Source organism: Nematostella vectensis, chromosome 8, assembly GCF_932526225.1.
Source record: "Nematostella vectensis chromosome 8, jaNemVect1.1, whole genome shotgun sequence".
Taxonomy (NCBI): domain Eukaryota; kingdom Metazoa; phylum Cnidaria; class Anthozoa; order Actiniaria; family Edwardsiidae; genus Nematostella; species Nematostella vectensis.
In genome coordinates this window covers 10347198-10412152 of record NC_064041.1, presented here as the reverse complement: position 1 = coordinate 10412152, position 64955 = coordinate 10347198, and the positions used below count along the sequence as shown (strand labels likewise).

Here is a 64955-nt window from a genome sequence, read left to right as displayed (position 1 = left end):
ACCTCGTTATGGCTGATAGACCAAGCGCTGCTGATAGACCCCGTTATGGCTGATAGACCCAGTGCTGCTGATAGACCCCGTTATGGCTGATAGACCAAGCGCTGCTGATAGACCCCGTTATGGCTGATAGATTCAGCGCTGCTGATAGACCCCGTTATGGCAATAGATCCAGCGCTGCTGATAGACCTCATTATGGCTGATAAACCCCTTTATAGCTTATAGACCCAGCGCTTCTGATAGACCCCATTATGGCTGGTAGACCCAGCGCTGCTTATAGACCCCATTATGGCTGAGAGACCCAGCGCTGCTGATAGACCCCATAATGGCTGAGAGACCTAGCGCTGCTGATAGACCCCATTATGGCTGGTAGACCCAGCGCTGCTGATAGACCCCATAATGGCTGAGAGACCCAGCGCTGCTGATAGACCCCATTATGGCTGAGAGACCCAGCGCTGCTGATAGACCCCATATGGCTGATGGACCCCATTATGGCTGATAGACCCAGCGCTGCTGATAGACCCTATATGGCTGATAGACCCCATTATGGCTGATAGACCCAGCGCTGCTGATAGACCTCATAATGTCTGAGAGACCCAGCGCTGCTGATAGACCCAATTATGGCTGAGAGACCCAGCGCTGCTGATAGACCCCATAATGGCTGAGAGACCCAGCGCTGCTGATAGACCCCATTATGGCTGATAGTCCTCATTATGGCTGATATACCCAGAGCTGTTATAGTCTCCATTATGGCTGATAGTCCCCAGTAAGGCTGATAGACGCCGGTAAGAATGAAAGACCCTGCGTCGCTGATAGACCTCGTTATGGCTGATAGACCAAGCGCTGCTGATAGACCCCGTTATGGCTGATAGACCCAGTGCTGCTGATAGACCCCGTTATGGCTGATAGACCAAGCGCTGCTGATAGACCCCGTTATGGCTGATAGATTCAGCGCTGCTGATAGACCCCGTTATGGCTGATAGATCCAGCGCTGCTGATAGACCTCATTATGGCTGATAAACCCCTTTATAGCTTATAGACCCAGCGCTGCTGATAGACCCCATATGGCTGATAGACCCCATTATGGCTTATAGACCCAGCGCTGCTGATAGACCCCATGATGGCTGAGAGACCCAGCGCTGCTGATAGACCCCATAATGGCTGAGAGACCTAGCGCTGCTGATAGACCCCATTATGGCTGGTAGACCCAGCGCTGCTGATAGACCCCATAATGGCTGAGAGACCCAGCGCTGCTGATAGACCCCATTATGGCTGAGAGACCCAGCGCTGCTGATAGACCCCATATGGCTGATGGACCCCATTATGGCTGATAGACCCAGCGCTGCTGATAGACCCTATATGGCTGATAGACCCCATTATGGCTGATAGACCCAGCGCTGCTGATAGACCTCATAATGTCTGAGAGACCCAGCGCTGCTGATAGACCCAATTATGGCTGAGAGACCCAGCGCTGCTGATAGACCCCATAATGGCTGAGAGACCCAGCGCTGCTGATAGACCCCATTATGGCTGATAGTCCTCATTATGGCTGATATACCCAGAGCTGTTATAGTCTCCATTATGGCTGATAGTCCCCAGTAAGGCTGATAGACGCCGGTAAGAATGAAAGACCCTGCGTCGCTGATAGACCTCGTTATGGCTGATAGACCAAGCGCTGCTGATAGACCCCGTTATGGCTGATAGACCCAGTGCTGCTGATAGACCCCGTTATGGCTGATAGACCAAGCGCTGCTGATAGACCCCGTTATGGCTGATAGATTCAGCGCTGCTGATAGACCCCGTTATGGCTGATAGATCCAGCGCTGCTGATAGACCTCATTATGGCTGATAAACCCCTTTATAGCTTATAGACCCAGCGCTGCTGATAGACCCCATATGGCTGATAGACCCCATTATGGCTTATAGACCCAGCGCTGCTGATAGACCCCATGATGGCTGATAGATCCAGCGCTTCTGATAGACCCCGTTATGGCTGATAGATCCAGCGCTGCTGATAGACCCCATGATGGCTGATAGATCCAGCGCTTCTGATAGACCCCATTATGGCTGGTAGACCCAGCGCTGCTGATAGACCCCATAAGGCTGATAGACCCAGCGCTGCTGATAGACCCCATTATGGCTGGTAGACCCAGCGCTGCTTATAGACCCCATTATGGCTGGTAGACCCAGCGCTGCTGATAGACCCCATAAGGCTGATAGACCCAGCGCTGCTGATAGACCCCATTATGGCTGGTAGACCCAGCGCTGCTTATAGACCCCATTATGGCTGAGAGACCCAGCGCTGCTGATAGACCCCATAATGGCTGATATACCCAGCGCTGCTGATAGACCCCATATGGCTGATGGACCCCATTATGGCTGATAGACCCAGCGCTGCTGATAGACCCTATATGGCTGATAGACCCCATTATGGCTGATAGACCCAGCGCTGCTGATAGACCTCATAATGTCTGAGAGACCCAGCGCTGCTGATAGACCCAATTATGGCTGAGAGACCCAGCGCTGCTGATAGACCCCATAATGGCTGATAGACCCAGCGCTGCTGATAGACCCCATTATGGCTGATAGTCCTCATTATGGCTGATATACCCAGAGCTGTCATAGTCTCCATTATGGCTGATAGTCCCCAGTAAGGCTGATAGACGCCTGTAAGAATGAAAGACCCTGCGTCGCTGATAGACCTCGTTATGGCTGATAGACCAAGCGCTGCTGATAGACCCCGTTATGGCTGATAGACCCAGTGCTGCTGATAGACCCCGTTATGGCTGATAGACCAAGCGCTGCTGATAGACCCCGTTATGGCTGATAGATTCAGCGCTGCTGATAGACCCCGTTATGGCTGATAGATCCAGCGCTGCTGATAGACCTCGTTATGGCTGATAGTCCCCAGTATGGCTGATATACCGCTTTTTTCCCATCTCTTAGGAGACGGTACCACCTCGGTTACGGAAGTATGAACTTGTGTGAACTTTAAAATCAAAACATTTGATCCTTTAGACAGGTCGCATCAATGAGCGCTCCTTTCATTCGAAATGGCGCCATCGAGCGTGCGCGCGCAAGCAAAATCTCATATTTCAGCGACAAGTTAAAAAGAAAGGTCAGTTTTTAGAATATTGCGCGAATAGAAGCAAGGGCACCGCCTCCTGTCTGCTTGTTATTTTACTATTTTTTTAGGATTATCATTGTTCCTTTTTGTAAAAAAGTTTAAAGAATTCTCAACGACAAGTTTTTGAGCTAATGTCATAAAAAGCCTATAAATGAGGCATCAAAAGGCCTTGAATTGACACTGACTAGGCGCACAATTTGGCGTTTTTCCAAGAGTATCGTCAAGCCAGTAACAAAATTTCAAATTCCGATGTTTCTTCTAGGTATAAACAATCAAAACGTTAAGTTTAAACTTGCAAATAAACCAGATTGTGTCAGAAGTGAGTGGTTATATTGCATGGGCACCACCTCTTTCTATTTCATAATTTCACTTCTATATCCCAAACAGTAAATAGACAAATTATGAAAGAAATTCTACAACAAGTTTTATTTCAGGGAAATGACCTCAAAGGGCTACAATTGACGTTGATTTGCCTGTCTCATTTTTCAGACCATTGCCACGCAAATAAAGAAAGCTCATTTGTTTCGGAGATTTGAAAAGGCATGCGTTTTAGGGAGAGAAGGAATTGGCTGGGATTTGATCTTTCTGAAATCGGAAAAACCATGCCCTGCGCACTGTGAAACTAAAAGGGAGAGTTCCAAAACGAGACCCTTTAAACCTCATTATCCATAAACTAAACAATTCATGCATAAGGTAACGGATTTTTGTTTTTCTTTTCTGTGGTTTTTGTGATTTGGATATTTTCTTTACGCTCATTTTATTGCACTCCTCAGCCAATCGCAAATCATTTTCCTAAAGCCATTAGCCAATCAAAACCCTTCGCTCTAACAGCCATTACTAAACAGCTGGGGTCGTGCTTAGATTTGATGATAAATTTCCACTTTCTAATTTACTTCAAACAACCTCCCCATCATTATCAAGCGCCTATTAACTTAAATTATGCGGAAATCTTAGCCCAGCTGTGATTTATAATTCAGAAGTATTGTCCGTCTTTTTGCACAGCAAGAAGCACAAGTGTTGTCTTTCGTTGAAGTCAAATCAAAGCGATGCGAGCCATGTGGGATAAACATGCATTTCATTTTTCTTTAGGGACATATTACAATATCCTCATTGTGGTGATTGTTTACGGCGCTCAAGAGATGTACAGGATCTTCTTGTTCAGGTAAGCAAATATTTATTGTTAGCGAATTGGATTTTTAATGTTTGACAATTTTATACGAAAATGAGAAAATCACCGGTGTCTTCGGTTCTATTTACAATAATCTGCAATCACAGTTTGTTTATTGTTATATCATATGGAAATAAAATTTCATTTAGAGCAGATTATTTTCAGATATATTTTTTCTTGGCTAGTGCTTTAGAATGTGAACAATATTATATAAAAATATAATGGTTATAATAACATAGCAGCAATTCATAGCAAAAACAGCGGCAAGGAAAAAATGGAAAACGAAATTTGATTTACCTACTTGATAGTATATGAGATGGGTAAAACTGAATTGCTCGTAATCGGAAATAAATTATCTTTAAATACTCTGTCTTGGAAGACGCTCCTTATTTATATTTTTGGGGTCTAGCCCGAAAGTATAGTCACCAGAGAGAAAAGCTACCCCCTCAAATGAGAATATATTTTTTATTGAAAAAAATCCAAGACATATTTACTTTCAGAGAGAGCTCGTTAGCTTATATATTATGTAATGGTAAAAAAATGCATCTAGGATTTCGAAAAGGACAAGGATAATAACAAGAGACCAAAGGCAAAACCCTGGAATGAGACACTACGTGTAACGCACTTTTCCAAAAGATAAACAAATGCAAAACTTTAAAAAGCTTATCCACACATAAAAAATATTGCCAAATGTATATTCGACTGGTTTAGCATGAGAAAAAATTATTATCCATGTTTAGATACCAAAATGTCTTGAAATCGATTTCTTTTTCTAGATGTCCTTGCAACAGCTTCCATATTTACAGCCTCGCTATGATTCTAGCCCCGACGGCTCTACTCCTGAGCCTCGGTTTCATGGCAAGTGATAGCTACTGGCATGCGGTCCTAACACGTCGGAGCATGCGCACTTTTAAACAGCGCTGTAACTTCTGCCTCAAATCTTTGCCAAGGCTTCTTCAACCATTACTCGCACCTGCAGTATTTCTTATCAGCGTTTTGTTTCGTGGGGATTACTTTGTGTGCGCGCGCATTGGACCGCAAAACACCGCTTGTCAAAGTATCGAGGACCGAAGACGCTTCGAGGATTCACCAGTAAGTGTTATGTATTTTGTTGGTTTTGCCGCCAGTACAGCAATGGCTTCCCAAGATCATATAATAGAAGTGGATGCTTTCATCCACTTTATATTTTGCCAGGATGACAAAATGGAAGCTTACAGATATTCATTTAGTGCCCGAGAATGCGTAGGGTGAAGAGGAGAATAATGCAGATTTCTAGTCAGGCAAAACAGTACAAATCTCCAGAGTCACGAGTGAGTAGAATCTCCGCCTGATTCTATCCTGTTATCCCCTTCAGTCGACAGACGATGCTGAAGCGGCCAAATTGTACAGCCAATCACAGCTCTTGGGCTGCGGCATGCTCGCTGGCGCAGCTATATTTACCACAGGGATAGTCACCATTCGTCGCATTTGTTTCACCCCCTTCCCTCCCCTCCCTGACGATGATGATTATCGCCTTTGCGAGGAACAAGCGCTTGAGACCGCGTTTCGACAGAAGCTGGAGTCAGCGGTGGAGCGTGAAGCACGCAGGTAAGGTTTGGTCTCACTGTGGTTCTTATTATCATCAAGGCCGGAGAAAAAACGTATACCTTTTTTTAACGAACTGGCATAAAGTGCTTTAAATGCATTATTATTAGCTTTCGTTGCAAGCGCAAAGGGCTGGGTATGATGAGGGATAGACCTTTCGCAGCTGGAGAGAAGGATGGCGCGAATGTAGGGAAAGAAAGCCCCCCTATCCTCCCCCCTCACCAGCACGCGCAAACCCAGTCTCCGTGTCTCTTATTTCCCAACCCTTGCTAAGCTTGCTAAGCAGGCTACATTATTACCAACGAAAATGAGCACGATTGAATGTATGGATGTGAAAATGCCTTTTACCTTTTTTGAAGGTTTAATAGGGAATAATAATGCTGTGTGGATAGTGTGAGTGTGTCTTTGTGTATTTTGTGTGTGTTTTTTCATCTTGCGCACCCCGCTTCCCCGCTCATATTTCTTATGGTTTGTCTTCCGCTCAAAGGACAGTCGAGGAAGCCTTTGAGGGCGACGAGGGCCGCCCCGCATTATCAATTTACCGCCAAGCATGTGACCGCGTGATCAGCGCGCGACAGCACCGCATCTTGGGACACTTCTTGCGACTCCCCACGCATGCTGACGATGAAGGGACCGCTGTACGGATCGTGGACTCATCACTCTAAGCAAAATCTGCAAAACAAGCCATTGATATAAAAAGCAATTTATTCGCGTTAAAAGTTACATTACTTGGAATGGCTGTAGTTTTACACTAAAGAGAGGCCAAAAGCAAATAAACAACAGAACACACAAGACAGCAGCATTTCATAAATTGTTTTTAATACCCCATAACATTCGCGCCAAAACAACATGCCTGCTTGAGCCTATATTTTGTGTGAAACCACAGGCATACCAAGTACTGTATTTCTAATGCATCCAACAATGTTAAACCGGTAGGGAGGAGGCGTGGCAAGGGGTGGGGTTTTGAACAGTTAAACTAGGTAGGGATTTTGACGTTCATGTTTATCCCGTGGAAGAGGATGAAGAAGAGTGTGTACTAGATCATTTGATCTAGTGCCTTCTCATGTGACCCACGGACTGGCATGTTTTCGTTAAGAGTGATGCAAACTGCAGATGCTTCATTGCTTCTTAACTTTATTTGTTTATTCTCGGATATGATAATGATTGAAGACTTGATGTTTCAGTGTTTTGCACTATTCAGCGCATCCATAAAAAGAAATCGCGTGTAATATAGTTCATGCTAGCTCTATATTTCTCCTGCCGCACGCACTTGGTAGTGGATATTAGATCACAATAATATAACCCGGGGCAGGCCCGTACCCAGGATTTTTCTTGGGGGGGGGGGGGGAGGGGGTGAAATCCGAAAAAGTGGGCCTAATATATCCAGGGAGTTCTCTGATAAAAATCTGACCATGCCTTTGCAGTATCTCCCACCTGACGTTTATTGTCGGATTTGGCTACATACAAGAGTGATCTATGCTTAATAGTTTTGTCTACAAATAATAGCACGTCTATTATTGAGAACCGAAAGTGGACCTTTGGTCGTTGTGGGAGAGGGGGATGCGTTCGCACCCCCTGGACCCCCCCCCCCTGGGTACGGACGTGCGGGGTAAAGATATTTCTCAAGATGGCTCCAAAAATTGGCCCAAGGGTAGGGAATTTGACTGAAACATCGCAAAAATGTCGAATACCCACACATTGATAGGTTTATAACCACTAGGTTAATTACAGCCTAAATCCGAATGACTGCGGCTTTACCAAATAGACTGGTCTACCCCGACTGCTGATAAAGAGAGTTTATTAATAAAGCGGCATAAAAGTTATCTCAAAACAGGTAACAAGAAAGGATGATTACTCATCACCATCCATAAATAAAGGAATAAATTTGAAAAGGTCTCACAGGGATGTGAATATATTATTACAACACTACTCACAAATGGTTTACTTAGACTCTTGTCGCGTGGAAACTTGAATCTAAAAATAATATCAATAATGTATAAACTAGATCGATTCGCAATTTTGAAATACGTGTGAGTTATCATTTTAATTATTTTTGTGAAGTAATAAGATCTTAGCGGTGTACTTAATACTTTTTCGTCAATGCTTCTTTTTTAGAGCGACAGTTGTTTAGTTGTTTTTGAGCGACCGATCAGAATTTGACAGTTTTGTCATATTGTCATATAAGGCAAGATGTTTAAAATATTCAAAAAAGACATAATGAATTGAACTTTCTGGAGTTAAAAAGGCAAAGAAAGATTTAATTGCTTTGTGGTCTATCTGTGTGGTTTACATAGAAATAAAACTTACATGTTTTGACCTTTAATAAAGGCAACATCTTAAAAACCCCAAAAAGGTTTGGTTTGTTGTTCTGAAAGTGATGCACTTTTATACTATTTTAATATCAAATATTATCAATTTATTTTGAGCTTTATGGTGTTTAAGTAAAATCGATAATATTTGGGAATCTCGTATATTTGCATATGATATAGCAGGTGGCCTTTACTGCGCATGCGTAATTGGCAAGGCTTCGCGAGGTTGTGTGTTTATTTGTGATCGTCTGTAGCAATGGAACAAGCTGAAGGTTACAACGTGGACGCTCCGAGGAGGTCAATATTCCGAGATCTTCTATCCACCGGGGACCGGTAAATGCATGAATTAACTTTTAGATTTTTTACTATTTGATATGCTTTTGAGTCAAAGGAAAACATGACATCAACTTATTTGGAACCTAAAATTTCATACATTAACCAAAATACTCACTTGCCGGTGGACTATTTCATAGGTGGGGGATAAACCCGATATGCATTACCTTTTAACCTCTTGTATTGGATTAGGTCATCCATTTCCCTGCCTTAGTAATTTTGCAATTATCTGTTTTGCACGGCATGGAATGACCATACATCGCACTTCGCCTCTGAAGAAGAGACTCTTTGCGGTTAACAGTTTGTTTACGTTCCCGTGGAGAATTTCCTTGTTACGGATATTGTAAAGTTTAGTAAGGAAACCTTTTTAAGCGATTCGGAGAATAAAAAAAAGTATCGCTCTTTTAGTGCGCGGAGGTTATTAGAATAGGTAACATTTGGGCTTAGATGTATCTTAAAGCAGATAGCATAATTTAGCCCGAGCCCAATGTATTACGTACATGATTTTGTCCTTGTTTTTATTATTTATCTATTTTAGTTGCGAACTTTTTTGTCCTAACAATATCGCATGCAAGTGTGGCGCCTGAATCGATGAAACACGTTTATGTCAGCAATTACAACTATAGCGAGCGTTTATTTGCTAAGGGACAATGGGATATAAAGCGAAAATTGATATAGTCTACATCTAGTTCAAAAATGAATTATGCACAAAAATGTTTTGTTCGTTTTCAGCTGCCTTTTATCAAAAGCTATAAAAAAATGTGTATACTTAATTTTATTTTCCTGATGACTTACAGAAATTTAAAACTGTCTGGATAAATTTTTTGAATTTTTGAGGGACAGAAGTTGTAGTGAAGGGGTGAAGACAATCCTTCCTTCCATATATCCCCAGACAGTGTGTATTACAGAACGCGACATGTCGGCAAAGAGGGAAATTGTGTTAAAGCGTAGAATGAGTCGAAAATGTCCCGTGGTAAAAATTGCCCCAAAATTTTGCATTTTTGGATGATTAAATGATTAAATTTTTATCATGAACACTTTCATCCAAGGCTAGTGACCACATTTAAGCTGTTTTTTTTTTAAGAAATGTAATAAAATGCCTTTATCACCAAGAGAAAGAACCTTTAGATCAATCTAATGCCTTAAAATGAAACCCCTAAAATGTTCTCGTTTGAAGTAGTAAGAATGTTCATTTGGTACAGCCCCGCCTATTTACTTGCGGTCTCTTGATATCTCCGTGCTCTTAGCCTTTGTGGCTTTTTAGTAAAGTCCAATTAAAGTCATGAAAACTGAATGGGGAAATTTACGATAATACAGCTCTTCAGACAATATTTTTTAATGTAATAGACTTAACGAGTCACGAGGAATGTTAAAACTTGCCCACTGGGTTGTTTTAAGACAAGTGTTTCTTTTAGGCTGCTGAGTGTTTTCTAATCCAGAAAAGGGGTTTCTCATCGGCAATTAGCGTATAATAAAATAGGCAGTACTACAAACAGCAATAATATTTATTCACTCTAGTGAAAAGGTAAATAAAGGAAAATAAGATATATATCTAAAGGAGATTATTCAAATTAAGACACTCTCCTACGATAATACGACGCGCGCTACCGTGGCCATCAGAATCAGATTGGCTAACGTTTTTCAAACGACGCGAGGGCGCGTCGTTTGAAAAACGTTAGCCAATCAGCATGCGAGAATAACAGTTTTGAATGGCACGTATTTCTAGGAGCATTTCTCCGTGCTTTTATCATTTGCAGTGGTGTATTCCTTTTGTCATCTTTGTTGGCTAATATAAAGTTAATGGTCATCAGATAGGCGGTTCCTTACTCCCCCGAAGGTGGTCACAGCAGCGTGCGCTGCAGCGTTGCACAAGTTTTGTTTACCAGATACAAATTCTACTTGAAAGTATAGTTAGTATTAGATTTAGAAATTAAAGAAGTTTTTTTCAGATTAAGTATTTCAGAGTTGTTCTTTCTATTCTATTCTTGTTCTTGCTATTGATGGAGAATGATTTGTTGCTTGGAATTTTTTTGGCGACTCATCTTTTTGTTGGTCTTCTCGTTTTCGAGTACGGACACGAGTGTGAACGCGAACATGAGTACGGACACGAGTGTGAACACGGACACGTGTACGGACACGAGTGTAAACACGGACACGAGTGTGAAAACGGACACGAACATGAGTACGGACACGAGTGTAAACACAAACACGAGTACTGACACGAGTGTGAAAACGGACACGAACATGAGTACGGACACGAGTGTAAACACGAACACGAGTACGGACAAGACACCCCCCATGTAGGAGGTCGGAGGTATGACCCCCCACCCCTCTGGAATTTTCAGCCCCCTGGAAAAAATAAATACAGTAATTGTTAAGGAAAAAGGTCATTTTACCCCCCTCCCCTCTGGAAATTCCAGGGCGTTTGAGCCCCCCACCTACCCGGGATTTCCAATCCCCTCCATGGATGGAAATTTTCTGGAACTACACATTCTACGAACATACCGGGGAGGCTCAGACGGCAGCAAGATAAGCTTTATCAGAGTGATGTGCTCTAAAATGTAAACTGACCTTGAAGTATTATCACTCATTTTCATTCTGTTTTGAGTATTATATATGTATAAATCATGGCATGTATTTTAAATACATCCGTAAGAACATTAGGAAGGGCTCTGTCTCAACTGAAAATTGGACGTTGATATTTAAAATTGAGTGTACTAGCTGTAAGATTATTTACTCAGAGAATGTCCATGCAACTCTAGCCTTGCGAATTTGACTCTGTTCTTCTATTGTTGTTGTTGTTATGTGGGGGACATTTGCCCTGGGGACCACCTGCAAGTATTCGCACTCAAACAATCCGTAACTAATTAACGATCTTCCAAAATTACTACTTTCAAATTCAAGATTATCTCCTATACAAAACAACAGATAGTCTTGGGTTTGGCAAAAGTTGAACTGATTATAAAGAAGTGCTTAGACAGAAGCTTGGAAGCAATGCAGAATTCACCCAGGTATTTATCTGTGCCATTTTAAATCATGAATTGCAACAAACTGGGAGCAAAAACGCTTCTTTCAATATGCAAATAATAAGGATTTTGCGTTCACTTTTGTTCCTTGGCCTTTAAAGGTGTCGTACGAGCAAATTTGAACAGAAAAATGACAAGAAAATAAGCATCATAGCAAATAAGCCAATACCCACACTATGTTTATGTGCAGTTTATTCATTTAATTTTTTTTTGTAAATTTAGACGGAAATTCATTTTTCTTTTTATGATGCTCTTAAACGTCTTCATTTGACCCAATCAATAAGTCTTTCAGGTGTGGTATCGTATACTCGCGCAAATTGTGATGATCTTGGTTAAAGGTTTATGTTTTCATAATAAAAAGGAATGACTGTGAAAATTCCGTAAAGCAAGTTCGATTTGTCATTATTCGTTGCAGAGAAAATAATAAATTATAGCATTACTAATCTTTGGAATTTTTCAGTTCCTAAGCGGGAACAATTATTTGTAACTCTATCATTTGTTATTTTTTATTGTCTTGTTGTTGACTGGAATTTATTTTTAAAACATGTTATTAGAAGAGTGAGCAAAAAATACATTTCGTTTTTATAGTCAGTTGAATTTTAAATAATTCAAATCCCGGGCGAATGTTTCCAGATAAACTGCATATTTATGCTAAAAGAAGACAGGAATACGCTTTAGGAATTGTGTTTTGTCGTAACAAGTACACAAAAAAATTTCCATATAACATATGGCATTAATCATATTTCATATTAACCGATGAATAGTAAAGTTATTATCTGTGTTCTAGTGGATTATTCAGACTAAAAAGAGCATGTTTATTCTAAATTAAAATGTCCGTGTTGTTGAGTGCAAATATTTGTTGTATTCATATTTAAAGGACTCTAGTCATCCACACCATTGTTATTATTTTTATTAGACATTGGAAAGAAGTAGAAGGAAAAAATAAAGAAAATCTCATAATGAGGAATAGTGAGTACTATTCTTACAATAAAGCACAGATACAATGTGTCGCGGGAGGCATGGAAAGGCAGAGCCCCCGAATGGTTCTCCGAAATTTTGATGTGCTCGCAGTTTTCGGCTAATGCAGCATGCTCGCGCATGTTTTTTTCCACCGTGCTCGCATTGTATTTTTCAATATGCTCGCTGCTCGATTTATTCAAATACTAAAAATGCTCGGTCTCAAATAAAAAACGGGGTGCTCGCAAGTGCTCGCCAAAGACCATTTGGGGACCCTAAAGGCGTTTTAGGCAAAACACCGCGAAAAACAAATGGCCGGCTTCATGTTTCTCAACCTACCCATATTGCACTGCCAGTTTTTACACCAATACAAATGATAAAAAAAAACTATTAAGGAAAATAGTATAAAAACGAAATTGCAATGGTTTATGTGGAATTCTGATAAAGGTGGAATGTGAAATGAAGAGAGTAATTGCAAACATTTTAAGTGAATATGATTCACTGAAAATAAATTGGTTAATATATCAAGTGAAAATATCTATCACACATGTTTGTTTTAAAAGTTGACATTCGTTATTACGCCAGGTATATGCCTTATAAAGAGATTACATCCATATTTGGAAGTCAGACTATTTTCTTGCATATTGGCCGCTTAATGGAGAAATTTTACATACACTTGCCGGGGATCTTATTTACTTGTTTTTCATAGTAGCCATTTTAAATAGGCCCAAAAAATTCTCGTTTTTATTACCACAGGAATTCACACGTGCTCGACCGAGTCCACTTACACAATTTAGACGTTGGTTTTGTTTGATATGGAATTTTGTCTCTATTCCATTACTTAAACAGCTCAGGAGAACTCCAGTTTATTTTGGACTTGTAGCTGTGACCCTCCAGGGAAAAATCACTGCTAAATCGTGCCACCCTCTGCCCAATCTCTCCCTGCAGGCCCGTACACAGGGACCCCACAACGACCGAAAGTCCACTTTTGGTTCTCAATAGACATGCTATTTGTATTTTGTAGAATAAACTATAAATCATAAGCTAGATCACTCTGGTATGTAGCCAAATCCGACATTAAACGTCTCTTGGAGATACTGAAAAGGCATTAAAAAATCCTTTTTCGTTTTTTCGGAGGTGGTTGGATTTTTATCAGAGAACTCCCCCCCCCCCCTTCCCCCGGAAAATAAGGTCCACTTTTTCGGATTTCGCACCCCCACCCCCACCTCCCCCCACAAGAAACATCCTGGGTACGGGCCTGCCCTCGATACGAACGAGGATAGAGGGTTGCTAAAGCATCACTGTCTACATGCGTGGCGTTCGATGCTTCCACACGTGTGAGAATTACCTTAATGACAGGCTACAATTTATTGCTTGATAACCTTACCCGCATTGGATAAGACAAATCCAAGAACTCGACCTTACACTCAAATCAATCGACCAAACAAGGCAATCAACTCTTTTTCATTTAATCGGGCGACCAATCACGGATTAACCCAAGCAATCGGCGAAAATTGAGGCTTTTTATCTTTTCGCATTATTTCCATTCGTGCGTGTTGTCGCCCGAAGCAATGTCTTCCTTTGAAGCTATATTGATAGACTCGAATTTAGGATTTTTAAATGAGGATTTAAAGCAAAAAAGACATTGCTGTTGTCTAGACAAATATGAACTTTTGACGCCGATTTCCTCGTCCTTCAAAACCGGATGTGTTATCGTTCTCGTTCGCGAGTAAAAAACAACACAACCACACTTAGAAAATTACAGCTTTTCAGTAAAATATGTTTCTGAGTATTTGGGGGGAAAAAATAAAAAAATATCATATTTTGCATAATGGCTGTATCACACTGCAAATATCAATAAATTTTGATTACAAAATTATGTGATATTTTTTCAAATGCTGTTGACATATTTCGATAAAAAAGGTTATCTTTTTTGTGGATTCTAGGTCGGTTGTTCTTTATTCCAAATTGTTCGATAATCTATTCCTGTTGGATGACGTCACATGCACCTGCACTTACCACAATTCTGGGCTTGTGATTGGTTAACATTTAATATAAAATTTGAGTCAAACACCGGTGGAAGACGTGAGCAGCCATCGTATTTACATAAATAAAACATCCATGGCGCGCTGCTTACAAACCAAGATTTGAAATGTCGACTACCAGCAGAACAGCGTACGGTGTTCCACGATTATTCCCGCCATTACCACCACAGCTCGCCTCACATCCAAGGTAGAGTTCTTTGTTAAGTTCGTTGAGAAATTGAAATACGTCTTAACGACCACTTTGCTGCACTTCCCTGCAAAATCATGCGGATTGAATATTATTTTATTCAAGTTAAAATGCGCTGCTATAAATTTGCTTATAGGTCGTATCTCACTAGGTATATTGTATCTGTTTTAATTATTATTTTCGCGTGAAATTATAAGAATTCATCAACTTCGTGGGTTTGTTAACCAGAGAATCTTTCATTTACTCATAAACATGTCGCTTCTCTGCTAAGAGGCCTGAGGTTTAAGCGAAATGCCTTGATGCATTTTGATGTGCTTGGGACATCTGCCTTTTTTTCGCTCTTTCTCTTGCCCTTTTTCCGGGAAAAGGGGAAACAAGGAAATAGATCATCCTATGTCCAGGTCTTCGTCTAGGAAATGACACTTGCCTCAAAGGATTAGACAACAAAAGCTAACGCTATTTCTGCATCAACAAATAATCCTTACTACTCGAATCTCTGCAGAGCCGATAAAACAACTTTCCTCTCAGTGAAAATGTTTATACACAACCGGAGATATTCAACAGCCTATTGATTTTACTTCGCCGTAGGTCACTAGAAATGAAGCAGAGGAGGATACCCCAAGCTTAATGAATTCACCTGCTTTTGATGGTAATGTTTTAACACGAGAAGGGAGTTCTTATACCATTGACACCTCTGTCTAAGCTTCCAATCAGATATTAAATACAATGCAAACACAATATTTAATTTAACTATATTATATATTATTCAAGGTTTATCGGAGATACAAGGCATGATGTCTTGTATGTCAAGGTTTTATGATAAGCGAGCGTTAGTCTTAATTCTATAAAACTAAGCAAGCTTAACCTTTCCTTTCAAAGAAGGCAGTTTTTTTTGTTGACTTTTCATCATAATTCTCAAAAGAGTCCAAACCTTTACGTCGTCGTTGCGTACCTCATGTGCTCTATATTTATTTCATCTTTTGTTTAAGAACAAATTACTATCAAATCCATAAATAGTTTAAGCGATGTCACTACCACAATGATCTAGACCAACTCTTGGCAACCTTATGTCACTTGGTCGGTCCTGTCGCTATTGTTGCTAGGTAACCTGGTTAGTTTTTGCCTAAAGTGACTCACTTCCGCGTTACCGACTTCGATGAAGAACTAAGTAGATGCGCGATTATTGCTTGTAGCTTATTAACAGAGAGAAGAGAATAAAAACAAAACACGAACCTTTAAATGTCTATGGAATAACCGGTAGACAATAACCCCGCCGGTGGTAGAACGGATATATTTTCCGCATTTTCAAACTTAGCGCCTTAGTTCATTTATCTTATCTTTGACCATTTTAGTCTCCCCATTTGTGGAAATTTAACTTTTTCCGGTGCAAAGCCGGTCTCTCGCAATTCTATTTACCATCGTAGTCTTTTAATGTACTAACATCAACCACTCTCTTTTGTTTTTCTCCTCCCTTTCTGTATTTTTCTCTCCCGCCAGTGTAAGGTTACTTAGTTCTGTTTTCCCTGCGCTTTTGTATTATCGCAGATAAATAACATTTATGATAGCGTCTTTCTTAAAAGAATATAATTTTCTTTTAGTTTCTATATACTGTAATTGTGTGTTATAGCGATTTGAAGGTCGATAAATCATTATACTAATTACGTTTGCCTAAGTTAACATTTGACGTAAGCAGGCAAAAAAAGGAGTTATAGTCTAGGAGGAGTTTATGCTATCTACAGTGGCCATTTGAGAATTATTAGAAAAATACTACGAAATGCTCGAGGGTCTTAAACATGGCATAGACACTACCCCACCCCCCACCCCTCACCCCCAAAAAGTAACTATGATAATTAGCTATTAGTAAATTCGCCATTGTTTGGCGGACGTCTGCCTCACCAGTTAAAATCTCGTGCAAATCGAAATGATCCACGGAGAGAAATTTAATATTAGTGTTATGACGAAAAAATATTGCGAAATTCGTCGTCAAAATTAGCCAAAATCCATATGCTAATGTGTGGGGTGTAGAGATTCTTACGATTCGAAATGATATAGGATTGGCCAGGTAGATTATTGTGCGTTTTTACCATTTACAAGTTTTTTTCTTGACAATTAGGTAAAAAGGGTGTACCATCAGACCTTTCTTTAATAATCCTAACCGGTCACGTGAGATCATTTAATGTGCTAACGTCATCCTAACCAGTCACGTGATATTATTTGTTATGCTAACATCATCCTAACCAGTCACGTCATATCTTTTTAACCCCACAATAACCAATTACGTGATATCCTGCTAACGTTATACTAACCAGTCACGTGATCTTTCGTGTAGATCTATCCCCGAGGAGCTTCAGTGTCTACAAAATGGCGACGAGAACGAGTCAGTCAGAATTAGCACCTCTTTTTGTTATGATTGCCAGTGCATATTTTTTCATATATATTTTGGTTAAAAAGTCGTTTTCGAATGAGGGGGATTGAATTTTGCATTGGATGAGGAATAGTAAGTATACTTTATGTTCAAATATAAAGTATAAAAGTCAACATTTTCCTGACTAACTAGAGAGTTATTTGAAAAAAGCCTGGCCGTCTTAGGATTCATGTAGCATGCGACGGTTTCCGGTTACCTAGTTAACTACCCCCTACATAAAAAAAGGGATTTTTGGAATTTATCCAGTAGAAATACTCAAGAGTTTGTTCTGGAGGATCCATGTGTCGTAACCCGCGGTGGTTCATGGGTAGCGAATAAACGGCCGAATCCTTGTTTCTGAAAGCTAAGTGAGTTTTCATAAGAACATAAACAGAAATTCCGCAGCTTTTCAAACCCAGATTTGTATTTTATTTCGCTTTTTTGCTTATTTACTTGATGCCCATGATGCACTGCGGGTTACGATACACAGAATCTAGGTGTATGTGCACGGCAATCATACGAAAGCTGGTGTGTTGGTTATAATGATGCACAAATTTTGACTTTTGAGCACCCTTTCTTAATGTTTTGCCATTTGGCTTTTAACTTTTTATATTGAATCCTTTCTAGGATGTATTTCTGATCAGTATTTCGCGTTCATTGTTTGCAGCAGAGGGAAAAAAGATGGTAAATCTGTTACTTTCAGTGTCAAGCCGGACGAAATAAGCGACGACTCGTTAGTGGTTTCTTGCTTTTTGCACAAACATGATTCGCACTTAATTATAATTTCAGGGGGAAAAATTTCGTTTATTTATTCAAACATCTGTTTCATTTTCAAATTGAGTTATTATCTAATTTTACCAGTTTACTATTCCTTTTTACTTTAATTAATTAAGCATTGATTGTTCTTTTTTTTTTTTGTATTTTTTACACGTCACAACTTGTCATTTTTGCGGGAACTACGCCAAGTTTTGGCGGGAACTAGACTCTTCTATTCAAAGTAGTGTGAGTTATACCAACACTCTTTTCATAAACAACAAAAAGATTCTAATGACATAGAGACATACTAAATAATTCGTATTGTTTGCCTGATGACTTGCGTATTTTACACATTATATTATATTATATTTTACACTTCGCTTATGCTATGAATAAGTAATAACAGAATTATTTATTAGAAGAACTTGGCATTTACCTGCGAGCATCAGTTAAAACAGGGAAGTTAAAAGGGGCAGAGAACATGTAAACCTTTTTTTTTATAAAACAAACATTATTAAACTCAGTTTTTTTGCTTGCACATTACACTTTGTACGAAGTCAAGCTCCTTATTAAATAATATTTGCACCTTAAATGCGTTTTTGCAATGATGAGAAAAACGCGTATAATATTTACTACATTAACAGCATTATAAATAATTCAATAGCCGAAGCCGGTGGTCAGAAAAAAATTCAGTGTCTTTTATCTTCCAAATTATGCTTATATTATCATTGATACGCAGTTTGATCGACCAGAACAGCTCCAAAAAATTGCACGCGCTTGTAGAATAAGCGCTGTCGGAAAGCAATAAGTAGTACTATGAAAAAGCTCTTCTAAAGAGGAAGCAATGGCACGGAAAAAGAGAGGACACATTGAGTTTCTGCCGACAGTTTCACTAATTGAACCTCCTCGTCCTAGGTATAAGCTACGAGACCTGCTCTCTTCTGACAAGACCGGCGACGATAAAGACAGGTAATGTCTTAATTTGTAGCAAGCACTTTAAAATAAACTGAATTGAAATACTTTAAACCAGAATAAAACATAGCTCAAATGCTCCTAAATTTGATTTGTAAAGAAAGCATTAGCTGTATTTTATGATGTATGTGGCTATGCTTTGTCGATTTGAAGAGCAAGAATTATTCAAAATTTCCTTGGGGATCCCAGAGATCCTAACGAATCGTCAAGGTCTTGATAATATTGCCATTGCAATTAATATAAAATATGGCAAATTTTGGTTCAGTAGAATTACTTGAACTTTTGAGTATGTGGGTTGTTTTGTAAACATTGCTACTTAAGAAGAAACACTGGAACATTTATTGCTTTCACCCTTGCCATATATGAAAAAGTCACTAAAATTAGAGATTATGCTAAATATGGTTAGAGTTTGAAATATATTTTTAATTGAAAGAACACATACAGTGAATATTGTTTCATTCAGATGGAATGGAATAATGTTTTGGATTGGCAAGTGATGCTTTTCGTTATCTGGGGGAAAATAAATCCTAAAAAAAGCTTTTAAACAGGTACTTTATAGCCAGATTTTCTCTTATTATGTAGCGGTTATAATAAAAAAGACGATAAGATCGCAAGCTCAGTGGTTAGGATAAGCAAGCCAATATTTTTCTTTTCCTTTTGTAAAACATATGCCGTACTTGCATCAATATTTAAGAGTACTTTAAGGAAAATATCAGAATAACCTCAGACTAGTAAAGCAAAGCTAATGATCAAGAATGACGAATGACAACAAATGCAAATTTTACCTCAACATTTTCCAAGTTTGTATGAGGATTCCAAGCGACGGAATATAAAAAATACTTAACCTCCAGATGCTAATTGGAAAATAATTATTGGGATCAATTCATTGATTATGACAGCACACACTGTGTATTGTAAACGAAATTAAAAATTGTGGAAAGTTACTAAAAAAAACATTCAAGGCTACTTCCATCACATGACCAAACAAAAAAAAAACCTTGTAAACCAAGCAACTCTTGACGTGAAGAATCCAGAATGGAAAAGGGGCTTTAAGCCCCAGTCACTAACTGAAATAATTTTGAAGAAAAAGCAAGAAAACAGAACGGAGAGCAGAAATAACTTTTGGTAATGACTCCCGGGAAGGGTGAAGAATGTTTCCTTTAATCCTATGATCCTAATGTTTCCTATAATCCTTAGCTTGTGGTTTCTAACTGACCTGTGTTGTTTGATTCACAGAGTGCGGGTGGAGCACTATAAACACGACAAATCGTTTAAAGAAAGATTAAGATTTTATTTTGTAACAAATCAAAGATATAGTAAGTATTATATTTACGTATTCAGTCCCCTCCTATTGTACTTACAGTAAATCTAAAGGGGAAGAATTTGGGAGGGGGGAGGGGTTATGGTAGGAGCTAGAACTTGTTGGTACTTTTACAAATGATGGTTTTAGACATCTGGTCTGTAAATTTAACATGGATTTTTTGTGAATAAGAAAAAGAATGGTTGTTATACTTGGAACTTCTGTTTATTTATTCAGGTATAAGATGGCAAATATTCCGCTTTATTATGAAAATTGTCTCCTGCGTTTTATATGTGCTAAGAAGTGTCCAAGACACAGATCCCAATACGGCAACCTGGTAAGAGCCAAACACGATTCATCTGTTCATTGCCAGCCTTATCCACTACGGTCTAACAGGGAAGAAGAGATATGCAAAATCACAATTTTGGGGGTCCTGTGTGTTCCGGATACATAACACAGGAATCCAATGAATCCTTTTTTGTTTTCCGATTAAAATGGACTACGGAGTAGGCGTATTCAATCCAGTCTTATAATTCCACACATTCTTATCGGGATCCCTATGGTTGTATATGAACCGTGAGTAGGTACAGGAACTGGGACGAGCTCACCGAGGCTGTATTTCGTTTTTATACCTTATGCCTTAATCATATTTCAATAAAAACACGTCGAGCCTAACCCTGACCCAAAAGGTGATCAGGTGATCACCTCATAAGCGACCACCTAGGGAATTCAAAAGGTCGCAAGTGTTTATTTATGAGAATGGACTTTCGGGATATATCTAACTCGTTTTGAGTGGTCTCTTAGATTACCACTCTGCATTGCTGTTTTACATATTTATACCTGCAGACATTCTCATACCCCCCACCTCTATTCTAGCTCAAGGTGTAGGATTTAGCCCGAGTATAGGGTAGGCCCCTCCACATCACTCCTCTCCCATTCTTGCTTTAGATGCAGGATTAAGCCCGAACATAGCGTGGATTAAGGTGTAGTATTTTTATTTTCTTTGCAACAGCTATGGATGTACTTCGCTAGATATTTCAAATTCTACAACGTGGTGCTGCGTGAAGCCGGCGGACGATTCTGAACAGTAAGTTATGACTGTTTATATCATCAACATACAGGAAGACAGAGCTCCGAGCTCTTAGTGGTATAAAATGATTTCTCTGTCTGTTTCTTTTCAGTAACTGGTATTCGTTATTATGGGTGCACAGATCGTACGAGCTCTGGATTGTACAGGTGAGTTAAACGACATTCGATGTCGTGTATTGCGTTTCGTTTCTTATTGTATGTCGTCTATTTGTCTTCAGCTGAATTTCGCTTAGCATGATCAAACACTTGCGCATTAGTGAAATTCAACCAAACAAGTCTTTAGTCGAGTATGTGCTTTGTGCAACTATCACAGAAGTGACTAACGAATTATACAATGACACGCGTAAATCGCGCGCTCTTATTTTAGTCAAGGGTCCATATGTTATTTGAAGACACACACATTGTTGTATAGGACAAATACAGCTCAATTTTTGGTGTGTCTGTCCTCTAATAAATGCACAGAAACGTCACAGCGTGTCATTAACAGCAGTTTAGCAACTCGACTGCATCTCGTTATGTACTGTGCATTTATTAGAGGTCAGAAGCAAGCAAAAAGTGAGATCTTTTTGCTTTACGCACATACCTTATGTTGCTTCATCGCTCAACAGACCGTCATCGCGTTTTATTCTCTTCTTGACACCTTTCTTCACTGCTATCTTAGTTATAAGGTGAGATATAAAAACAACTAAATCAATATAAACAAATCAAGTAATAGGATAGATTACCTAAGTCTCCTCCATCTTACTTACAGGCAACTTATCACATTCTCCTTTTTTCAGGGCGGTTCATCCATTTTACTTGCAGGCAACTTATTGCTTTCCCGTTTTCTTCAGGGCGGCTGCTCCTTTCTACTTACAGGCAACTTATTGCTTTCTCGTTTTCTTCAGGGCGCCTCATCCATCTTACTTGCATGCAATTTATTTCTTTCTCGTTTTCTTCAGGGCGCCTCATCCATCTTACTTGCATGCAATTTATTTCTTTCTCGTTTTTTTAAGGGCGGCTCCTTCCTACTTGCAGGCAACTTAATGCTTTCTCGTTTTCTCCAGGGCAACTCCTATTTCCTACGTGCAGGAAACTTATTCTTTCTCGTTTATTTCAGGGCGGCTCTATCCTGAGTCAGATTGTCAGTATGCGTCTCTTTCTAGAAGTCATACTTTCCGTCCCTTTCTTAATATCGGTGAGTAGAGTGGATGTGTTAGAGAAATGTTGAACATTCATCAGATATGTGAGACCGAACATCAAAGCTCAGTAAAATCCTTGACGAAGCTTAATGTAACTTTACGCATAACTGCCATACTGGAATGCATGTTAACTTGTCTATTTTGATATATTTATGCAATCGTGATTTGTCCCTGTTTTCCGTCAGTTAGATGGTGTTTGATCTTATAAAAGAATGTCGATCGGCAAAGCCTTTTAAATATATTAAACTAAAACAGTCAACCTTTTATATCTTCGACCATTTAAAAAGAAAATACCAAAATAGCAATCCACGAAGTCCGATTCTTTATTAATATATTGATATTTGATTGAAAATACATCAGTTTTCGCTTGAATAAGCCAATGGAATTATATGCTTTTTGTGACTTTGCATTATGCGAGAGGGATAATGGCTTTATATTTCAGATATTCATGTCAGAGCTGAGAAATATCTGGATCCCGTTGTTTTTAAATTGTTGGTTGGCTAAAGCAGCGCTGGAAACCATGTTTGTAAGTACATAAGAATTCATATTTGATAAGCAATTAGATAAGTACATTGTGTACAAAACATCAATACACGACAACATCTCCCAACACAACACAGTACAATGTGCACATTGTAAAGGGGCTGCGTCTATTTTCCAGTAGGCCACTTTATGAATAGAAGCATGCTTCCCTTAGTTTCCTAAACCAAAAGTCGCCTTACCCATCCCCTGTTAGTTTACACAGTAGAGTCTCTGCATCACAGGGGAGCAGAGCCCCACATGAATCTTCGAATATTTCTCTAGGGTTAGTACGTCATAAAAAAGACCCAATGAACTGGCATTCTCTCTCTAGCCCTAACCCTAATCCTACATCAAGAACTGCTCGTGGGTAATCCGAGTTTCGACCCTTTACGTGACACTTAAATACATGCGCAGTGGTGACAAATGTAGCCCCTTTATGCCTCATATACCATTTGCCTTCCGCAGAATGATCTTCACCGGTTGGTGTTACACCAGCAGTCCGCCTTGTCTCAGAAAGTCCTGATTCTTATTACGACAGTCGTCTGCATACTCTTTACAAGGTTAGGTGGGCCGGTCCCGTGGGGGAGAGCGGAGGGGGATGAGGGCGCGCATGTAGTCTTTTTGGCTGTGGATTTTTGGCTGTCGATCCGGCTGGCACTTCTATGTGTAACTGGCAACCGCTGTTCATTTTTATAGCGTTTGCGGTATCCACCATCTTGAGCGAGCCTCGCTTCAGTGGAGCATGATGAAAACCCTGTGGTTTGTGATCGTGACGTTTAGCACTGTGGGGTATGGGGATACTGTCCCCACGCACTGGACCACGCAGACTTTCGTCATGATCATGATCGGCATCGCACTGGTGCTCCTACCGATAGAGGTATCTGTCATGCGTCACGCAATCTTATACATCCGTCACGCACTATTTTACATCTGTCACGCACTATTTTACATCTGTCACGCATATAATACGTCACGCACTCTTTTACATACGTCACGCATATCATACGACACGAAAAATTTTAGATTTGTCACGCATATAATACGTCACGCACTCTTTTACATCTGTCACGCGTTTTATCCGTCACTCACTCCTTTACACCTGTCACGAATATCATGCGTCGCGTACACTTGGACATCTGTCGCGTAAATTATACGTCACATCACACTTTTGTACATCAGTCATACCTTTAATGCGTCACGCACTCTCTTACATCAGTCACGTAAATCATACGTCACGCACTCTTGAGCATCTGTGCTGCAAATTATACGTCACGCACTCCTGGACATCTGTGTCGCAAATCATACGTCACGCACCTTTGTTTACGTCTCGCGTTTGTGATCATCGGTAGCATCAAGAAAGTATAAGATATATTTTGATATCTCATAAAATGTTTTATGCTCTCTTGATAACACTAGATACATCATATATACTTACCTTGTTCAAGGGCATTTCAAATTTGATGTCAAGAAGCGCGGGAAAAGCTTTCAGAACTAATTCCTCCGCGAATTCTATTTCATTTTTTAGCATGGGAATAGCGCGCCGTTAACCGTAACACCATAACCAATAAATTCCCTTGATGTGTGCAGTCAAATTGTTTATGACGCGACAGTGAAAACAAGAAAGCATCGATTGGTTTAGACGGTTGATCGACTTCGCTATTTCCAAATGAGACAAGGATTTTGGTTTTGCGAGGTCGCGCAATAACGAATTCTTTTATCAGAAACACTAACCGAATCTCAACAATTCGAACTCAGATATTCTGATGTTCTCTGTTCATCTGCCCACAGCTCGAGCGTCTAGCATTTCTTCTCTTCAGTCGTCAGAAAGAGGGCGGGGCCTACAACCACCTGCTGGCTGGAACCGATAGACACGTGGTGTTGTGCGCGACGACGCTACGCACGGGCACGCTCATCGACTTCCTCAACGAGTTCTACGCAGATTCACGCCTACATGTAATACACGATTGTACTTACCATAGGCGATATTCAAAGCACGCCTGGCGACAGGCTGATTTTAGCGAAAGCGCAGATACAACCTGGTCTAGTCGAAGGCATGGATCAGTAATCAAGCCAGCCGCGACTCATGCTCAACCACAAAACACAGCTTAAATTTGGACTGTTTTTGTTGAGCGAGGATAACCGGAGAGCTCCTTTTAGCAAAGGCGAGAACCAAGAAACTGTACTCACGTCAAAACCGGGAATCGAACCCGGACCCCTGTGGCAAAAAGCAAAGGCACTACAGAGCGATACTAAGGCTATATATGTTACAGCATATATTGATATTTGTCCGAAACCCTCTGTCCGTAGGATGTCCATGTGGTGTTGCTGTGCCCGTCCGACCTGGACAGCACCCTGCGCATCCTCCTCCAAGTCCCCGTTTGGGCCCAGCGCGTCACGTACCTCAAGGGATCCGCCCTCATTGACGAGGACCTCGTCCGAGCGAGGCGAGTATACACCTATTTCAATTAACGTTGTCGGTGCAAATGGCGAATGGCATATGGAAGTTGTAAGACAAATCACTGCTTGTAGGTATAATTACCCCTAAGAGTAAAGAATAAGCAAACTAATTGCACGAGTTATTCACTTTTTCCTGCTTTCAGTAAAATATGAGTAGTCCCTTTGGTAGTTTTGGATGGTAGCACTGCCGTTTGCCATTTGCGCTGACAACGTATTTTTAAATAGGCGTATACCAGTGATTATCGAACAATGGTATTTAAATTATTCTTATCATTTAATTGTACTGGGACTTTAGCCTAATTACTTACGTCTTTTTTCTGTCATGAGTTTTTCGTAGGCCACGATTTAATCGACAACTCGCTATTAGAGGAGAGACGTAAGCTAGGATGAAGTATTCTCGATGAATCTTTGTGAGTCTATTTGTTATTCTACTGACATATAAAGGTCAACTATTGAGTAAGAAATCTTCTTCGACGGTTGATTCACGTGGAATTCTTCAAACTAGCGTTTGATTCTACTCTAATGACGACTTGTGAAAGAAACTATGTCAAGCATTTTCCACGGGCTTCGGCTGACACAACCGCAAATAGAGAAGAAACAGAATTTGTGTCCCAAGAATGATGTCGTAACTCCTTTCAGAAAACCGTGACCAACAGAAAACGGGAAAAAAAACTAATGACCAATCGGCATTTCCGCTACCTATGTTCATCTCGATTCTATTATCTCTATATTTGCAGGGTTGAGAATGCAGCTGGCTGCTTTATACTGGCTGATCGCTATGCTGCAGACCGCGAAGCAGCGGTAATCTATTTGGTCTTTACGTATCCGCGTCTTTTCTGCTGCGTGCGGTATACCTGTTGCTTGACTTATTACTGTTGCCATGGTTGCAGGATCAGCATACAATCCTCAGGACTTGGGCGATACAGGATTTCGCTCCCGCTACGCCTCTATTTGTACAGATTCTAAAACCTGAAAATAAGTTCCATGTCAGCTTTGCAGGTTAGTTGGTATGCAACACCTTGCTGTTGTGTAGTTATAGTAGCGATAGGGGAATTGCGCTAAGAGATCACGTTACTGTTTGGGTGGCAACCTAGCGTGGGTTCATTCTTTTAGCGGCAAAATAACAGCAACAAAAATCAACTTATTCAGTGCTAACTAAAAATACCATACTTGTTTTAGAAGGGGTTTAGTTCCATTAAAATATTTTATTTCTGATTTTTTTGTTTGATTATGTTGTTTTGAATTTGCCGCCCAGAAAGGTCATGTGATCTCTTGGCGCAAGTCCCCTATCGGGGGTGAAGCCTCGCTATGGTGTTGTAAAAGTGGATAGTGGTGGTGGTGATAATCCTCAGTAATGGTGTTGATGAAAATCAGGCGCGTACACAGGGTGTACGCGCACCCTCCTTGGCGGCCAAAAACTAAGGGTAATTTCTTATTAAGGATATATCAAATACATTCCTTTTCCATATCATACTTTCGACTGCGCTCCCCCCCCCCCCCCCCCCCCCACCTCAGCTAATCCTGGATAAGCTGAAAATCCTGATGGTGATATAAAAAATGATGATGATGTCGATAGTAAAAATGATGATGGTGATAATGATGACGGTTGTGGTGGTGCTAGATGATGGTTTTGGATTGTATTGTTGGTGATGGTGATAATGATATTGATTGCTTTTTTTTATTAAGTATAATAATAACAATAATGTGAAATTCGCTATGTTCTGTTACTATGTGCTGTTTATCCGCAGAACACGTGGTGTGTGAGGACGAGATAAAACACGCGCTCCTCGCCGTCAACTGCGTCTGTCCTGGCATCTCGACACTCGTCACCCTACTGCTACACACCTTACACGAACAGTACGTGTCATTTGTCGACTTTCGTGTATCGAGTGTCTTATACTAAGTGTCATGTATCACGAGTTGTATACCGAGTGTTGTGTACCGAGTGTTGTGTACCGAGTGTTGTGTACCGAGTGTTGTGTACCGAGTGTTTGTGTACCGAGTGTTTGTGTACCGAGTGTTGTGTACCGAGTGTTGTGTACCGAGTGTTGTGTACCGAGTGTTGTGTACCGAGTGTTGTGTACCGAGTGTTGTGTACCGAGTGTTGTGTACCGAGTGTTGTGTACCGAGTGTTGTGTACCGAGTGTTGTATACCGAGTGTTGTGTACCGAGTGTTGTGTACCGAGTGTTGTGTACCGAGTGTTGTGTACCGAGTGTTTGTGTACCGAGTGTTTGTGTACCGAGTGTTGTGTACCGAGTGTTGTGTACCGAGTGTTGTGTACCGAGTGTTGTGTACCGAGTGTTGTGTACCGAGTGTTGTGTACCGAGTGTTGTGTACCGAGTGTTGTGTACCGAGTGTTGTGTACCGAGTGTTGTGTACCGAGTGTTGTGTACCGAGTGTTGTGTGCCGAGTGCTGTGTACCGAGTGTTGTGTACCGAGTGTTGTGTACCGTGTGTTGTGTACCGAGTGTTGTGTGCCGAGTGTTGTGTACCGAGTGTTGTGTGCCGAGTGTTGTGTACCGAGTGTTGTGTACCGAGTGTTGTGTACCGAGTGTTGTGTGCCGAGTGTTGTGTACCGAGTGTTGTGCACCGAGTGTTGTGTACCGAGTGTTGTATACCGAGTGTTGTGTACCGAGTGTTGTGTGCCGAGTGTTGTGTACCGAGTGTTGTGTGTCGAGTGTTGTGTGTCGAGTGTTGTGTGTCAAGTGTTGTGTGTCGAGTGTTGTGTGTCGAGTGTTGTGTGTCGAGTGTTGTGTGTCGAGTGTTGTGTGTCAAGTGTTGTGTGTCGAGTGTTGTGTGTCGAGTGTTGTGTGTCAAGTGTTGTGTGTCAAGTGATGTGTGTCGAGTGTTGTGTGTCGAGTGTTGTGTGTCAAGTGTTGTGTGTCAAGTGTTGTGTGTCGAGTGTTGTGTGTCGAGTGTTGTGTGTCAAGTGTTGTGTGTCAAGTGATGTGTGTCGAGTGTTGTGTGTCGAGTGTTGTGTGTCGAGTGTTGTGTGTCGAGTGTTGTGTGTCGAGTGTTGTGTCGAGTGTTGTGTGTCGAGTGTTGTGTCGAGTGTTGTGTGTCGAGTGTTGTGTGTCGAGTGTTGTGTACCGAGTGTTGTGTGTCGAGTGTTGTGTGTCGAGTGTTGTGTGTCGAGTGTTGTGTGTCGAGTGTTGTGTGTCGAGTGCTGTGTGTCGAGTGCTGTGTGTCGAGTGCTGTGTACCGAGTGCTGTGTGTCGAGTGTTGTGTGTCGAGTGTTGTGTGTCGAGTGTTGTGTGTCGAGTGTTGTGTGTCGAGTGTTGTGTGTCGAGTGTTGTGTGTCGAGTGTTGTGTGTCAAGTGTTGTGTGTCAAGTGTTGTGTATTGTTTGTTGTTTGTCGAGTCTCGTATGTCTAGTGTCGCGTATCGATTTTCGTATATCGTGTATCGAGTGTCGTCTAACAAGTGTTGTGAGTAAGTTTTCTCTCGTCAGATTACGGCTACACGAATACACTTACACGAATAGTACGTGTCCTGTATCGAGAGTTATGCATCGAGTTTAGTTTATCTAGGTTCATGTAAAAAGTGTCAATTTTTCAAGCTCGACAATACGAGATGACGATACTACACGATGGCAATACGATAGCATAACGATCTTACACGATGGCAATACGATAGCATAACGATCCAGAGAACATCGATGTCCTTCGAGATTATTCCAATATTTTATATTTGCAATGATTTCTAGACGCGGGTCCGAGAAATGGCACGAAATTTACGGGAAGTGCGCAGGGAACGAGATATACGACATTCGACTCGGCGACAGCATGATCTTTCGTCCTTACGCCTACAAGAGCTTCACGCATGCGGCCTTCCACGCACACAAGAAGTGAGTTAAAGAACGCTAGTCAGCCACACCCTTGTTATTGTTTTATTTACTGTACCAAGGCGTGGTGGGTCGCACAGAACTGCAAAAGGGTAAAACAATTCTCTTGTTACGTGACAGGTATGGCGTGACATTAATCGGCGTAAAACGTCACGGAAAAGGAGGTCGACTTATGTTGAACCCAGGCCCCTCTCACAACATGGCGTACGACGATAGGTGCTTCTATATAGCGATCTCAAGCGAGGAGGACACAGCTTTCAAGAAATACGAGGAGCCCAAGAAAACTAAACGCCTGAGCAGCAACCACTTCAAGAAAAACTCGTTCGTGACAGCAAGCTCTGTGGCCTTGGAGCTACGAGGTGATGGGTCACTAGCCGGCGACCAATCGGAGAATAGTAAGTGTTGTTGATCTAAGGGGTGTTTTGATTGGTCATTTGCCGGCGATCAATCGGAGAATAGTAAGTGAGGCTGATCTAAGGCGTGTTTTGATTGGCCACTTTCCGGCAATCAATCTGAGAATAGTTTAAGTATAGTCAGGAGTTGATATATAAGGCACATTTTGATTGGTCAGTATCAGGACCGCACGCAAAGATTAGTCAGTAGAGTTGATTTAAGATTGCTTTTGTTGGTTATGAAGACCGCAGGCCGCAGGAGTTTGTCTATGCCGAGAAAAAAAAAAACCCGGGAGAAACAGGCGCGAACACAGGGGGGTGCGCAGGGTGCACGCTACCCCCCTTGGCGGCTAAAAAGCTGGTAATTTCTTATAATGGAATCTTTAATTATTACGCTTTTTCCATATGATTCATATTACTGCCCACCCACCCTCTCTTTGTTTAGTCGAGACAATAGGTATGAAGCACTTTGACTCCTCCTCAAATGGAGTCTCCCAACGACACCCGCCTCAGGACATCGAAGTAGAAATCGAAACTAACCGAGCGACATACGGGACGTCTACCCCATCCAGCCCTTCAGGAGAGTACGATGAGGTGGAGAGAGGCCCGCCACGCCCTACTGAAGGGGGTCTAGACGGGACTGCCAGGCTGAAGGAGGTCACGTTCGAAGTCGGGGATTCACGAAGGTCGTCGGCATCTGCGTTTGTCCCGGACGAATCAGATATGGACTCGGAGACCGGCGAGATGGAAATCGAGAATCTCCCAAGCAGAATACCAAAGTAAGTAAACAAAGCAATGTGTAGTTACTTTTATTTCATCAGAAGAAATATGAGTTCAAGAAATCTATTCCAAGTAAACAAGTGTAATCATTTGAATGAACCATAATGAATAAGAATGATGAATAATGAATGTTTATCAAGAAATTAATATTTTAATTAAATTGCAAAGAACTAAATCTCTATCATTCAAGCGAAGCCGTTCAGACAGGCCAGTGGAAATTAGAAAAAAAAACGCGGATTTTTCCCGTTTTTACCACGCCTATTTAGATCACCTACCTTTTCTTTTTATCAGAAGTCATTCAAGTGATACATACCAATTTGCAAGGAAGATGACAGTACTGATAATATATATATATATATTTTTGTGTAGTTATATTGTGGGTGTTCTTCCCGTATCTCCGTACATCGGACGAACTCCGATGAGGTGTCATCTTTACCAGACTCCAAAGCCATTCTGCTGTCTAAGACTTAACGAGGTAAAGGCGCTCATTGTAAGTTTTGTAACCCCTTTAGCGCTATAATATATAATGCCTATTCGCACTAGTGGTACTGTCTAACCGTTTAAACCTTCCCCCACAGGACTGTGAGCACAGAGAAATGAGTGACTCAGTACACACCTCTAAGAAGTGTCTAACCGCCTTACCCCTCCCCACACAGGACTGCGAGCACAGAGGAATGAGTGACTCAGTGCGCACCTTTAAGTAGTGTCTAACCACCTCACCCCTCCCCCCACAGGACTTTGACCATAGAGAAATGAGTGACTCTGTGCGCAACTCTAAGTAGTGTCTAACCGCCTTCCCCTCCCCCCACAGGACTGTGAGCACAGAGAAATGAGTGACTCTGTGCGCATGCACAGGCAGCAACATGGAGGTATCATTGTGTCATCCCCGGTCGCCGAGGCGGGTCTTTACAACTTTATCCTCCCTTTGCGGGCATACCACCGGCCCAAGATCACATTAAAACCGATAATACTACTGCTAGGAGAAGAGTGAGTACGAGTAAAACATTCAGTCTTTATTAAGCGGGCAATCTCTTTTTTAACGGTCATTTACATTTAATTCTCGTTTTTTTCTCTCATGCCTACTTTAAACTTGACCTCTTTTTTGCGGTCACTTCTATAAAGCGGACGAGGTCACCATAACTTTAACCTAAATTGAGTGGTCACTAAATGAAGGTTCAGCCAGTTTACATTTTGCTTGGCTTAAGAGCTTAGTAAACTCTAATTAGCAGTTACTTTAGCGGTATCGAGGATGGCTGCTTAACAGAGGTTTTACTGTAATAAATATCAAGGTCCATTCAAATGTGAGAACCTGTCTCTGTACCAATGGAAGTGCGCAGGCATATGTAAAATTGCGCAGGCCATGCAGCAGAATCTGACGTACTTATTTATTCATTCATTTGATTCCATTATCCGCAGACCAAATGAAGATTTCCTGGAGGCAGTCTGTCACTTCCCGATGTTGTATTATATGGTTGGAACAATAAATAGGTAAGGCATACAATGGGTGGGCTGAATCAATCCCACATGCATTCTTCCTCTTATCTATCTATTTCAAGTAAATAAATTGTTCTATGAGAATCCATAACTCGAAGCCCGCGTTTTCTATTAAGACCTTGTAGGTACCTTTTCGCAGATTAACGAATATTATGTAAAACTTCACCGCCACCTGGGTACGAAAATTTAAGTACTAAAATTACTCGTTCAATACCAATGACACGACGCAGTTTACGACATATCGATGCTCTAGTGCAACCTTATCAAAATATGTATTCATTTTTCTACTTTTTGATAATCATCTCAATGTTTCCAGCCTTGATAACTTGCTGGAGGCGGGGTGTCTGTACGCGGATAGCATCGTCGTCGTCGGACAACAGCGTATCTCGAGCCAGGCGTACGGCGACGAGGAACACATGGCGGACGCCAGTACCATAGTAGGGGTGCAAACTATATACAGGTAGGCATAACTAAATTACCTTACTTTTCGAGTCGTACGCAACGAGGTTATATAGGTACTCCTCCATCATTATACTTCACTTATAAAAATTAGTCATATTTTTCTGAAATTCCAGATTGATGCTTAGAATTTCTACAGTACCAAACATTCATTCATTCATTCATTCATTCAGGTTATTACTTGTATTAACTGTTTAAATTCTAAGGTCTTAAATTTGTTGGCTGTTTAGCTACGGGAACCATGTTATACTGATCTTTTTTTATTCCTATCCGTCAGATTATTCCCGGCATGCACCTTAATCGTAGAGTTGACCTACGCGTCCAACATGCGGTTCATGAAGTTCCAAGCGGCCCCTCATCACGTGACCGGGGAATCCATGGCGAGTCTTAGAGAGAGTACCAAGGTAGGGGATGGAGATTGTGACAATCGTTATACACTTAAAGGATGTTGATTAGCCATTCCTTTGTTTACATGTTACAGGTTATTCGTAATAAAACTTACAATTGATTAGAAGATCTTTGTTTCTCCCTTGGATTATCCGATGAAAATAGATGCTTTGTGTGACTCGGCATTGAACGGGAGCATAAAATAACAGAGCGATTGGCCTACTTCTTGATAACTTCTCAAGGGGGAAGAAATTACTAAACTAAAAGAAAAAACAATCTACTTACGGCCTCGAAAACCAAAGTCGTGTCTGGCGACACTTTTCGTTAATAATACTGAATTCCCTGCTTCTGTAAACGTGTCATTGAATAAGCCCAAACCTCTGGCTTGTGGTGAAGGCATTCTTGTATCTATGGCCATTCTTCTTTCTTGCATTAGCTTCGGAACGAGATGAGACGTTCATCATTGAGTTCATTTAATTCTCCTTTTCTGAATTCCATGGTTCGCGGAGTCTCAATTCCTCTTTTGATTGAAAAGTAAACCACAAAAAAACAGTATTTTTATAATGTCACAGTATTTTTGTAATGTGAAAACGACATTTGATTTTAAGTTCACCACGTGGCCCTGATTAAGCAAACGAGAGCGCTCGTTCGATTGTAGGCCGCACTAGCTATAAGGCATGGAATGATAAAAATGTTAACATATTTCAATCTCACCTATTCGCTCACCAAAAAAATTCTAAGTTTTAACCTTTTGCCTTTCTTGTTTTCAGCGCAAAATGAAGGAACGAAATAAGAACTCAAAAGATCACCTGAACTACATGTTTAGGGAGCCGTTCTCCGCGGGTTACGTATTCAGTATGAGTATGATCGATACCCTTCTCTATCAGGTCAGTATGACGTCACTAGATAACGTAACTTGTAACACATGGTGACGTACCCACCAGACTGTTATGACGTCACTAGATAACGTACTTTGTTACACGTGGTGACGTACCCACCAGACCAGTATGACGTCACTAGATGACGTGACTTATTACACGTGGTGACGTACCCACCACGATTCTGCTTTTTATTTCCAGACGTTTGTAAAAGATTATATGATAACACTGATTAGCCTATTACTTGGATGTGAACAGTCACCAGGCTCGGGATACCTGTGCTCGGTAAGACGTCATTGCAGAATGAAAACATCATTGCGCAATATATCGTTATTACATCGCGCTATTACATCAGAGCCCGCGTTCATAATGAAGGTCCCGTAAAGATTATACTAAGGTGGCATAATTGCGAAAAACGAAATGTGACCAACACAGAATTTACGTTGTCTTATAATTTAATTGCTGTTTAGCTGAAGATAACCGCTGACCATTTATGGCTGGGGACCTACGGGCGACTCTTCCAGAGGCTCTGTTCTACCACATGTGAGATCCCGATAGGCGTATATAGAACACAATGCGAGCTAGAGGTAAGCGAACGGGTTACCTGTGTAAGGGCCGTAAAGAAAACAATACATATGAAGAAAACGTGGTCGTTTTAGGGGTCTGGTACCGAGGAAACTTAGTTTCTGTTCAGGGACCTTCTCAACTAACTAAAGATGGTCACAGTAACTGTTTTTCTCTTCTGGTTAGAAGTCATAGAGTTTACGAAGCCCCTGGGGTACGCTCACCTTAAAAAAAAATTACAAGAGTCATGTAGATTTTCCAAATAAGGAATAAGTTAGTTTTCTTATATGGAAGTGACAGCGTTTGGCAAAAACGACAATTTTGGGCTCAATTTTCTTGATATGTGAGCCAGAGGTAAGCGAACGGGTTACCTGTGTAAAGCCCTACCAGATACCTAGAGTGCATAGGGACGTACATAACACAATGCGAGCCAGAGATAAAATGACGGGATACCTGTGTTAAGCCCAATGGGACTATTATTGATGTGTATAAAACTCAGAGCGAGTTATCCAGATAAAACCTATTGTGGGATACCTGTGTTGGTGCCCATAGCTCTTGGGGTTATAGATGACTATGCAAATCATTTACTCTATGTATGTACACGGTTCCGACGTTTTTTTCTCTCCATTTGCTAGCAATAGCCTCCAGTGTATTAGGAATGCCGAATAAATGTGATCTCTGTTTCCCGTCCTTAGGACTGCGAAGACGCGTGTCCGCGAGGGAATAAGATCGAGAAGCGCGATATCAATGACATTATCGGCAACCGGATGAAAATGTTAGGACTCAACGAGGGCCGTGAGTACCTATTAGGTTTTCTTGTTGTAATTGTTATTTTTTTGGTTTATTTGTTTTTTTGTAGAATTTTTTGAAGGTTAAAAGTATCAAAAAATGACAGCAATAGATACAGACACAACACAAAAAATACAAATAAAGTTGAGATGATGCTGGCGCTATAACGGACAGAAAATAAACCCAGAGTAGACCGAGTACTTGTTAGTACGTGAAAAGAAATGAATTTTTTCCCAGCCAGCAGTGGCTAGGCAATTTAGAACATGTAAAATTGCCCATATAACCGATAGCGACGATTTTTCCCAAGCATCCGTTCCAGCGCCCCAAAAAATATTCCTAGCACAACTAGTTCGACTCTACAAATTTGCTAGCAGAACCATTCGGGACGATTTTTCCCAGCAGCCGAGGGGTCTAACATGTTCCCACCTAGCAAAAAAAAAAAGGGGCTGCGGAATAGATATCCGTTTTTTGCCCTTGTTTACGGTCCAAAGAGTGTGCGTAATAGCAAGACTTCACCTTAAAAAGCGTGTGCCTTTATGAAAAGCCAGTCAGAAATCAGTTTTAACAAATCCCATGTTACATTGTTTTACCTCAGGCAAGACAAGGCTGCGGGCTTTCAGCTTTCCTTTGAAGGACGCTTTGGTAATAGAGGACTTGCGCTAAGAGATCACGTGACTGTTTGGGTGGCAAACTAGCGCGCGCTCAGGCTTTTAGCGGAAAAAATATCAGTAACAAAATCCTTTTTGTTACCTATTCGGTGCTTACCAAAAAAGCAAAAAAGCCGGAATTCTAATTTTTTTTTAAGAAAGGGTTTAGTTTAATTTAAGGATTTTATTTTTTCGTCGTTCTATGGTGCGCAGTCATTTCTTATTTTTTGCTTGATTATTTTGTCTCCTATTCTCGATACTCTGGAATTCGAATTAACATCTTTGTAATTTTATCCTCGTAGCTGAGTTGAAGAAGAAGGTTGGCACATCGTTTGTGGTTGTAAACCCAGCACCAGAGTTCGACCTTCAGGAAGGAGATGTGATGTGAGTAAATCATCCTGAGATCAGCTCAGCCTAGAACCAGATGATTGGGTTTCCTGTGGCCTGAGATCAGCCCAGCCTTGACCGCAATGCCATTATTGGGTTTCCTGTGGATGCTAAGAGTTGTGACGTCACGGAAAATTATTCCTAGTCCATGTTGTGGCTAACCACGGGAATCCAGAACAGAACACCAGAAGAACGCGCAATCTAAAATGAAATCTGGAGTTCCTTTAGTTACACCTAGATTGGTACAAACTGCCTGAAACACAAAAAAGCCTTAACAAGTTCTTGTCAAAAACACCATTTATACAACATATTACACCGGTCACATTATTAATCATTATTTTTCTTTTCTGCAGATATCTTATCAGACCAACCAACATGACGGGCTCCACGTCATCAGAAGAATCACGTGATACTGAGCTCCACCTACCGATAACACACAGGAATCCCAGCACTGCGCTATAAGGGTCACACACAGAAAGCCCAGCACTGCGCTGTAAGGGTCACACACAGGAAGCCCAGCATTGCGCTGTAAGGGTCACACACAGGAATCCCAGCACTGCGCTGTAAGGGTCACACACAGGAATCCCAGCACTGCGCTGTAAGGTTCACACACAGGAAGCCCAGCACTGCGCTGTAAGGGTCATACACAGGAAGCCCAGAACTGCGCTGAAAGGTTCACACACAGGAAGCCCAGCACTGCGCTGTAAGGGTCACACACAGGAATCCCAGCACTGCGCTGTAAGGGTCACACACAGGAATCCCAGCACTGCGCTGTAAGGGTCACACACAGGAATCCCAGCACTGCGCTGTAAGGGGCACACACAGGAAGCCCAGCACTGCGCTGTAAGGGTCACACACAGGAATCCCAGCACTGCGCTGTAAGGGTCACACACAGGAATCCCAGCACTGCGCTGTAAGGCTCACACACAGGAAGCCCAGCACTGCGCTATAAGGGTCACACACAGGAAGCCCAGCACTGCGCTGTAAGGCTCACACACAGGAAGCCCAAGGCTTGCTGATGAGAAGAAAGAGTGTCCAAAAGTGTAGCATTCTGATAGCGTCTCCTACACAAGGTGTTTACTTACAGAGTCTATACTTTGACATGGAAAATTCATGTCGTGCGCAACACTGCAGGAGTCCCAAGGGAACTCCACGTGATGGCATCCGTTCATTGTGTCACAAAACACTCTGATGCCCTATGGCTATGTGGTCAACACGTGATAATAGAATTCCACGTGATAACTACGTGGTTCAATTAGATCCTCACGTGAAGTCGTCCATTGTGTCACAAGACTCTTGATACTCTATGGCTATGTGATCGACACGTGATATGGTTTGAAAGCCATGTAATAACCACGTGGTTCTATTAGATCTCCACGTGACTACAGTCGTCCTGTGAGTCAGGGAGCACAATGAATGTACGCTGTGTGCGTGGTGCCGTTCTTCGGTCTGTCTGATGCACTAGAAAAAAAAACACGATAGAAAGTGGTAAAGCGTGCCGGGTATAGGATCAAAAGACATCTATTGCGCGCCAATACGAGAGTAACCCGGGAGTCAGGTTACAAATGCGATTACACTAATGCGATGAGCAGTGTTGTCGTAAACATGGTATTCACCTTCTGCGCAAAGGACGTACCTCCTCAGGAAGGAGAAACTTCCGGTATATATTGGACTCTTAAAGCCAGGATTAACAGGGATTAAGATCCCGCGAAAGAGCTGAGCTTTGCATTGACATGAATATGACTTTAGATGCAAGCAAGGCTTCTTATACGGTCAGCGTTGATTAACTCGTGTTGTTCGATGGTGTCGGCAGCGGTTGCTGTGGCTGGTACATGCGCTTTGTAACTATATGCATATGAAATGATGCGATTTTTAAAAGCATTTAAGAAACGGTTTTGTAAAAATAGATAAGCGTTGATGCAAACACGTTCAAAGATCCGATTATTTGAGCTATGCAGTGGTCTATAGCTCCAAGCTCTGATATAATATATCTAGTTTTTCGATGATATATTACCGCTCATTTAATGGGCAAGTCCTCATTTACCTCAGTACTTACTGCGTTTTTATTTTTGTAGTAAACGAGCCATTGTAGAGAGGAGAAAGGTAACCTAAATTTGTAGGAATGAAGCGATTTTACAGGTAGTAGCTAAATATTAAGTCCAGATTATCATACGTTTTCCACATGATATCTATGACTACGAACCCTTCCCCTCCTCTCTTAGTAAATCCTGGCCATTGCACCTGATACCTGATATATGATACATATCCAATAAGTAACGAGCATAAAATGCTCAGTGCTTAAAAATCCGTCCTCTTTATTAGAAGAGTTTATACAAACAAATAAAGATAAAAAAATGTACAGTTGAGATGTTTGTTGCGTTTGTGATATAGGGTCATGATTCTAAGGCATCTCGAATTCTTGGATTTTAGAGATTCGACTTCTCGTTCTCGGATCCCTAGCAAAGCAAGATCTCGTTTTATCGGATTTTCAAAATGCCCTCGCATTATCGGATTGATCATTCGCCTCCTACCAAATAAACGACACCCCCCCCCCCCCCCCCTCAGCTTAAATATTTATATTTAAAACGACCCTCTTAACCCCCCCCCCCCCCCCCCCCACACACACACACACACACCCTCCCATCCAGCTTAATTAAAATTAAATACATAGAAATTCTGGTAATATAAATCAATTGCAATTGCCTTCTTATCTGAGTTTGGCTTCTACTGGTTGAGACTTGCTCATTGTCAAGAAACGCTTGCAAACGCATGCTTTAATTTAACTTGATCGTTGATCGAGATTAGAACCCCACTGCACTTTGGTTTGTTATATCGTTATAGCTGGTAAATAACGCCCCTCTCTAATAAACGCCTCCTATCTATTGAACGCGCCCTCTCGGACCATCGAAACTTAATAAACGCCCCGGGCGTTTATTAAATCATTTAGGTAGCGCTTTAAGTGTTCATTAATAACCCGAGGGAGGGAGGGAGGGAGGGAGGGAAGACATGGGGGAGGCTCCGAAAATGTTTAACCACCCAAAGTGGGGACTTTTTTATGAGTTCACTGATATCCTGTGGGTCGTTAAACGGATACAGAAGCTAATTATTTTTTTACACTGAAAGGGGGTTATTAAAATCATCCCTCCCCCATCAAGTTAATTATATAACATTAATTGGTGCCTGTGAAGGCACCAATGCGACGCGCGTTAGCGTGGCCACCTTGACAGTTTAACAGTACGACGACGCGCGCTACCGTGGCCACCTTGACTGTTTTACAGTACGACGCGCGCTTGCGTGGCCGCCTTGACAGTTTAACAGTACGACGACGCGTGCTAACGTGGCCACCTTGACAGATTAACAGTACGACCACGCTACTGTGGCCGCGCTTGCGTGACTAATTTGTGTGATTTTCATTTTGAACATCGAAATATCATTTTTGAAGATAGAACTGTCCATAGATTACTTTATGCTTTGGTAATCAGTAATAAAAAGGATCCGTTTTTAATTTGGTGATTGCGTAGTTCAAACGTGAAAACTTACTGAAAGTCCAGGCGTGGAGCCACGAATTGCTAGGAGGAGGGATGCGCGGACAGATACCATGCAAAAATTTCAAGATAAACCATTTGATATTTGATGAGGGAAGTGGCTATATATTTAAGTTTTCCGTCAGTTTTGCTGCTTGATATTTTTTCCTGAAGGATGTGGCCAGTCTTTGCTTCCTCGATTATTTAAGGGCCTTGGGGGAATCAGCTACTCCCCCCTTAACCCTAGCTACTCTACGCGACTTTAAACCTGAGGTCAGTCCGTGCTAGAATGCTCTTCACTTTTCATGTTTCAATTTCTCGAGGTTCTAGTCATATTATATCCGCCTGGCGGATAATACCTTATGTCTTTAGTAAGCTGTGGGCTAGTACAGGGTACAGAGAGATTGATGATACAAATGCTGGGAATTTCCGCCTTAAAACAGATTAAAGCTTCAATGAACCCATTACGGTTCGAAGACCCTCTCGTGAAGCACGCAGGATTCAATCGATTCGCTCTTTCTCGAAGGAGGTAAAAAGACTAAAGTGTGTTTTGACAGACCCTTGTATTATGAGCGCACTGTGAGATTTCCATTAAAAAGGACTTTGGTGATGATGCGTGGAGTCACAGCGCTATTATCATTTCTTACTTTCTTAATGTCTTATTTTATGTCGCCTTTGGCAAAATATTAAAAATAATAATATCAGCTGCTCTTTGGCAAAAGCACACACCCAAATAGAGCAATAATTTAGAAACACATAGAAAAATAGTTGTAACATAATACTTTATTTCAGTCTTTATATGCTGATAGTAACTTGCTCAAGCTAGTGTTTCATATTTATCCTTAAAGCGGTCGTGAACTACCGAAAAATCATTCATACGGAATACTTCACGATATAACGACACTGTTTTAAAATAATCTTTACACATGGCTTTAAGAATTAATTAAGCCTGTGAGATAAAGTGGACTTGTAGGATTGGAATTGCGGGGGCGACGGGGAATTGTCACTTTTACACTCTCGTAAGGGGCAATATTTCGGCCAGTGAAAGAAAAAAAATAATCAACAGGAAACGCGTTTAGATAGCGAGCCGCAAAATATCTACGAAGCCGTATTTGCCCTTTGGTGTTCGTATTATTTTCGGAACAGCATAAACGACACGATACAAATGAAAACTCTATTCAAACAAAATAAATTTGATAATATCATTTTGCATAAAGTGTTTATAAATACAGCCAGATTGGTATCATTTTTCTCTAAAAACATTTTGATCAAATTGGCCGAAGAAATGAATGCAACGATAATCAATCGTATCACAAATATATCCTTACGAGATCGTTGATAAAATTGGGAATTTATTGATTTGCGCAATTGGTAGTTTTGACAGTTCAATTATTGGTACCACCCCTCCCCCTATTAAATGTGGTTGTAGGCGCGCAAGGCCAGCTGGGTTTGTGTTTCTTTTGTACTCGAGTTTGTTGTAAATGGCCGTACGTTACGGAGAAGCAACTTGAACGCCCGGAATATGGAATCACAATAATCTGAAATCTTCAAGGAATGGGTCAAAAGGGCTGTAAACTAACCCCCGAGGAAACTCGGGAGCTCCAGAAGTGCACTTATTGTACGTAAATAGGGGTTTTCTTGCTTATTTGAGCTGTCATTTGTGATTTTGTGCAGAATTGAAACCTTGTGGTGTTGAAGAAATATTTGCCTTGCTTATTTTTGTATGATTTGCTTTTTCTCTTCTTAAAACAGTTGATAAAAAAGAATTGCAGAAATGGTAAGTAAGGCTGTCAGATGTGTTAGTCATTTTCGGGAAAAATTTAGTATAAATTCCCTGGACAACTCCTGTATTCGCAAAACACTCTCTGTCAACAGAAGACTGGACGAACTGAGATCCTGTTTTAACATATTTTTTCTCTGTCAATAGGTACAAAGATTTCATGAAAGACTGTCCTTCAGGGGAATTAAGACAAGAGGCAAGTAGTAATTATAAATGCTGGCTTTTTGATATCCTAATATTCTTTTCCATAATGTCTACTTAAATTATAAGTGACCTGCCATCCTTCTTGGGAATTATTGAAATCTTTCAACTAAATTTGTGTGTTCTATGCACAAAGCTGGTGTTTTCCCTTTGCTAAAACAACTATTGATTGTTCGCAGCAGCATATTGTGGCTTATATCTATGAAATAATGCGTGAAGTGTCGAGATAATTGAACCGGTCTCGCTCTTCAAATCCTAATATTGATGTGGCAAAATGCAAACGAATCGATGGCTTTACGACGATCTCTTGTGGAAAATCAGAGCCGTTGTTTCTAATTTCTAATTTTAAAATAACAAACGATTCCACAGACCCAATCTTGACGGCAATACCTTTTTTTAGTTTTGATTTGAGTTCTGTCCAAATGTTGTCTATTTTGGTGTGCTTTGAAGAAAATTAATCCTTGTGTAATGCTAATTTACTTCAGTGTTTTTCCATTGTTGATTGTCTTGTAAAGGGTTTTTTGATGTTCATACCATAAAAACGAGGCGTTGTTTTTTAAAACCTCCAAAACAAAAACCTCGTAAAATTCACGAAGAGCAATTAAGAAGGGTGGATTTTCCTAAATCGCATTCTAGACGTGATCATGATTTTACCGCAAAAAATAAAACACAATTTGCGAAAATAAACCGCATTTTCCTGTTACATTTTGCATGAAATCGACTTGAATTCACAGCATGTTCAGCCGATGTCTCGGTAAATTATTTGAGTATTTATAGAATACTAGGATCTGTTTCGAAAAACAGCTGGACTGCTTCTCGCCCTGGATTACGTTTTAAAAGGTTGTTTCGCGGTTATATGCGTTTCAAGTACATTCGCCTAAGAGTGTAGGCTGGTCAAGTAAAATGCATTTAAACTAAACAGACGCAACACGGAGCCGATGGCGCTACACTCAATAATTTATTTGACATCTAAAAAATGTCATCGGTCGATCTTTTCGAAATGGTCGAATAGTTGCCAAGAAAGAGTTTACGTACCTAAAAAATGTTTTGGCGCATTCTTGCACCAAACAAGATGGCCCTATTATTTAGATTATTATCTATACAGTTCTGTTTTCGCCTTAAAACTAAGTTCACTCGTGATTAATACAATGTTCGTTAAAACCCTATTTTCATTATAATCCCTTTTTCTACTTCTCTGCAATTTTTACATTCACGGAATTCAGGTTGATTCGGAAAAAAATATTATGTACTACCCGCTTAAATTGTATTGTATTGCATTGTACATTATTTAAAACACGCATAAAACAAGCAGAGACCAAATGAATAAGTAATATCTTTACACAAACGAAATATGCAAATATTACTCGCAAACAACAACCCCCAAACATACGAGATAAGGGCCCTTATTAGCCGATTTGCCGATTAGTGATATATACGGGTGTGTGGTGTATAAAAGCTTTTTGTTAGTAAGGTCATTATACATTTACAGAGGTGATCATTAAAAGATGTGTTCCATATCTGGTAAGGGATCTTATTTTACTGATTCATGACAACTGTCTCGCATATCAGTAGGTTCGTGGTATTTAATAAGTAAAATCCAGCTACAAATTGTCAAGATTTCACGAAGGGAGCTGCTTGGAAATCTAGTTACGCCCGGTATATGGTTTGTGTTTGGCAACACGTCAACATCCACTTGAACGTTCTTCAGTATTTCATTCACAAGACAAGTTGATGCCGGAACATGTCATATTTTGAAGTATTTTAGCAAACTCAGCTGCTAGGAATAAACCATAATTGCATTTTACATATAAGTTTGTAAATCAGAATAATATGGTTATCCTGTTAGTAGCAGAAGTCAGAAATTGTATTATAGTTTTTGTGTTTGCTTTTTTTTAAATTCCTCTGTTCTATTGGTTTTTGCATACTATATACATTACATGAATTTTTAATACATTTGTCATTGACAGACATATAGGCAATTATTAACTTTGAATGATAATGATAAGATACTTTTATAGCATATAAAAGTATCTTTTATAGCATATAAAACATCATATAATCATCATGATCATAATCATTGTCAGCATTATTTCTAAATTATGATAATTATCATTATCACCATAAAGTAACAATACTTTGTTACTGTATATGTGGTAAATATAGTCAATCATTAATTTTCTGAGAAATGCTGCATTTTTGAATTAATCAAGATAGCATTGAGCAACAGCTTGTTGTTATTACACATGCAACACAGTAAAATGTAGACTTGCAGCCCCTTGTTTGTTGAAAGTCTGTGGGGACGAGGAAAACAAGGGAGCAAGTGCGCCAGGAGTGCCGAAGGCACGCCCAAAGCATTTGGTGTTTCTCCACTGCTGCGCAAACTTGTTCCTTCGGCATTCGCTCGCACCTTTCACGCTCAAGTCATTGTCGCGCGCACTCGCTCCCTCATTTTCCTTGTCCCCACAGACTTTCAAGCAGTCTTAGTAAAAGGCTGACATTGCAATTTTTTCAAGCAAAAACAATTCTTTATTATTAGAACCTTAAAGTTAAAAGCCAGGGGGACTCCCTTAAAAACAGACAATCCCAAAAGGCATGTGTGGTCAACAGCAATTTGTACCCCTAAGAGATTACAGTTGATTGGGTGTGGTTGAAGCAATTTTTAACCCTAAGAGATAGCACTACCTTTAATTACTGATGGATGTATTAAGTAACTTTACTGTCAAATAAGTTTTAGCGTTTAAGGGCACCATTAGCGTTCAACCCCCTAAGGGACAGCAGAATTGGAAGATTCTTTGAACACACCACCTCCCCCCCCTTTCCCCTCCCTAAGGGATAACAATTCATAGAATTTTATACCCTGAAGAAAGGACAATTACCCCACCCACTCCCCCAAACCATGCTAGAAAGATGAAATTTCATCTGTGCATGAAAATAAGAACATCCATGTTATGTACAAGAGCTAACACATCTTGTTAAGATGATTCCAAGGTTTTTGATAAGATTTGTCAAACTTTGCAAATTTCCATGGACCATTTCATGTCACTTCTTAATTAACTTCCAACTCTCCATTTTTTGCAATTTTGAAATTAAGGAGTTTCATTTGAATTTGTTTGTTTATCCATGTTTAATCATTTGAACAGGAATTCCAGAAGATATACCAACAGTTTTTCCCATTTGGTGATCCAACCAAGTTTGCTGCTTTTGTCTTCAAAGTTTTTGATAGAAATGAAGTAAGTAAATCATCTTGTTTTAATTGAAACTGTATGTATTATATTTTATTTTATTTTCTTCCATTATTCATTAGCTTATAGTTCTTTTTCTACACTAGATGTAATCTCTTAATGGTTCACTTTAAATATCTACTTTCCCACCTTTTTTTGCCTCAATTTCCACTCCTTAGTAGGGCTAATGCTTTAGTTTGTAACTAGTTCTCACTTTTAAATAATGTCTGTACTTTTGAGAGTTGGGATTGTATATGGGTGTATCTGTATATGCAGTTATGCCTGGTACCAGGGGAGCCTGGGCGTAGTAGTTGGTACAGCATTGCTCTATGTTGCCTGTGTCTCTCATCACTGACTTCCATAGTCGATTCATGATTCTGACAAGGATTGACTTTGATTTCATGTTTTCCTCTCTTTACAAAAACCAATAAGCTGTGTCCCGTGGTCAGGACATATAGTGGCTTATGCTCTTGAATCACCCACATTTTGTCCACGCCCTTTTAATTCAGCATTCCAGCTGCCCGGTGTTAGCTTCTCAAATTGAAGAAGGGCTGGTGTTAGCTTCTTAAATTGAAGAAGGGCTGGTGTTAGCTTCTTAAATTTATTAAATTAGTTGTGTCCACAGCCAAAGCCATTTTGAGTTCAAATTACAAAGCTTACTCTAAAGCTCTTTGTTCTTGCTTCATTAAATATTTGTTCCTTTTCCAGGATGGCTGTATCAGTTTCAAGGAATTTATCACAGCTCTTTCAATAACGTCCAGGGGAAGCTTAGATGAAAAGTTAGAATGTGAGTATTTGACCAGAAGATCTAAAGGTCTGAAGATCTAAGGCTTCTTCCTGGTCCACGCCCTCTTGGGGGATATGGGTGGTGGGGACAGATTGCTACTGTTTTATAAAAACAACTAAAAACTATATATACCTATACTTCAAAAATATAAACCTATATATACCTTTATTTTAAAAAAATGTTGTTAGCCCAAACAACAAAGGTGATTGGAAAATGACAGTTCTACAACCGAAAGGAACCATAATAGCACAGGTGGTCCAAGGTTACTGGCACTGGTTCTATAAAGAAATATAAGAGGGAAATCTAATGATGACAAAAAATATTGTAAAGGATAAAACAACAGAGCTTTTAATATCATGTCTTTCTTATTTGTCCAGATAGAATGCACAGGGATTTTGAAGCTCACTATGTGTTGTTAACATTAAAAAAAATTAAGGAAAAAGACTGGTGACTCGATCAACCAACTTCCAACATGCAACCAATTTAATTACGGATAACACTAAATAGTAATAAAATAAATCATTTCTCCTGGTATCTATTGATATATTTAAGATTTCTTTTTAGGGTATTTTTTTAATTTACAATACCAATGGGGTATCCCAATCCCAAGAGTCCATGTGTTACATTCAAGAAACAATGAACTGTTCCAACATAAATAAATTGTTCATCCATTCTGCATGGATTGAAAACGGATTTATTTGCCTGATTAGAAAAATTCTAAAAGTTATCATGGTGCCTTTATCTGTAGGGGCTTTCTCATTATATGACCTTGATAAGAATGGTTATATCACACGAGACGAGATGCTAAGCATTGTACAGGCTATCTACTGCATGGTGGTATGTATATGTTGATTATTTTTTCATTGTGGCATGGTTATGATTCTGATTTATTTTAAGAGCGTTTATGGCCGGCTGTATTTTCTGCCCTCTCTCAAACTGCCATTAAAAAAAAAAAAAAACAATTACATGCTCTAGTCAAACAAATCAGTGCCTCATTTAGAGTGGCTTTAAAGACTGAAAATTGTTTTCCCAAGAAGGTTATCCTAGTAAATGATATATGGATATCTTTCTTTACCTTGTCCCATACGTGTTTTGTCAATGAGGTTATTACATGCACATTTTGAAAAGAGCTTAATTATTTTGCTTTGTTCACCAGGGTAACATTATTGATCTCCCACGGGACGAGGACACTCCTGAGAAAAGAGTGGATAAAATTTTCAAACAAATGGACAAGGTTCGTACACACAACTGTGTGCATGAAAATGTTCATATGCAATGGTTATAGAAAGTGTGTGTGCATGTGGTGGGATTGGAAGGGGTGTGTGCATGTGATGGTATTGCAAGGGGTGTGTGCATGTGGAGGTATTGCAAGGGGTGTGTGCATGTGGTGGGATTGGAAGGGGTGTGTGCATGTTGTGGTATTGGAAGGGGTGTGTGCATGTGGTGGTATTGCAAGGGGTGTGTGCATGTGGTGGGATTGGAAGGGGTGTGTGCATGTTGTGGTATTGGAAGGGGTGTGTGCATGTTGTGGTATTGCAAGGGGTGTGTGCATGTGGTGGTATTGGAAGGGGTGTGTGCATGTGGAGGTATTGCAAGGGGTGTGTGCATGTGGTGGGATTGGAAGGGGTGTGTGCATGTTGTGGTATTGGAAGGGGTGTGTGCATGTGGAAGTATTGCAAGGGGTGTGTGTATGTGGTGGGATTGGAAGGGGTGTGTGCATGTTGTGGTATTGGAAGGGGTGTGTGCATGTGGAGGTATTGCAAGGGGTGTGTGCATGTGGTGGGATTGGAAGGGGTGTGTGCATGTTGTGGTATTGGAAGGGGTGTGTGCATGTGGAAGTATTGCAAGGGGTGTGTGCATGTGGTGGGATTGGAAGGGGTGTGTGCATGTTGTGGTATTGGAAGGGGTGTGTGCATGTGGTGGTATTGCAAGGGGTGTGTGCATGTGGTGGGATTGGAAGGGGTGTGTGCATGTTGTGGTATTGGAAGGGGTGTGTGCATGTTGTGGTATTGCAAGGGGTGTGTGCATGTGGTGGTATTGGAAGTGGTGTGTGCATGTGGAAGTATTGCAAGGGGTGTGTGCATGTGGTGGGATTGGAAGGGGTGTGTGCATGTTGTGGTATTGGAAGTGGTGTGTGCATGTGGTGGTATTGGAAGTGGTGTGTGCATGTGGAGGTATTGGAAGTGGTGTGTGCATGTGGTGGTATTGGAAGTGGTGTGTGCATGTTGAGGTATTGCAAGGGGTGTGTGCATGTTGTGGTATTGGAAGGGGTGTGTGCATGTGGTGGTATTGCAAGGGGTGTGTGCATGTGGAGGTATTGGAAGGGGTGTGTGTATGTGGAGGTATTGGAAGGGGTGTGTGCATGTGGAAGTATTGGAAGGGGTGTGTGTATGTGGAGGTATTGGAAGGGGTGTGTGTATGTGGAGGTATTGGAAGGGGTGTGTGCATGTGGAGGTATTGGAAGGGGTGTGTGTATGTTGTGGTATTGGAAGGGGTGTGTGCATGTTGTGGTATTGGAAGGGGTGTGTGCATGTTGTGGGATTGGAAGGGGTGTGTGCATGTGGAGGTATTGGAAGTGGTGTGTGCATGTGGTGGTATTGGAAGTGGTGTGTGTATGTTGTGGTATTGGAAGGGGTGTGTGCATGTTGTGGTATTGGAAGGGGTGTGTGCATGTGGTGGTATTGCAAGGGGTGTGTGCATGTGGAGGTATTGGAAGGGGTGTGTGCATGTTGTGGTATTGGAAGGGGTGTGTGCATGTGGTGGTATTGCAAGGGGTGTGTGCATGTGGAGGTATTGGAAGGGGTGTGTGTATGTTGTGGTATTGGAAGGGGTGTGTGCATGTTGTGGTATTGGAAGGGGTGTGTGCATGTTGTGGGATTGGAAGGGGTGTGTGCATGTGGAGGTATTGGAAGTGGTGTGTGCATGTTGTGGTATTGGAAGGGGTGTGTGTATGTTGTGGTATTGGAAGGGGTGTGTGCATGTTGTGGTATTGGAAGGGGTGTGTGCATGTGGTGGTATTGGAAGTGGTGTGTGCATGTGGAGGTATTGGAAGTGGTGTGTGCATGTGGTGGTATTGGAAGTGGTGTGTGCATGTTGAGGTATTGCAAGGGGTGTGTGCATGTTGTGGTATTGGAAGGGGTGTGTGCATGTGGTGGTATTGCAAGGGGTGTGTGCATGTGGAGGTATTGGAAGGGGTGTGTGTATGTTGTGGTATTGGAAGTGGTGTGTGCATGTGGAGGTATTGGAAGTGGTGTGTGCATGTGGAGGTATTGGGAGTGGTGTGTGCATGTGGGGGTATTGCAAGGGGTGTGTGCATGTGGAGGTATTGCAAGGGGTGTGTGCATGTTGTGGTATTGGAAGGGGTGTGTGCATGTTGTGGGATTGGAAGGAGTGTGTGCATGTGGAGGTATTGGAAGTGGTGTGTGCATGTGGTGGTATTGGAAGTGGTGTGTGCATGTTGAGGTATTGCAAGGGGTGTGTGCATGTTGTGGTATTGGAAGGGGTGTGTGCATGTGGTGGTATTGCAAGGGGTGTGTGCATGTGGAGGTATTGGAAGGGGTGTGTGCATGTGGTGGTATTGGAAGTGGTGTGGGCATGTGGAGGTATTGGAAGTGGTGTGTGCATGTGGTGGTATTGGAAGTGGTGTGTGTATGTTGTGGTATTGGAAGGGGTGTGTGCATGTTGTGGTATTGGAAGGGGTGTGTGCATGTTGTGGTATTGGAAGTGGTGTGTGCATGTGGTGGTATTGGAAGTGGTGTGTGTATGTTGTGGTATTGGAAGGGGTGTGTGCATGTTGTGGTATTGGAAGGGGTGTGTGCATGTTGTGGTATTGGAAGGGGTGTGTGCATGTGGAGGTATTGGAAGGGGTGTGTGTATGTTGTGGTATTGGAAGTGGTGTGTGCATGTGGTGGTATTGGAAGTGGTGTGTGTATGTTGTGGTATTGGAAGGGGTGTGTGCATGTTGTGGTATTGGAAGGGGTGTGTGCATGTTGTGGTATTGGAAGTGGTGTGTGCATGTGGTGGTATTGGAAGTGGTGTGTGTATGTTGTGGTATTGGAAGGGGTGTGTGCATGTTGTGGTATTGGAAGGGGTGTGTGCATGTGGAGGTATTGGAAGGGGTGTGTGCATGTGGTGGTATTGGAAGTGGTGTGGGCATGTGGAGGTATTGGAAGTGGTGTGTGCATGTGGTGGTATTGGAAGTGGTGTGTGTATGTTGTGGTATTGGAAGGGGTGTGTGCATGTTGTGGTATTGGAAGGGGTGTGTGCATGTTGTGGGATTGGAAGGGGTGTGTGCATGTGGAGGTATTTGAAGGGGTGTGTAGATGCTTAGATGTTTGAAGGGGTGTGTGCATGTGGAGGTATTGGAAGTGGTGTGTGCATGTGGAGGTATTTGAAGGGGTGTGTAGATGCTTAGATGTTTGAAGGGGTGTGTGCATGTGGAGGTATTGGAAGTGGTGTGTGCATGTGGTGGTATTGGAAGTGGTGTGTGCATGTTGAGGTATTGCAAGGGGTGTGTGCATGTTGTGGTATTGGAAGGGGTGTGTGCATGTGGTGGTATTGCAAGGGGTGTGTGCATGTGGAGGTATTGGAAGGGGTGTGTGCATGTTGTGGTATTGGAAGGGGTGTGTGCATGTTGTGGTATTGGAAGTGGTGTGTGCATGTGGTGGTATTGGAAGTGGTGTGTGTATGTTGTGGTATTGGAAGGGGTGTGTGCATGTTGTGGTATTGGAAGGGGTGTGTGCATGTGGAGGTATTGGAAGGGGTGTGTGCATGTGGTGGTATTGGAAGTGGTGTGGGCATGTGGAGGTATTGGAAGTGGTGTGTGCATGTGGTGGTATTGGAAGTGGTGTGTGTATGTTGTGGTATTGGAAGGGGTGTGTGCATGTTGTGGTATTGGAAGGGGTGTGTGCATGTTGTGGGATTGGAAGGGGTGTGTGCATGTGGAGGTATTTGAAGGGGTGTGTAGATGCTTAGATGTTTGAAGGGGTGTGTGCATGTGGAGGTATTGGAAGTGGTGTGTGCATGTGGAGGTATTTGAAGGGGTGTGTAGATGCTTAGATGTTTGAAGGGGTGTGTGCATGTGGAGGTATTGGAAGTGGTGTGTGCATGTGGTGGTATTGGAAGTGGTGTGTGCATGTTGAGGTATTGCAAGGGGTGTGTGCATGTTGTGGTATTGGAAGGGGTGTGTGCATGTGGTGGTATTGCAAGGGGTGTGTGCATGTGGAGGTATTGGAAGGGGTGTGTGTATGTTGTGGTATTGGAAGTGGTGTGTGCATGTGGAGGTATTGGAAGTGGTGTGTGCATGTGGAGGTATTGGGAGTGGTGTGTGCATGTGGGGGTATTGCAAGGGGTGTGTGCATGTGGAGGTATTGCAAGGGGTGTGTGCATGTTGTGGTATTGGAAGGGGTGTGTGCATGTTGTGGGATTGGAAGGAGTGTGTGCATGTGGTGGTATTGCAAGGGGTGTGTGCATGTGGTGGTATTGCAAGGGGTGTGTGCATGGGGAGGTATTGGAAGGGGTGTGTGCATGTGGAGGTATTGGAAGGGGTGTGTGCATGTGGTGGTATTGCAAGGGGTGTGTGCATGTGGTGGCATTGCAAGGGGTGTGTGCATGTGGAGGTATTGCAAGGGGTGTGTGCATGTGGAGGTATTGGGAGTGGTGTGTGCATGTGGGGGTATTGCAAGGGGTGTGTGCATGTGGAGGTATTGCAAGGGGTGTGTGCATGTTGTGGTATTGGAAGTGGTGTGTGCATGTGGAGGTATTGCAAGGGGTGTGTGCATGTGGAGGTATTGGAAGTGGTGTGTGCATGTGGTGGTATTGCAAGGGGTGTGTGCATGTGGAGGTATTGGGAGTGGTGTGTGCATGTGGAGGTATTGGAAGTGGTGTGTGCATGTGGTGGTATTGCAAGGGGTGTGTGCATGTGGAGGTATTGGGAGTGGTGTGTGCATGTGGGGGTATTGCAAGGGGTGTGTGCATGTGGAGGTATTGCAAGGGGTGTGTGCATGTTGTGGTATTGGAAGGGGTGTGTGCATGTTGTGGGATTGGAAGGAGTGTGTGCATGTGGTGGTATTGCAAGGGGTGTGTGCATGTGGTGGTATTGCAAGGGGTGTGTGCATGGGGAGGTATTGGAAGGGGTGTGTGCATGTGGAGGTATTGGAAGGGGTGTGTGCATGTGGTGGTATTGCAAGGGGTGTGTGCATGTGGTGGCATTGCAAGGGGTGTGTGCATGTGGAGGTATTGCAAGGGGTGTGTGCATGTGGAGGTATTGGAAGTGGTGTGTGCATGTGGTGGTATTGCAAGGGGTGTGTGCATGTGGAGGTATTGGGAGTGGTGTGTGCATGTGGGGGTATTGCAAGGGGTGTGTGCATGTGGAGGTATTGCAAGGGGTGTGTGCATGTTGTGGTATTGGAAGGGGTGTGTGCATGTTGTGGGATTGGAAGGAGTGTGTGCATGTGGTGGTATTGCAAGGGGTGTGTGCATGTGGTGGTATTGCAAGGGGTGTGTGCATGGGGAGGTATTGGAAGGGGTGTGTGCATGTGGAGGTATTGGAAGGGGTGTGTGCATGTGGTGGTATTGCAAGGGGTGTGTGCATGTGGTGGCATTGCAAGGGGTGTGTGCATGTGGAGGTATTGCAAGGGGTGTGTGCATGTGGAGGTATTGGAAGTGGTGTGTGCATGTGGTGGTATTGCAAGGGGTGTGTGCATGTGGAGGTATTGGGAGTGGTGTGTGCATGTGGAGGTATTGGAAGGGGTGTGTGCATGTGGAGGTGTTGCAAGGGGTGTGTGCATGTGGTGGTGTTGCAAGGGGTGTGTGCATGTGGAGGTATTGGAAGTGGTGTGTGCATGTGGTGGTATTGCAAGGAGTGTGTGCATGTGGAGGTATTGCAAGGGGTGTGTGCATGTGGAGGTATTGGGAGTGGTGTGTGCATGTGGAGGTATTGGAAGTGGTGTGTGCATGTGGAGGTATTTGGAGTGGTGTGTGCATGTGGAGGTATTGGAAGGGGTGTGTGCATGTGGAGGTATTGGAAGGGGTGTGTGCATGTGGAGGTATTGAAAGGGGTGTGTGCATGTGGTGGTATTGCAAGGGGTGTGTGCATGTGGTGGTATTGCAAGGGGTGTGTGTATGTGGAGGTATTGGAAGTGGTGTGTGCATGTGGAAGTATTGGAAGTGGTGTGTGCATGTGGAGGTATTGGAAGTGGTGTGTGCATGTGGAGGTATTGGGAGTGGTGTGTGCATGTTGAGGTATTGGAAGGGGTGTGTGCATGTGGAGGTATTGGAAGGAGTGTGTGCATGTGGAGGTATTGGAAGGGGTGTGTGCATGTGGAGGTATTGGAAGGGGTGTGTGCATGTGGAGGTATTGGAAGGGGTGTGTGCATGTGGAGGTATTGGAAGGGGTGTGTGCATGTGGTGGTATTGCAAGGGGTGTGTGCATGTGGAGGTATTGGAAGTGGTGTGTGCATGTGGAGGCATTGGAAGTGGTGTGTGCATGTGGAGGTATCGGAAGTGGTGTGTGCATGTGGAGGTATTGGGAGTGGTGTGTGCATGTGGAGGTATTGGAAGGGGTGTGTGCATGTGGAGGTATTGGTAGGGGTGTGTGTGCATTTGAAAGTATTTGATTGTATTTGTCCATTTCAGAATGAAGACGGCCGTTTAACAATGGAAGAATTTCGCGAAGGCTCAAAATGCGACCCTTGGATCGTTCAAGCGCTTGCTATAGATCTCCCACAAGAGCAAGACCAAGCACTGGAATAGCACAGATTGTGCCGAACGCCACCGCCATGCTCTAGTAACCCTTCTGGCACCGTGTCACCGCACCAGGACGACTTTTATTTGGGGTCTTAGGGTTGCATGCCGTCCTAAGAATAATTATCAAGAAGATAACTCCTATACTTTAAAGGACTCCTTCTAGTTCATTTGTGAATGATCGAATATGCATCATGCGAAAGGGTTTATGGCGGGTACGTACCTACAAGAGTAACCTCGCTTGAACTCAAAACCCTACTTGAAAGAAAAGACACTAGGAACGCATGTATATATGGTTTATCGCGCCAGCTGAAAGTTCTTGTGGCGGCGCATGTTGAAAAGAAATTTAGTTCCAATAAATTAGAGAGTCAGTGTAGATGGGTAGATTTTTTTTTATTGAAAGACATCTTATTATATACTTTAGGTTTATATATGCCGTGTGGCAATTGGGTTACGTTAGTAAACAGGGAAAATATACTTTCAGCTAGAAGCGGGAAATCTGTGCGAGGATCCTGGACTAAATATTTATGTTACGTAACTTATTCCATTATTTATTCGTAGGCAAGCATTTTAGCTCACAAATATTACAGACTTTTCTCTTAGCTATGAGTATTTGATTTTCCATGAGATATGTCAGGCGACACGCAACACCAAAGTCAGGGGACAGCCAAGCCCATGATCAGGGGAAACGCAACCCCATAATCAGGGGACACGCTACCCCATAATTAGGGGACACGCAACCCCATAATCAGGGATACGCAACCCCATAATCAGGGGACACGCAACCCCATAATCAGGGACACGCAAGCCCATAATCAGGGACACACAACCCCATAATCAGGGGACACGCAAGCCCATAATCAGGGACACGCAACCCCATAATCAGGGGACACGCAACCCCATAATCAGGGACACGCAACCCCATAATCAGGGACACGCAACCCCATAATCAGGGACACGCAGCCCCATAATCAGGGGACACGCAAGCCCATAATCAGGGGACACACAACCCCATTATCAAGGGACACGCAACCCCATGATTAGGGGACACGCAACCCCATAATAAGGGGACACGCAACCCCATAATCAAGGGACAAAGCAACCCCATAATCAGGGGACAAGCAACCCCATAATCAGGGACACGCAAGCCCATGATCAGGGACACGCAAGCCCATAATCAGGGGACACGCAACCCCATAATCAGGGGACACGCAACCCCATAATCAGGGACACGCAACCCCATAATCAGGGACACGCAGCCCCATAATCAGGGGACACGCAAGCCCATAATCAGGGGACACACAACCCCATTATCAAGGGACACGCAACCCCATGATTAGGGGACACGCAACCCCATAATAAGGGGACACGCAACCCCATAATCAAGGGACAAAGCAACCCCATAATCAGGGGACAAGCAACCCCATAATCAGGGACACGCAAGCCCATGATCAGGGACACGCAAGCCCATAATCAGGGGACACGCAACCCCATAATCAGGGGACACGCAAGCCCATTATCAGGGGACACGCAACCCCATAATTAGGGGACACGCAACCCCATAATCAGGGGACATGCAAGCCCATAATCATGGGACACGCAACCCCATAATCAGGGGACACGCAACCCCATAATCAGGGGACCCGCAACCCCATAATCAGGGGACACGCAAGCCCATAATCAAGCGACACGCAAGTCCATAATCAGGGGACACGCAACCCCATAATCAGGGGACACTCAACCCCATAATCAGGGGACACGCAACCCCATAATCAGGGGACACGCAACCCCATAATCAGGGACACGCAACCCCATAATCAGGGGACACGCAACCCCATAATCAGGGACACACAACCCCATAATCAGGGGACACGCAACCCCATAATCTGGGACACGCAACCCCATAATCAGGGACACGCAACCCCATAATCAGGGACACAACCCCATAATCAAGGGACACGCAAGCCCATAATCAGGGGACACGCAAGCCCATAATCAGGGACACGCAACCCCATAATCAGGGGACACGCAACCCCATAATCAGGGACACGCAACCCCATAATCAGGGACACGCAACCCCATAATCAGGGACACAACCCCATAATCAGGGACACGCAACCCCATAATCAGGGACACGCAACCCCATAATCAGGGACACAACCCCATAATCAAGGGACACGCAAGCCCATAATCAGGGGACACGCAAGCCCATAATCAGGGACACGCAACCCCATAATCAGGGGACACGCAAGCCCATAATCATGGACACGCAACCCCATAATTAGGGACACGCAACCCCATAATCAGGGACACGCAAGCCCATAATCAGGGACACGCAAGCCCATAATCAGGGACACGCAACCCCATAATCAAGGGACAAAGCAACCCCATAATCAGGGGACACGCAACCCCATAATCAGGGAAACGCAAGCCCATAATCAGGGACACGCAACCCCATAATCAGGGGACACGCAACCCCATAATCAGGGGACACGCAACCCCATAATCAGGGACACGCAACCCCATAATCAGGGACACAACCCCATAATCAAGGGACACGCAAGCCCATAATCAGGGGACACGCAACCCCATAATCAGGGACACGCAACCCCATAATTAGGGACACGCAACCCCATAATCAGGGACACGCAAGCCCATAATCAGGGACACGCAACCCCATAATCAGGGACACGCAAGCCCATAATCAGGGGACACGCAACCCCATAATCAGGGACACAACCCCATAATCAAGGGACACGCAAGCCCATAATCATGGACACGCAACCCCATAATTAGGGACAGGCAACCCCATAATCAGGGACACGCAAGCCCATAATCAGGGACACGCAAGCCCATAATCAGGGACACGCAACCCCATAATCAGGGGACACGCAAGACCATAATCAAGGGACAAAGCAACCCCATAATCAGGGGACACACAACCCCATAATCAGGGACACGCAAGCCCATAATCAAGGGACACGCAACCCCATAATCAGGGACACGCAAGCCCATAATCAAGGGACACGTAACCCCATAATCAGGGACACGCAAGCCCATAATCAGGGACACGAAAGCCCATAATCAGGGGACACGCAACCCCATAATCAGGGGACACGCAACCCCATAATCAGGGGACACGCAACCCCATAATCAAGGGACACGCAAGCCCATAATCATGGACACGCAACCCCATAATTAGGGACACGCAACCCCATAATCAGGGACACGCAACCCCAAAATCAGGGACACGCAAGCCCATAATCAGGGACACGCAACCCCATAATCAGGGGAAACGCAAGACCATAATCAAGGGACAAAGCAACCCCATAATCAGGGGACACGCAACCCCATTATCAGGGGACACGCAACCCCATAATCAGGGGACACGCAACCCCATAATCAGGGGACCCGCAACCCCATAATCAGGGGACACTCAACCCCATAATCAGGGGACCCGCAACCCCATAATCAGGGGACACGCAAGCCCATAATCAAGCGACACGCAAGTCCATAATCAGGGGACACGCAACCCCATAATCAGGGGACACTCAACCCCATAATCAGGGGACACTCAACCCCATAATCAGGGGACACGCAACCCTATAATCAGGGACACGCAACCCCATAATCAGGGGACACGCAACCCCATAATCAGGGACACACAACCCCATAATCAGGGGACACGCAACCCCATAATCAGGGACACGCAACCCCATAATCAGGGGAAACGCAAGACCATAATCAAGGGACAAAGCAACCCCATAATCAGGGGACACGCAACCCCATTATCAGGGGACACGCAACCCCATAATCAGGAGACACGCAACCCCATAATCAGGGACACGCAAGCCCATAATCAGGGACACAACCCCATAATCAAGGGACACGCAAGCCCATAATCATGGACACGCAACCCCATAATTAGGGACACGCAACCCCATAATCAGGGGACACGCAAGACCATAATCAGGGACACGCAACCCCATAATTAGGGACACGCAACCCCATAATCAGGGACACGCAAGCCCATAATCAGGAACACGCAAGCCCATAATCAGGGGACACGCAACCCCATTATCAGGGGAGACGCAACTCCATAATTAGGGGGCACGCAACCCCATAATCAGGGGACATGCAAGCCCATAATCATGGAACACGCAACCCCATAATCAGGGGACACGCAACCCCATAATCAGGGGACACGCAACCCCATAATCAGGGGACACGCAACCCCATAATAAGGGACACGCAAGCCCATAATCAGGGGACACGCAAGCCCATAATCAGGGGACACGCAACCCCATAATCAGGGGACACGCAACCCCATCATCAGGGGACATGCAAGCCCATAATCAGGGGACACGCAACCCCATAATCAGAGCGACACGCAACCCCATAATCAGGGGACACGCAACCCCATAATCAGGGGACACGCAACCCTATAATCAGTTACACGCAACCCCATAATCAGGGGACACGCAACCCCATAATCAGGGGACACGCAAGCCCATAAACTGGGGACACGCAAGTCCATAATCAGGGGACACGCAACCCCATAATCAGGGACACGCAACCCCATAATCAGGGGACACGCAAGCCCATAATCAGGGGACATGCAAGCCCATAATCAGGGGACACGCAACCCCATAATCAGAGCGACACGCAACCCCATAATCAGGGGACACGCAACCCCATAATCAGGGGACACGCAACCCTATAATCAGGGACACGCAACCCCATAATCAGGGGACACGCAACCCCATAATCAGGGGACACGCAAGCCCATAAACTGGGGACACGCAAGTCCATAATCAGGGGACACGCAACCCCATAATCAGGGACACGCAAGCCCATAATCAGGGGACACGCAAGCCCATAATCAGGGCACACGCAAGCCCATAATCAGGGGACACGCAAGCCCGTAATCAGGGTGACACGCAAGCCCATAATCAGGGACACGCAAGCCCATAATCAGGAACACGCAACCACATAATCAGGGGACACGCAAGCCCATCATCAGGGGACACGCAAGCCCATAATCAGGGACACGCAAGTCCATAATCAGGGGACACTCAACCCCATAATCAGGGACACGCAACCCCATAATCAGGGACACCCAAGCCCATTATCAGGGACACGCAACCCCATAATCAGGGGACACGCAACCCCATAATCAGGGAACACACAACCCCATAATCAGGGGACACGTAAGCCCATATTCCTGAGACACGCAATCTAATTGCATATTTTCACATTTGCAAATATTATTGTCTTGTATAAGTGGGTTGCAAAGATGGTAGGTAATTATTTTGCATATCCTGTAGCATATGCAACGAATTGTTGACGGCTGGCATTGCATGAAATGACGGACTGATTTCTTGTCGTGAGGGAAGGGATGGATTCATTGCTTGTCGTGAGGGCAGGGATGGATTCATTGCTTGTCGTAAGGGCAGGGATGGATTCATTGCTTGTCGTAAGGGCAGGGATGGATTCATTGCTTGTCGTAAGGGCAGGGATGGATTCATTGCTTGTCGTGAGGAAAGGGATGGATTCATTTCTTGTCGTGAGGGAAGGGATGGATTCATTCCTTGTCGTGAGCGAAGGGATGGATTCATTTCTTGTCGTGAGGGAAGGGATGGATTCATTGCTTGTCGTGAGGGAAGAGATGGATTCATTGCTTGTCGTGAGGGAAGGGATGGATTCATTGCTTGTCGTGAGGGAAGGGATGGATTCATTGTGTGTCGTGAGGAAAGGAATGGATTCATTTCTTGTCGTGAGGGAAGGGATGGATTCATTGCTTGTCGTGAGGGAAGAGATGGATTCATTGCTTGTCGTGAGGGGAGGGATGGATTTATTGCTTGTCGTGAGGGAAGGGATGGATTCATTGCTTGTCGTGAGGGAAGGGATGGATTCATTGCTTGTCGCGAGGGAAGGGATGGATTCAGTGGTTGTCGTAAGGGCAGGGATGGATTCATTGCTTGTCGTAAGGGCAGGGATGGATTCATTGCTTGTCGTGAGGGAAGGGATGGATTCATTGCTTGTCGTGAGGGTAATATGTGTTGTCCGGAGGGACCACTCGTACAAAAAGGAAGGAACAACCCTAAGTGGAATAGAGAAGGGGGTCAGGATATAAACAACGTTGAAGAGTGATTTTAGCGGGTTTTTTTTTTCGAAGAGCGAAACCTATGGAGTTTTTTCGATAGTAGATCTGCCATCATAATAAATGCCATTGACAATTTGCACTGACAACGCTGTTTCATAGCTGTCAGCTCTTCCCCATTAGGCGGGAATCTCAAGATTTTGAACCTTTTCTCAAGCCTTATTTTCTTGAAAATATCCATACTTTTACTGTATTCTCCCGAATTAGCTATTTGGCACTTCTGATACATTCACTGTATTATTTTCTCGAGATTTTTTCTAAAGCGAGGTTGACAGCTATGCTGTTTGAAATAGATGTATGTAACCAATCTTACCTTGGGTATCCCGATCCTATTCTCATCAGGCCATTCGGCATTCCATACGCCGAGAAACTTGGTCCAGGCCTCGGAAGCATAGAATCGTCTATTGTAGTTTTCGTTAAAGCCATGCTCTAGTCAGCGGGTGACAGTGAGGTTAGAGATCCTTCATAAAGAGCCGAGTCACCTACGAGTGACGCGGGGGAGTCGAGCGCGTCACTCTTAGTCCGAATGCTGTCATTAGATTGCTTGATGAGCTAGAAACTAACTGCTCTTTCAACCGATTCAGCTCGTTTAGTTCTGTCACGGAGAAATTGATATTGGAAGATTAAGATTGCTGTGGGGTTTAGATAACCAGCCCCTGGAATTCACAACCCCGGATTTTTCACTGAATTAAAGGGGACGTGTCATGAGTGAAGGGTCTTTATTAAAGGGGACGTGCCATGAGTAAAAGGTGTTTATTAAAGGGGACGTGTCATGAGTGAAAGGTCTTTATTAAAGGGGACGTGTCATGAGTAAAAGGTGTTTATTAAAGGGGACGTGTCATGAGTGAAAGGTCTTTATTAAAGGGGACGTGTCATGAGTGAAGGGTCTTTATTAAAGGGGACGTGTCATGAGTGAAGGGTCTTTATTAAAGGGGACGTGTCATGAGTAAAAGGTGTTTATTAAAGGGGACGTGTCATAAGTGAAAGGTCTTTATTAAAGGGGACGTGTCATGAATTAAGGGACTTTAACAAAGGGAACGTGTCATGAGTGAAGGGTCCTTATTAAAGGGGACGTGGCATGAGTCTTTATTATAAAGGGTCTTTATTATGGGGAAGGTGTCATGAATTGCATTGTTTATACATATAGGATCTTACGACGATAGGGATGTGCAAATACTGCACTCGGTCTTTAATTACATCGTCAGACAAATACCACTTTCTGGGTCGTCGTCCTCGGTCATCCTGTTCAATGGGAACCGTGCGGAGCCTGGTGACCAGGTCTTCGAGCGCATTCTCTTTGCCCTGCGGTTTGCCGTCTGCAGCCATGGAAACCTTCCTCAACTCGATAATCGCTTGTCTTTAGCACGGCGATTCTGAAACCAGACCTGCACCACTCGCATGTCGAGCCCAGTCTCCTTTGCGATGCGCTCCCGATCTCGAAGAGTGGTCTTGGGCGACGACGCGTAGGCGACTTTAAGGAAAGCCAGCTGGTCATTGCTGATGAACGTGCGGGCGCGCTTGCTTCTCGAGGAGTCCGACCCTGGGCTATTAGCCGTTGTATGCCTTAGAGGTTCGAGGGCAGTGAAAAGGCAGGTGAGAAGCATTAACGATCGAGATCTAGAGATCGGTAAAGGACTGGCTGGACTCTCTTAATTTGTTATTATAGGAATTATTATAGGAATTATTATATGTATTTTTTTATTAGTAGTATTATTATTATAGTTTTATCTTACTGGTATCGGCATTATTTGATCTAATTAATATTGTTATTATATTATTTTATATAACGGAATTTTCTAAGTTTTTTAATTGTAAATATCTATTTTAATTAAATTAATTATAATTTAATTAATATATTTATAATTGTGTATTATTATTATTATTATTATTATTATTATTATTATTATTATTATTATTATTATTATTATTATTATTATTATTATTATTATTATTATTATTATTATTATTATTATTTGAGTTCCGTAGTGCTCTAAGTTGCTCTTTCGTTGCGAAAGAGAAATAATTGATTTTAATTTTATTTTTTAAGATTATATGGGTATAGTTATAGCCCGCGTATAAAAGCCTGATATTTTCAATTTAGGCTAGGTTATTGCATATGTTTTAAAAACATTCATCTCATTTAAAAAATTATTTTCATTAAGAAAAATTGATGTCTATCGTCTCATAATACAATATAAATAACATGTTTTTCATTTACAGGCATGCGTATCCAGTTTGATCTCAATTGCTGTTTTCTACATACATAACACTTCAGCACCGCAACTATAACCTAGCCAGAATAGCCAATGCTTGCTATTTGTGGGTTATTACTTAATTAAATTTTCCATTTTTTTTAAAGTGAAAGTGGTCTACATTTTCTTAAATAAGAACCTTTTTTATAAGAACGTCCAGCCTGAGAAAAAACTCTCTGTTTTAGTCCTGATGCGTTCTAGTAACAACCTTATTATTGCTATTGACCATTAGTTAATCATTAGTGTAATTCTCTTCCTAATAAATCATTGGGTATTATATTCTTATATACACTAAAATTAAAGAACATCGTTAAGAACATATTCAGCCTTAAAATGTTCCAAAAATATGAACGGCTCAGCCTCAACTGAAAGTTAGACGTTCTTATAAAAAAACTCCAAAAAGAATCCTCATCTGTATTCTTTAATACATACTTTTTTGTGTTATTTATTTTTTAAGGATTGAACACAGATCATCTTTTTTTTTTAAATCGCAGATGATCTTTCTATTGTTAAGACGTTTAGTCCAAATTAACAGTCCTCAGGAAATTGACCCTATTATACTTAAAAACTAATTTCCTGAAGTGTCCTCGTTACCTTGTTTATAAAACGTGTAAAAGAATAGAAATCTGGAAATCACTTTCTTGACACTTGCAATAACTCAAGGTCATTATACCCCGAAAGAACAAAAGGGCTTACAAACAACATGTGCCCTTTTATGACTGCGTTTTTGTTGTGTGGATTATGATTTTGTGAGAGCAAGATTTAGTTTATATTGTTTACATCACAATTTTTAAAGAGCAGTCTGTAAATTTCATGGAAATACTTTTTTGCTTTAATTCTAAGCACATTTCGCCTTTAAATCTTCGGATAACTTTCTGGCAATTATAGAACAATAAGGTATTTTTAAAGTCATTATAGTTATTTTTATTGTTTTGCGTATAATACTTTAAACAATAGTGTAAATCCGAGTTTTTCAATCTTAGTTTCAATAAATTTATAGTATTTTCTCAATCATCGTTAAAAGACCATACATTGACCATTCAAAGATATCACTTAAACTCATCTTAATTCCCTACAAACTGCCGAAAATGTCACAGCGTGTGTAATAACCTGATACTGATAATTTCGAAATGCAATTTTTCAACTTTCATTTTTTGGAATTTTATTAAAAATACACAGGAAGGCGATTCAAGAAAATGCTTTTGTAGAGACAATGAAAAATCTATTTCAAAAGGTTGGTTCACCCTTGACCGATGAGTATTACTCCTCCTTAAAACAGCTGCCTTGTTAAGAATTCATTTTCAAGCAACACGAGGCCATAGCAGTGTCCACAAATCCACCACCTGACAATCGAAGTTTCGGTGCTGTTAGAAGTTCCTTTAATTAATACGTTTTTGTAAGGGATTCCTGGAAAAAGTGGTATGGACTTCATCTGCCGCCAAATGTAAAGCCTTACCTACCAATCAATGGCTATAAGCCCGGTGTTTAGTCTTATCCCTATGTGGTCTAGAATATGTAAATGAGCTTTTAAGTGTACGTCTTTAATATGGCGCGCCCCAGGTTCGAAAACACGAGCTCGGATTTCTATAGCATTAAACAGTATCTTAACCCTATTGGACGAGATGTTCACATCTCGTTCATAGCTCGTCTCCTTTGCTTTATCTAATATGCTTTTTTCCAAATAAGGTTAAAGTGCTACTATTTATTAACCCAGTCCTCCCGATTGAGTAACGCCAGGATTTGCGCGCGTCGGATACGAAAAAAACGGATATTACTGGAATGCCTCACACACATACAAATTTACGGTACTTATCAAGTGTTTATCTGAAAACGGACAATAATGCAAAAGTGGCCTAGAAATATTGCATAATTTAATAAAATGATTAAAATGCTTCTTTCTGTGTGCGCACGATGCCATCACCACAGGAATCCCATACCTTCATCCCTGTCGCCGTAGTCGTTCCTACAAATGACTTTACCATCCTCTAGTAAAAAAAACTCGTCCCTAGTCTCCAGCTGTTGCTGACACGTGACACAAGATAAGCACGTGATGTGGTATACATTCGAGTCGACTTTGTGGACCATCTGAGATGGCTGGATGTCCTTGTTACAGCTAGCGCACTTGGGACCGAAACGCCTAGAAAATAATATAAAAATTTGTGATTTATAACGCAAACCTCTGCACCTACCGGCAAATGTCCAATCCATTGAATTGACAAAAAAAACAGTATTTGTATGAATAAAAATGTTGCTACTTTTTCGCCCTTTGGAATTGGCACTAAAATGTCTCACACACCCTAGAACTTCAGAAGTTCAAATACCTTACGTCAGGGGCTGTGTATAGTTTTTTCGGATTTAAATTTTAAAAAAAGTTCTATCTGATTTTAGTTTTCAAATATCGAACTCGCTATCCTCATCATCGTCGTCGTCATAACCTACACTAACATCGTTGTCCCCCATTCCTTAGCGCACGCGTCACACTTGTTAAAATACTAACACACATTATCCATGAATGCAATGGGGGCCCTTATCGACACCAACAAAGCAATGCATTCTGGGAAGGCTGATCTCACTGCTTTTATAAATAAACACCAACATACCTGAAGTAATCACTTGGGCAAAACACCCTTCCTTCTCTGACGTAACACTTGACGTCAAGACTCTCGTCGCAGTCTGTACAGCGGATGCACGTGACCAGTGGCGGTCTAGTGCTTGGAGTATGAAGCGGTCCGCGTGACCAAACTGCTCGTCGCACCCTGCGCATGCGCTGTGAGCCGCGGTACCTGACAAGAAAATGTCACACCAAATCCACTCAATATACTCAACAACTTTGCATTGTTTCTTACTCTTATATCCAACAAAAACCAGTCCTTTTTATTTTTTATTTGCATCACATGAGTTATGATAAAACTGTGAAACGTACAACTTTGTATGGTCTTTTTTTGCGCTTTACCTATAGTTTCCTTTTTTTTATCTTTTTTTATTCTTTCAATGCAGCTGTGTCTTAGGTGGTTTGTTGCCTACAGGTGAAAAATGCTCTTCTCAAAACATTCGACCACTCCTTTGTAAATTGGCTTATTTATTTTTTTTTACGATCCACGGTACATGTGTTACTCGTTCAATATTCCGTGGAAATCGATGATTTGAGTAGTCTTATTCATATCAGACGCTCGGAGATCGTTCGCTTTTACTTCCCTAACACCCCTCAAAGCCGTTGCGGTATTAGGGCTAGTTCCTTCAACTTCCTTCG

General features: G+C 42.3%; 3 protein-coding genes across 10 annotated transcripts; 2 read left to right on the top strand and 1 right to left on the bottom strand.

Annotated features, from left to right (window-relative positions):
• Positions 1-8383: 8383 nt before the first annotated feature.
• Positions 8384-38393, top strand: LOC5503898 (potassium channel subfamily T member 1). 8 transcript variants are annotated; one of them, XM_032372148.2, is made up of 32 exons: positions 8401-8518; positions 17063-17110; positions 17805-17870; positions 18809-18862; positions 20102-20181; positions 20403-20502; positions 21178-21252; positions 21347-21401; positions 21863-21922; positions 22354-22431; positions 22878-22961; positions 23423-23517; positions 23654-23834; positions 24746-24910; positions 25265-25401; positions 26152-26215; positions 26305-26413; positions 27163-27271; positions 29120-29260; positions 29378-29652; positions 30095-30428; positions 30799-30904; positions 31241-31416; positions 31846-31917; positions 32240-32383; positions 32660-32786; positions 33540-33656; positions 33849-33932; positions 34118-34234; positions 34907-35006; positions 35950-36031; positions 36388-38393. In XM_032372148.2, exons 1-32 carry the CDS (start codon positions 8442-8444, stop codon positions 36494-36496), a joined length of 3621 nt encoding a protein of 1206 aa, XP_032228039.1. In that variant the 5' UTR covers positions 8401-8441; the 3' UTR covers positions 36497-38393. The 8 variants fall into 8 exon arrangements, with proteins under 8 accessions (XP_032228041.1, XP_032228039.1, XP_048587242.1 ...); XM_048731285.1 differs by lacking the exon at positions 8401-8518 and adding an exon at positions 11367-11529; XM_032372150.2 differs by lacking the exons at positions 17063-17110; positions 17805-17870 and having other exon boundaries at positions 8384-8518.
• Positions 38394-41004: 2611 nt separating this feature from the next.
• Positions 41005-53892, top strand: LOC5503903 (neuronal calcium sensor 1). Its single transcript, XM_032372160.2, has 8 exons — positions 41005-41176; positions 41311-41335; positions 41486-41534; positions 44680-44769; positions 45469-45547; positions 46296-46384; positions 46704-46781; positions 53183-53892. The coding sequence occupies exons 1-8, from the start codon at positions 41113-41115 to the stop codon at positions 53297-53299; spliced, it is 591 nt and encodes a 196-aa protein (XP_032228051.1). The 5' UTR covers positions 41005-41112; the 3' UTR covers positions 53300-53892.
• A 6898-nt stretch (positions 53893-60790) lies between these two features.
• LOC116611689 (LIM/homeobox protein Lhx4-like) lies at positions 60791-64866 on the bottom strand. The gene is made up of 5 exons (XM_048731858.1): positions 64820-64866; positions 64306-64488; positions 63643-63842; positions 63166-63211; positions 60791-61016 (listed from the first exon to the last, which is right to left on the bottom strand). The coding sequence occupies exons 1-5, from the start codon at positions 64864-64866 to the stop codon at positions 60791-60793; spliced, it is 702 nt and encodes a 233-aa protein (XP_048587815.1).
• Between the last annotated feature and the right edge of the window lie 89 nt (positions 64867-64955).

What these genes read in the sequence shown, in the direction of transcription:
- LOC5503898 (XM_032372148.2), top strand. Translation starts at nt 8,442, where the DNA reads ATGGAACAAGCTGAAGGTTACAACGTGGACGCTCCGAGGAGGTCAATA. An exon ending in GACGAAATAAGCGACGACTC is followed by an intron (nt 17,871 to 18,808) that starts GTTAGTGGTTTC and finishes TCCTCGTCCTAG; the next exon opens with GTATAAGCTACGAGACCTGC. An exon ending in GCTGTCTAAGACTTAACGAG is followed by an intron (nt 30,905 to 31,240) that starts GTAAAGGCGCTC and finishes CTCCCCCCACAG; the next exon opens with GACTGTGAGCACAGAGAAAT.
- LOC116611689 (XM_048731858.1), bottom strand. Translation starts at nt 64,866, where the DNA reads ATGAATAAGACTACTCAAATCATCGATTTCCACGGAATATTGAACGA. An exon ending in TGCCCAAGTGATTACTTCAG is followed by an intron (nt 63,843 to 64,305) that starts GTATGTTGGTGT and finishes ATTATTTTCTAG; the next exon opens with GCGTTTCGGTCCCAAGTGCG. An exon ending in CTACGGCGACAGGGATGAAG is followed by an intron (nt 63,212 to 63,642) that starts GTATGGGATTCC and finishes TACATATTCTAG; the next exon opens with ACCACATAGGGATAAGACTA.
- LOC5503903 (XM_032372160.2), top strand. Translation starts at nt 41,113, where the DNA reads ATGGGTCAAAAGGGCTGTAAACTAACCCCCGAGGAAACTCGGGAGCTC. An exon ending in AAAAAAGAATTGCAGAAATG is followed by an intron (nt 41,336 to 41,485) that starts GTAAGTAAGGCT and finishes CTCTGTCAATAG; the next exon opens with GTACAAAGATTTCATGAAAG. An exon ending in CAGGGGAATTAAGACAAGAG is followed by an intron (nt 41,535 to 44,679) that starts GCAAGTAGTAAT and finishes TCATTTGAACAG; the next exon opens with GAATTCCAGAAGATATACCA.